Below are 72,089 nucleotides of genomic sequence, written 5' to 3'. Positions count from 1 at the left end.
GCCTCAAAGTTGGACGTACTGTGTGTTCAGAGATGCTCTTCTGCCTACCTTGGTTGTAACGGTTGGCTATTTGAGTCACTGTTGCCTTTCTATCAGCTCGAACCAGTCTGCCCATTCTCCTCTGACCTCTGGCATCAACAAGGCATTTCCGCCCACAGAACTGCCGGATGTTTTTTCTTTTTCGGACCATTCTCTGTAAACCCTAGAGATGGTTGTGCGTGAAAATCCCAGTAGATCAGCAGTTTCTGAAATACTCAGACCAGCCCTTCTGGCACCAACAACCATGCCACGTTCAAAGGCATACTGATGCTCGGTTTGAACTGCAGGAGATTGTCTTGACCATGTCTACATGCCTAAATGCACTGAGTTGCCGCCATGTGATTGGCTGATTAGAAATTAAGTGGTAACGTGCAGTTGGACAGGTGTACCTAATAAAGTGGCCGGTGAGTGTATATATATATATATATATATATATAGTTTTTATTAATATACTTGTGTAGATCAGACCTATTGATGGCTTTTTATAATTTTTTTTTGTATATTCTTTTATTTTTTGGTCTATTGGAGCTAGTTTTGTGCTTTGAGCCATACTTTCTATTGGTATCTTGCTTACGTTTATGCAACTTTTTGGTCTCTTCTTATTAAACTTTTACATGGGAAGGGGGGGCAAACTTAGGCCCTCCAGCTGTTGTAAAACTACAATTCCAGTCATACCGGGACAGTGAAAGCTAAAGCTTTGGCTGTCCAGACATAAAGAAAATTGTAGTTTTGCAACAGCTGGAGGGCCGGAGTTTGCCCCCCCCCCCCCACCCGACATATGATGTCCATATTATGTAAATTAAGCTAAGTGTACAAAAGGCGGAAATCTGCATTTAAAACATGCAGATATTTCAATAAATAAGTGAGGGTGTTCTGCATACACAACTTTTTTACAGTTTCCTGGCTCTTGTGTTCTCAAGATATGTGGGTTTATAGTTTCTCTGACAATTCAGTTAATTACATGGGTGTGAATCTTATTTTTATAAAGCGGGTGTATGCAACCTTCAGCTCTATTCTGCCCGAGATTTCAGGCTTCACATCACCAAGATTGTGGGGGACTTGAGCAGCCGGACCCCTTTCAATCTTTTAGTTATGCACAGTCTGAATAGGGTATAACTAACCCAGATAGGAATACTCCTTAAGATTTACACCCATCTAGCTATTAACTTTTCAAACAAATTATAAACTTGCTTATCCCAGAAATAAAAGGGCATATCAAAAAATTGTAAAATGGTAGGTAATCAAGGCCTATTTCATCATAGGGACATGTCATGTTTTGGAAGTTGGCTACAGGTCCTTTATAAAGGGGTTACCCAGGCTTTGAATAACATTGCTGCTTTCTTCCAGAAACTGCATTAGTCTATGGGCCCTATTCCACGGGAAGATTATCGTTCGCATAATCGTTAATGATAAACGATCCAAACGACCGCTATTGCGAAAGACCTTAAATCGTTACCCATTTACATGGAACGATAATCGTTACTTATGATTGTTCTTGCGGTCATCTTGTCGTCGCTATTGCGTTCGTCACTACTGTGAACAACCGAACAACATCTTATTCAATGCGAACGATTTGCGAATGAGCAACGATAAAAATAGGTCCAGGTCTTAGTAAATGATCAACGATTTCTCGTTCGGTCGTTAACGATTATCGTTTAGATTCGAACGATTTAACGATAATCTGAATGATAATCGTCTCATGAAATAGGGCCCTAAGGCTATATCCATGTTTTCCTGGTAACCCAAACTTCTGCAGCTGCAGGGAATCAACATTGTAATGCAGTGCTTCTCAAACTGTGAGGCGGGCCTCACCAGTGAGGCGCCCCCAAGTTGTTGGTGAGGCCCAGCTGGGGAGCCAGTTTTCACAAAATAACTGTGATCTGCACAGAAATCTGCTAAACATTAATAATTTATTTTATACTTAATTTATTAGTATATAGAGCTTCGGAGACAGGTGAAAGGTAGTCCTAGCAATATTCTCAGCTTTTGAATGGACTTTCCCCACAGATAGTGAGGCCCAGGCATCCTCTTGGTCAGTCTGGTGAGGCCCAGTCATTGCCTCGGTCTGTTGGGTGAGGCTCCAATAGAAAAAGTTTGAGAAGTACTGTTGTAACGGGTCTGCTCAACACTACCAAACGTTCTATTAGGATGGTTTCACACCTGTCAAAATGCCATGTCCAGATATTAGCTGTGAGTCAAGAAGAAATATAAAACACTGTACTTACAATGCTTTTTTGTTTATGGCATTTTATGCGTCCGTGGCAGTTTTTTTTCCAGAACAGAGCGTGTCCTTTTTTTTGGCACCTACAGACATATGCACACATGGTTGTGCAAATGTGTGTACATTATTACTGCCATTTTTTCTTCACATTCTTAAATAAAAATCCTTGAATCACATGATTAAAGAAAAAAAAAAAAGGCTTGTACTATTTTGGGGGAAAAAAATACCAAAAAATCATCGTGTAAAGCATGGCATTTTTTCAGGCCAAATAAAGATGCTAGGCAAAAAGTATGTTAGAAGGAAACCTTAGAGTGTACCTATCACCAAAAATACTTTTGACATGTTACAGAAACAGGCAAAAAGCTTTTATTGGTCTGGGTTCAGAACTATCTGTTGCACGCTTCTCTCCCTGCTGTGTCTGTGTTAGTGAGACAGCCTCATAGGCTTCCATTGTGCGTCTGTCTGGACCACATGACACTAAGCAGGGAGAGAATGCATTAATCAGGAAAATATTTTCCTAGTCCGTTATGGTCTTTACACTTAGACCCAACCGAATAAAATCTTTTTTTATGACATATCAAATGTCTTGCGGATTCGGGCAGATAGCGATCTGTTTCGTTAAGACAATGATCAGCTAAGGAGCCGAGTATAGAAAATAAACACTATACTTACCTCTCCACGCTCCCCAGTGTCCTCCTGGCTTCTCTCCACAGCCACAGCTGGTAAGTTTAAAGCCATCTGTGCAGTGACTGTCCCTCACATCAGAGATTGAGCACATCCTGTAAGCAGTGGGGTGAATGCTCCTCTATTGTGGTCCCCGCTGCGTCTTGCCCACTGCAGTAATTGATCAGTTTGACAGGAGAGAAGCAGCTGAGACCACGATAAGGGAGTGTTTACCCTGCTGCACGCAGGACGGGGCTGTAACCTGATGAGTACCTGAGGAAATTGAAGCCTGCATGAACTACTACATTGAGAGAAATAGCACTATATATGCATTTACCATAATACGTTTACATTTAGGAGTTTGTCTAACTTTGCTTAGGAAATAAGCAAAACTTTATTATTTTCTATAAACAACAAGGGCTGCACAGACATGGCTAATGGTTACTATAGTTAGTTTGTGCATATAAAGGTGGCTTTGTACAAACTAAACTGCATTTTCTCAGATGTAGATTCTTTTACTAAGAAAAAAAAACTCTTTCCTTTTTTGCAGATTCACATGAGTGAGTTTGTAACATTGTGCAAAGTTTTGCTGGAAGTAGTACTCAACCTTTAGACCACAGGGAGTATCACATGCTTCATAATTAGATTGTTGAGTTCATGTAGTTCATGTCTGTCTTACTTGCCATTTTATTACCTTAACATTAGATAATAATTATGTTATAATATTTTAATATTTCACACAGCCAGTTTTCCTGCCTAAAATTGCAGTATCTGTCGTGAAATTAGTCTGTTGAGGTGTAATTTATTTTAAATAAATATATGACATTCCCTTCTTACTACACAGGACACCAGTACAGAGAAGAAGCTGTCATACCAGAATGGCTACAGCAGTGAGACACTTCATGTAATGTACATGTGGGACACATAGGGACCTGAGGCATAGTAAGCGGACCTCTATGGGCAGGGGCGTAACTAGAAATGGCTGGGCCCCATAGCAAACTTTTGATTGGGCCCCCCCCCCCCCCCCCGACTGACCACTAAACGGTCAAGTGAAGTCATAACTACATAACCGCTAGCTCTGGTCGGGAGTGCTTGCAGTTAAAGGGACATTTGCAAAACCCAGGAGACCAGCAGGGCCACCCGGTGCTGCAAATGATGACTGCTCAGGGGGCCCAGTGTATTGCAGGAGCAGGCCATGGGGCCCCCTGATGCGGCGGGCCCCATAGCAGCCGCTATGGCTGCTATAGTGGTAGTTACGCCCCTGTCTATGGGCATGTGTATGGTACCTTGTACATGTACATAAAGGAGTCCGCATACAGTACATGTTCATGAGAGAGGCTAGAAGAGACTGCTTTGAAAACAGTCAGGTTTTCTAGCAGGTTTTGATGCAGAAGGCCACTACACACAAAACATAGAAGAGGTTGGGGGATTCCGCGGAGGAGAATTCTGCCGAGGAACTACACCTGTTTTGCTCCGTGTGAATGGAGCCTAATACATTTTTTTAAAATATTTTTTACGTGCCCATAGCCTTAGAGAGGAGTTTGTACATTGTATATGCGGTAAGGCCCTGCTTCCTCCACATGAAGGATTCTTGCTGGATATATACATGTATATGAGGGAACATGTACAGTGGTTTGCAATAAATTAGAATATCAACAAAAAAATGTTTTTTTAGTAATTCAATTCAAATAGTGACCTCATATATTCTATAGAGTTATTACATACAGAGTGAACTTTTTCAAGCGTTTATTTCTGTTAATGATTATGGATTACAGCAAAGAAAAACCAGTCAGTATTTCAGAAAATAAGAATATTATATAAAACCAAATGAAAAAAAATGTTTTTAACACAAAAATGTCGACCAAATGAAAAGTCTGTACAGTAAATGCCCTGAATACTTGGTCGGGGCACCTTTTGCATGAATGACTACATCAATGCGGCAGTGTGGCATGGAGGCGATCAGCTGATAGCACTGCAGAGGTGTTATTGAAGCCCAGGTTGCTTTGATAGCGGCCTTCAGCTCGTCTGCATTGTTGGGTCTGGTGTCTTTCATCTTCCTCTTGACAATACCCCATAAATTCTCTATGGGGATAAGGTCTAGTGAGTTCGCTGGCCAATCAAGCCCAGTGATGCTGTGGTTAGTAAACCAGGTATTGGTACTTTTGGCAGTGTGAACAGGTGCCAAATCCTGCTGAAAGATGACAATTCCATCTCCAAAAATCTTTTCAGCACAGGGAAGCGTGAAGTGCTCTAAAATGTACTGGTAGACGGCAGGTGTTGATGAAACACAGTGAACCCACACCAGCAGATGACATGGCTCCCCAAACCATCACTGATTGAGGAAACTTCACACTAGACCCCAAGCAGCTTGGTTTGGGCCTCTCCACTCTTCCTCCAGACTCTGGGACCTTGATTTTAAAATGAAATGCAAAATTTACTTTAATCTGAAATCAGCACCTTGGACCACTAATCAACAGTCCAGTTCTTCTTTTCCTTGGCCCAGATAAGACGCTTCTGGCGTTGTTTATTGGTCAGGAGTGGCTTGACACATGGAATGCAACACTTGTACTGACTCCAGCAGCAGTCCACTCTTTGTGAATCTCTCCCAAATTTTTGAATGCCATTTTCGTTACAATCCTGTCAAGACTGCGGTTCTCCTGGTTGCTTGTGCACCTTTTTCTACCACACTTTTTCCTTTCACTCAACTTTCCATTAACCCCTTAAGGACCGGGCCTGAAATGGCCTTAAGGACCGGAGCAAATTTTATGAATTTGACCAGTGTCACTTTATTCATTAATAACTTCGGGATGCTTTTACCTATCCGGCTGATTCTGAGATTGTTTTCTCGTGACATATTGTACTTCGCATTTCTTGTAAATTGGAGTCGATACTTATAATGAATCTTTATGAAAAAAACCAAAATAGCGTGAAAAATTGTGAAAAAATGCATTTTTCCAACTTTAAAACTTTTCTGCTTATACAGAAAATGGTTATACCACATAAATTATATATTAAATAGCATAAGCAACATGTCTACTTTATGTTGGCAGCATTTATTAAACTATATTTCATTTTTTTTAGACAATAGAAAGCTTAAAACATTAGCAGCAAATTTCCAAATTTTCAGTAAAATTTCAAAATCAGATATTTTTAGGGAACTGTTCAGGTTTAAAGTGTATTTGAGGGGACTGTGTGTTAGAAAGCCCCACAAAGCACCCCATTTCAGAAAATGCACCCCCTAAACTCTGCAAAAGTACATCCAGAAAGTGTTTTAACCCTTTAGGGGAGTCACAGAAATAAAAGCTAATTGTGTAAGAAATTTGAAAATTCTAATTTTCTGTGCAGAGATTTTATTGTAATCCAATATTTTTCATAATTATAAACTTATTACCAGAGAAATGCAGCCCAATATTAATTGCCCCATTTCTGCAGTTTATAGAAATACCCCATATGTGGCCCTATTGCGCTATTTGACGCAACCACAAGCCTCAGATATAAAGGAGCGCCTAGTGCATTTCAATGGCTCCGTTATATTTGGTCATTTTTGACTCTACCACTTCAGGTTGGCAGAGGCTCTGGGGTGCCAAAACCTAAAAAACACCCCTAAAGGGACACCATTTAGAAAACTACTCCCCTCAAGGAATGTAACAAGGGGTGCGGTGAGCATCTGGACCCCACAGGTGCTTCACAGATTTTCCGAACAATATGGCATGAAAAAAGACTAAAGTATTTTTTACACTAAAACGTTGTTCTAGCCTTCAATTTTTCATTTTCACAAAGTGATAAAAGGAAAAAAAAAAACACAAAACATGTAGCGCAGTTTCTCCCGAGTACAGAAATACCCCACATGTGGACATAAAGTGCCGAGCGGGCGCAGGACGAGCCTCCAAAGGGAAGGAGCGCCAATTGGCTTTTGGAAGCTGGATTTCACTGGAATGGATTTCAAGGGCCATGTCGCAGTCACAGAGCCCTCGTGCTGCCAAGACACTGGAAACCCCCCACAAGTGACCCCATTCTGGAAACTACACCCCTCAAGGAATCTAACAAGGGGTGCAGTGAGCATATGGACCCCACTGGTGACGGGCACAATTGTGGAAAAATGTGACGTGAAAGTGAAAATTTTCATTTTTTTACTTTCACGACACAAATGTGCCCGTCATCAAGGGGTCCATATCCTCATTGCACCCCTTGTTAGATTCCTTGAGGGGTGCAGTTTCCAGAATGGGGTCACTTGTGGGGGGTTTCCAGTGTTTTGGCAGCACGAGGGCTCTGTAAATGCGACATGGCGTTCATCATCCATTCTGGCCAAATCCAACCTCTAAAATCCAAATGGCGCTCCTTCCCTTCGGAGGCTTGCCCTGCGCCCACATGGGGCTTTATGTCCACATGTGGGGTATTTACGGACTCGGGGGAAATTGCTCTACACATTTTATGGTTTTTTTTCTCTTTTAACCCCTTGTGAAAATGATAAATTCAAGGCTAGACCAACATTATAGTGTAAAAAATGTAATATTTCATTTTCACGCCACATTGTTCCACATTTGTGCCCGTCACCAGTGGGGTCCATATGCTCACTACACCCCTTGTTACATTCCCTAAGGGGTGTAGTTTCCATAATGGGGTCACTTGTGGGGGGTTTCAACTGTCTTGGCAACACAGGGGCCTTTTGAATGCAACATGGCCCCTCGAAATCCATTCCATCCAAATCCAGCCTTCAAAAACCAAATGGCGCACCTTCCCTTTGGAGGCTTACCCTGCACCCACATGGCGCTTTATGTCCACATGTGGGGTATTTCCGTACTCAGGGGAAATTGCTCTACACATTGTGTTTTTTTTTTTTTTTTATCTTTTAGCCCCTTGTAAAAATGAAAAAATCAAGACAAGATCAATGATTTAGAGTAAAAAATTTTTAAAAATTACACTAAATGTTGGTCTAGCCTTGATTTTTTTCCATTTCCCCAAGGGGTTAAAAAAGAAAATAAAAGCAAAATGTGTAGGGTAAATACCCCTACACGAAAAAACCCCACATGTGGACATAATGTGCCATATGGGCACAAGGCAAGCCACCAAAGGGACAGAGCGCCATTTAGAGGCTGGAATGGAGGATGGAGGCCATAATTTATTTGGTGGTATTAGGCCAATTATTGGTTTATAAGGTTGAAAATGACAGGTGTCCATCAAATTCAACCTGTGTTGATCCAGAGAAAGGCAAAAAAACCCCTCGTAAGGCAGACGACAGTAGCCTCATCACAGGGGAAAAATTCCTTCCCGACTCCATAATGGCAATCAGAATAATCCCCGGATCAACGTGACCCCTGAAATAGGAATAAGGGACAGAATTTAGATAATGTAGAACCCCAGTGACGTGTGGTACGCCTTGGAGCGATCCAGTATGCAGAGGCCGGGGGGATCAGGACAGGTGTCACACTGGAAAATGGTGTCCTTCCTGATCCCCCTGTTACGCCACACTCTGTACTTCTTCTGGGGTCTCCTGTTTTCCAGTGTGGGGGATGTCACCTGGAAAATGTTGTCCTGGTGCGATACGGGGTCCTTCATATCCAGAAGCGCTGGGTCCGCTTCATGGCTGCTAAATATTAGGGCTCTATTACGGCTTCTGATATTTTCGGATTGTGCCGCAAGCTACAGTAGCTTGGGCAGCGAGGGACCGGAAGAGGGGGTGCTGGTATAAAAGTTATCCCCGTACAGGTGGTGACCTTTATCCAGCAGTGGGAAGATCAGTTCCCAAACGATCTCCCCACTAACTCCGAGGATTGGGGGTGGGCATCTGGGGGCTGGATTCGGGTGTCCCTTCCTTCATACACTCTAAGGGTACGTGCACACTGCGGAATGGCGAAGGATAACCCTTTGTGCATTCCGCAGCTGGCACCCACCGGCGGACTGATGCAGGCGCGCCTCTCCGTTCGTGTCATAGACTCCATTCTATGCACGGGCGGATTCCGCTCTCCGTCCAACGTGTTCATTCTTTGGACGGACGATGGAATCCGCCTGTGCATAACATGGAGTCTATGACACGGGTGGAGACGCGCGCCTCCATCAGTCCGCCAGCGGGTGCCAGCTGCGGAATGCACAAAGGGTTATCCTTCGCCATTCCGCAGTGTGCACGTACCCTAAATCTGTAAGTGTACCCTGATGTATCTCACAGAGTTTGTAGAATTTCACGCCATACCGTGATCTCTTATTGGGACGGTACTGGCGGAAAAGACGTGTCTGGGGGGCAGCGTACGCTACACTACCCCCAGACACGTCACTGGATGATGAGGATGAATGGAGGAACGAAGCATCCCCCCATTCATCCTCACTGGCTGTTTCGGTGTCGGAGGCAATAATAACGTATGCCTCCGATACCGAAAACACGCCGGGGGCCACTTTTATATAGGGATTGGTATATGGGGTATGTAGTGGTGTAGTGTAAAACTTTATTCAATGTAGTGTAGTGTGGTGTAATGTAGTGTTTTTTTACGTGTTTTTTACAGTAAGTATAAAAAAAAACCTACGCCAAAAATGGTGTTGCTGAGAAATGCCGCACTTATGTGCGGCACTTATCAGCAGACCGTGGCAGTAGGATATAGAAAAAAACACGGAAAATAGAAAAAAAAAAATGGAAAAAAACCCCAAACTTTTACTACATTTTGAACATATAGTGGCTGATACGTGTATTACACTTATCAGCCGCTAGGGGGCAGCAGAGCGCAAGATCCGAAAAAAGACGACGCTGGAGCCTGAAAAATACGAAAAAAGACGACGCTGGAGCCGAAAAAAGTCGATCGGGACGTCACGGAAGAAGCCGAAGACCCGACAAGAAGAAGAGGACGCCGGGAACCCGGAAGACGCCGATCAGGACCCCGGGACAGGTGAGTAATGTACAAATACCTGCTCTGGACCCCTCAGCTACCTAGCTGAGGGGTCCGGAGCAGGTATTTATTACTTGTGGGGACTTGATCGCCGTGAACCAGCGATCGGGACGTCACGGCGATCGGGACGGTGGTACCGTGACCACCATTACTTTTTACAGTAATGGCGGTCGGTGCCATTCTCGGACCGCCATTTTTTTCCAGGTCATCGGGCCACCGATGGCCCGGAAAGGTTCCGATCGCCGCTATGGGCTGACAACCCTCCATGCCGACAGGGAGAGATGGCCTGCTATGTATTATAGCAGGCTATCTCCCCCGATCGGGACCCGGCCGGTCGCGGCGCCCTCTTAAAGGACCCGCGTACCGGTACGTCATGGGTCCTTAAGTGACAGTGATCCATGACGTACCGGTACGACATGGGTCCTTAAGAGGTTAATATCCTTTGATACAGCACTCTGAGAACAGCCAACTTCTTTAACAATTAACTTTTGTGGCTTACCCTCCTTGTGGAGTATGTGAATGACTGCCTTCTGGACATCTGTCAAGTCAGCAGTCTTCCCCATGATTGTGTTGCATACTGAACCAGACTAAGGCTAGGTTCACACTGCGTTTTCAGCATCCGTTTAACGCATCCGTTTTTTGTAAAAAACGCATGAAAAACGGATTGCAAAAAACGGATTCATTTGTGTGCATCCGTTTTTCCATTGACTTCCATTATAAAAAAAAAACGGATCCGTTTTTTTTGGCGGACCAAAACGGACCAAAAAACGTTGCTGACCCTATTTTTCTGGACGTTAAAAAAAACGGATCCGTTAAACGGATGCTGAAAACGCAGTGTGAACCTAGCCTAAGGAAGCCACTGCAGGTGTTTTGGGTTAAAGCGACTCTGTACCCACAATCTGACCCCCTCAAACCACTTGTACCTTTAATTTAAGATCTGTCCTGTGGTCCGTTTGGCAGGTGATGCAGTTATTGTCATAAAAAATTACTTTTAAAATTGCAGCCCCATGCCCTACGGGCGTATCTGTGCCCTAACTTTGCACCACCCCCTCCGTCCCTCCTCCCCACCCTCTTCATCATTAGGAATGCCACTGGAACATTTACTTCTGTTTGAACATTGCACAGGTGGCTTAATGATCCAGCCCATGTGCTGTGGTAACACAGGTGGGGAATAGGAAGCAATCTGCCTGGAGCATTCCTAATGATGAGGAGGGTGGGGAGGAGGCACAGAGGGGTGGTGCAAAGTTAGGGCACAGATACGCCTGTACGGCATGGAGCTGCAATTTTACAGGCACGCCCAACAGAGGTGGAATTACCTGGCTGCAGTGAGCCTCCACTACTCAAGCTTCGCTGTGCAAACTGCAGGAGGAAGCATCCATCAGTGTTCACACACAAGCGGGGAAGCCACAGCCTATCTCATGTATCCTCTGCATCTACGGCCGTAGATTTTAAGAACAACACAGGACTGGTGAGAGGTGGACTTCTTCCACTTAATGTATTACAAGCAGCATAAATAACGGAAAATTATTTAATGATTTTTTAATGAATTTTCAATAAACGATCAACTATCCAACATCCCATATAATACGCAGTAGATGCTGAATACCCTGCTGCCAGCACAGTATTTAAACAAGGGCCCTGCAAAGCCGCCAACGGACAATAATCATATCTATATATATTTATATATACAGTATTCACCACAAGTCTTTCTAGGTTAATATAATATATTTTTCATAATTTTCATGTTTTTAACAATTTATAACACTAAGTTTATTGCTATATACTCCTTGTGGATGTGCAATGTGCATATAATCTATTTTTAACTTTCTTTTATTCATTTTTTCTACACTAGTAAAAGTTATAAATGTTGAACTAATCATACTTAATGTAGTTCTTTTACACAAAGGGTGATTACTAGAGAGCCTACCACTTCACACAGGCTGTATACATGTATATGAGGGAGGGTGTACATTGTATATATGTTTCCTCAGTGTGTGTCCTCTCTGTACAGTCAGGCTGTATACATGTATATGAGGGAGGGTGTACATTGCATATGATATGTCCCCTCAGTGTGTGTCCTCTCTGTACAGTCAGGCTGTATACATGTATATGAGGGAAAGTGTACATTGTATATGTCCCACAGTGTGTGTCCTCTCTGTACACTCAGGCTGTATATAGAGGGAGGGTGTACATTGTATATGATATGTCCCCTCAGTGTGTCCTCTCTCTGTACAGTCAGGCTGTATGCACGTATATGAGGGAGCGTGTACGTTGTATATGTCCCCTCAGTGTGTCCTCACTCTCTGTACAGTCAGGCTGTATATAGAGGGAGGGTGTACATTGTATATGATATGTCCCCTCAGTGTGTGTCCTCTCCGTACAGTCAGGCTGTATACATGTATATGAGGGAGCGTGTACATAGTATATGATATGTCCCCCTCAGTGTGTCCTCTCTGTACAGTCAGGCTGTATATATGTATATGAGGGAGGGTGTACATTGTATATGATATGTCCCCTCAGTGTGTCCTCTCTCTGTACAGTCAGGCTGTATATGAGGGAGGGTGTACATTGTATATGATATGTCCCCTCAGTGTGTCCTCTCTGTACAGTCAGGCTGTATACATGTATATTTGGGAGGGTGTACATTATATACAGGGCCGTCTTAACAGCATTATGGGCCCCTGGGCAGAGGTGCGAATTGGGCCCCCCCCCAACCGCCGCCATCAAATCCCCCACATCTTTGCATATAGTGCCCCCCCATAGTAGTCAATTCCCCCATATAGTGCCCCCCATAGTAGCCAGTACCCCTATAGTAGCCAGTACCCCTATAGTAGCCAGTGCCCCCCATAGTAGCCAGTGCCCCCCATGGTAGCCAGTACCCCTATAGTAGCCAGTGCCCCCCATAGTAGCCAGTGCCCCCATAGTAGCCAGTACCCCTATAGTAGCCAGTGCCCCCCATAGTAGCCAGTGCCCCCATAGTAGCCAGTGCCCCCCATAGTAGCCAGCGCCCCCCATAGTAGCCAGCACCCCTATAGTAGCCAGCGCCCCCCATAGTAGCCAGTGCCCCCCATAGTAGCCAGTGCCCCCATAGTAGCCAGTGCCCCCATAGTAGCCAGTGCCCCCCATAGTAGCCAGTACCCCCATAGTAGCCAGTGCCCCCCATAGTAGCCAGTGCCCCCCATAGTAGCCAGTGCCCCCCATAGTAGCCAGTACCCCCCATAGTAGCCAGTGCCCCCATAGTAGCCAGTGCCCCCCATAGTAGCCAGTACCCCTATAGTAGCCAGTGCCCCCCATAGTAGCCAGTGCCCCCCATAGTAGCCAGTACCCCCATAGTAGCCAGTGCCCCCCATAGTAGCCAGTACCCCCATAGTAGCCAGTGCTCCCCATAGTAGCCAGTGCCCCCCAAAACAAGAAACCAGTTACTCACCTGTGCGGCGGCCCCAGCAGCTGATGTCTCCCGTCAGCGCGCCACTCCCGTCATCCTCCGGGCACAGGCAGCGGGGTACAGAGAGACTGCCTGTGCCGGAAGTGTCCGGCTGCACGACACATCCAGCGTCTCTGTACCCCGCTGCCTGTGCCCGGAGGATATCGGGAGTGCGCGCTGCAGGGAGAGGAGCTGCTGGGGCCGGCGGACAGGTGAGTTCCTGGACTGCCCGCCCCTTCTATCGCCGCTTAGCTGAGCCGATCAGAAGCCCAGGAAAGTGCTGCTCATTGCACTTTCCTGGGCTTCTGATTGGCTCAGCTGAGAAGCGATAGAAGGGGCGGGCGGAGGGGGTCGCTCAGGGCCGCTCACTATGCATATGCTTAGTGAGCGGCAATAGAGGGGGCGGGCAGGACGGCTTCCTTGCGGTGCTCAGCACTGCTTGGAAGCCGTCTTCGCTTTATAGGACGCACTTAGTTTTATAAGTGCGTCTTATAAAGCAAAAAATACAGGTGTGTCCCAGAGGGCAGGGGGCCCCCTAGGACGCAAGGGCCCCCGGGCAGCCGCCTACCCTGCCCAATGGGTAAGACGGCCCTGATTATATATGATATGTCCCCTCAGTGTGTCCTCTCTGTACAGTCAGGCTGTATACATGTATATGAGGGAGGGTGTACATAGTATATGATATGTCCCTCAGTGTGCGTCCGCTCTGTACAGTCAGGCTGTATATGAGGGAGGGTGTACATTGTATATGATATGTCCCCTCAGTGTGTCCTCTCTGTACAGTCAGGCTGTATACATGTATATTTGGGAGGGTGTACATTGTATATGATATGTCTCCTCAGTGTGTCCTCTCTGTACAGTCAGGCTGTATACATGTATATTTGGGAGGGTGTACATTGTATATGATATGTCTCCTCAGTGTGTCCTCTCTCTGTACAGTCAGGCTGTATATGAGGGAGGGTGTACATTGTATATGATATGTCCCCTCAGTGTGTCCTCTCTGTACAGTCAGGCTGTATACATGTATATGAGGGAGGGTGTACATAGTATATGATATGTCCCCTCAGTGTGTCCTCTCTGTACAGTCGGGCTGGATGTACATGCAGGTGTGCTGTGCGTCTTGAGGCGAGGCCCCGCCTCCTCCACATGTAGGTTTGTTGCTGGATGGTGCAATCTTATTTCAGCCTTGCATCGGTACAGAGCGATCACGCGCCGAGCTCGTGGACAGTCAGCCAATCAGAAGTGCCGGCTGCCGCTTTCGTCCAACCATCGCCCGGGAGCAAAAATCACCATGTGAAATTGACCAATGAAAACAGCCCTGTCTGCTTAATATTTACTGAGGCTGAGATGCAGAGCCTGGACTGTGCACCAGTACCGCTTGTCCCCCGTACACTCCAGCGATCCCCCGATCATCAGCCCCTCTCACCGCCGCCATGGACGTCATCACACAGGTTCTCAATTTTGGTGCCGGCCCAGCCAAGCTGCCTCCATCTGTGAGTATTGCTGTTCTAGCAGCTCCAGGATATTATTGGATGTTATAGAATGGTGCATAGAGAAGGCTGGTGTATTGTGGGGTTGTGTGTATAACAATGTGAATGGGACTATTATTTGCCAATAATGTAAATGTCCCTGTCTGCATGCACTGTAAGCTGTGCTGCAGGCACATAGATAGGACTCCCCCAGCCCCCCATCTGTAAGCTGTGCTGCAGGCACATAGATAGGGCTCCCCCAGCCCCCCATCTGTAAGCAGTGCTGCATGCACATAGATAGGGCTCCCCAGCCCCCCATCTGTAAGCAGTGCTGCATGCACATAGGGCTCCCCTAGCCCCCCATCTGTAAGCAGTGCTGCATGCACATAGATAGGGCTCCCCTAGCCCTCCATCTGTAAGCTGTGCTGCATGCACATAGGGCTCCCCCAGCCCCCCATCTGTAAGCAGTGCTGCATGCACATAGATAGGGCTCCCCCAGCCCCCCATCTGTAAGCAGTGCTGCATGCACATAGATAGGGCTCCCCCAGCCCCCCATCTGTAAGCTGTGCTGCATGCACATAGATAGGGCTCCCCCAGCCCCCCCATCTGTAAGCAGTGCTGCATGCACATAGATAGGGCTCCCCCAGCCCCCCATCTGTAAGCAGTGCTGCATGCACATAGATAGGGCTCCCCCAGCCCCCCATCTGTAAGCAGTGCTGCATGCACATAGATAGGGCTCCCCCAGCCCCCCATCTGTAAGCTGTGCTGCATGCACATAGATAGGGCTCCCCCAGCCCCCCCATCTGTAAGCAGTGCTGCATGCACATAGATAGGGCTTCCCCAGCCCCCCATCTGTAAGCTGTGCTGCATGCCCTGCTAAGCACCTTGCAGGATCCTGCACCATAGACTTTCATTGCCTTGTGCCCGTCTGATGGTTATGGAAATAGAGAAGATGCTTGATGTATAAGTAAAGTTTGTATTATTTCCAAAATATTATAATCTAGAAATCACTGATTCATGAGTTATCTTAAAAGGAAGGGACGATTTCTTTGCAGATTTGTTGCAGGTTTTGACTTCCCTATTGAAGTATCAAATCTGCTAAATGTGAACATACCCTAAATACATACTGTGTTACATAACTATAGTGCTGCATGACGTGTGATGAGGTGCGAACAATGATGATTTAACTAAAAATGTATGAATATTGCAAAAACTGAGTACCAGTGAGTACTATGGCTCCTTTGGGCATGTATGGATGTCCATGCACCTTTCATATCATGTAAGAGAGTTAGTATTCAGATGGTGTGAGATTGAAGCCATAAATACGTCAAGACTCAATGGATTAAACTTTGTGCATTAGTCAAAACTGATAAATGTATAAAAGATCTTGTATAATGTTGGCTGCAGCAGGCTACACAATGCTGACTTGTTCTTCTGGCACAGATAAGACTCAATGCAGAAACCAATTGCATCAGCTGTCACTCTCTGACCAATAACAGGAGGAGCATGACTGGTGGGTGGGGGGGTGTTGGCTTTCCCCACAATAGTTCTTCCCAACTTTCCCAGCTTCTGCTCTGTCAGCGTTTATTCCCTCGCTCTGCACATTATTGCCTGAATTTATATAAGTTCTGCTTTCATCTGTCCACTACTTGTAAAAACATGTCTGGTACTAGTGGCAAGATGATTCTTGTGAAATGTCATTGTATGAAACCAGTGCTGTTTGATGCCCTAGTTATCATCTGTTCACAATAAAACATGACTGTTATATCTTGTGCAACATTAGAGTTTTAAAATAGATTTATTTTATTTATTTTGCAGGTTTTGCTTGAAGCTCAGAAAGAATTTATTAACTACAAAGGACTTGGCATAAGTGTTCTTGGTGAGTATACAGATTCTTTAAGGTTTTTTTCCATAATTGTCCAGTAAGTAAAGTACCTGGAAGAAATTATTTGGGTTTGTTATAGCGATATACATTGCTTGTCTCAAAGCTCTGCTGATTGAAGTGGCTTAGCTACCATAGCGGCAGGCCAGACATGTCAATTCTTTGAGTGGAGAAGTGTGTGAGGCCCCCTATTGAAAGAGCAGACAGGATTCGGTGCAGATTCCATAGTGTAAACGTGCCCTAAGGGTGCCTTTATTTGACAGATTGTTGAAGCCAAAGCCAGGAATGGATTTGAGAAGAGGAGAAATCTCAGTCTTTCCTTTATGGCATGTTCTCTGTTTATACTCTGTTCCTGGCTTTGGCTTAAAAAATCTGTCAGATAAAGCTCTCTGTGTAAAAGCACCCTAATACAGCTGTAACACTGCTCTAACCAGCGTCAAGAAAACTGTGCAAGAAGTAATGCTTTTTTTTTAGAAAGGAGGCACTTTTTCCCGAGTGAAGTCAGAACACAACAATTACAAGAAATAGGTCATGCTGTAGCTTGACGAAAACATAGCATGCTCTAGTGATTTGTGACATGAATAGCATTTTCAAATTAACTTATGTCCTATGTTTTTTTTTGTTTTTTTTTTCCCCATGTGTCCTACAGAAATGAGCCACAGATCATCTGATTTCACAAAGATTTTAAATACTACAGAGATTTTTATGAGAGAATTACTGTAAGTCCTTGGAACTGTTTAATGAATCTGTACTCAACAATGTTCATTATGTTTTTTTCTTTATATACATTCAAAGTGTGACTTTTCATATGTGAAATAAACCATTGTGCAATTTACGTTAGTTTTTGTTATCATGCTTTATAATAAAGCTATACTTACTTGAAGTCCAGGTTCAGGAAACTGGACCTGGATTTTAAGTAAGGCCTTATTCACACGTTCAGTGATTTTTTTAGGTTCGCATATTGGTCAGCTATTTTTAGTCTGTGATCCATGAAGAATGGTCTGCGATCGCATCTGTAGTCCATCCGTATCAGCAACAATGTTGATCTGTTTAAAAAAAAAATAAAAAAATATATAGCTAGTTTGCTTAGATTTAATCAGAGATAGACTTAGACTTATATTAGCTAATTGCAATCCCCACTAGGACATGTCTTATGTCCTCGAACATCTAATTTGAATTTGGAGCCAGAAATGCCTTAAAGTGTCTCTTCTTCCTATTCCCCACTGAATATAACTAGCTTTCCTCCAGCACGAGACCCATTGTAATGTAAGTCAATGTTCTCATAAGGTATTATTAGATATGGGTGGGGGGGGGGGGAAGTGCATGAGCACTCTGAAGCCTAGTCAGTGCCAAATTGAAAATAGATGTACGCTAGAGAACTGACTACATGATAAGACTTTGCAGAGAAAATGCACCAGAATCTTGTGCTAGAATTCTGGTGCATTTTTGGCTCATGGTGTTGCATGTTAGGCTATGTCCCTTTGTGCTCAGGCCTTGCACCTTTTCTGAAATATAGGGTGTGGTGTTGGGGTTCTAAAAGAAAGGGTCCAAAACTTGTAATCAATGTGGCACAAGCCATGTAAGACCATTTATTTGGTCCAAATTACTGCATTAGGCTGGGTTCACACTACGTATATTTCAGTCAGTATTGTGGTCCTCATATTGCAACCAAAACCAGGAGTGGATTAAAAACACAGAAAGTATCTGTTCACACAATGTTGAAATTAAGTGGATGGCCGCCATATAATGGGAAATATTTGCTGTTATTTTAAAACAACGGCTGTTATATTGAAATAATGGCAGTTATTTACTGTTATATGGCGGCCATCCACTCAATTTCACCATTGTGTGAGCAGATCCTTTGTGTTTTCAATCCACTCCTGGATTTGGTTGTAATATGAGGACCACAATACTGACTGAAATATACGTAGTGTGAACCCAGCCTTATTCTGTCGCATTTGCAGTAGTAAATCTGCTCCATTGTATGTGGCTGCAGATTTGATAGTGGGAGTTCTTCTATGTTTTAAAACAGATAGTGTAGTTGAGTGTAGGGTATATGTAAGGTCACAAGCAGCTGAAATTCTACAGATTTTAAAGTCAAATCAGTTGGGGTAATTAAGATCTGTGGTTCTGCCACATTCAACCTACAGCCATAAGTTGGATGTTGCAGGAAAAAAAACATCTGTATCTATGAATACCCGCCAGCCCTGCATCCATCTTCTCCTTTCACTGGGATTGAAATATAGAGCATTTAGGTTTGTGCGAACACAAACTCACTGTAAGCACGCTGAGAATCAGATACCCATAACAGGTGCTGAAAGTGTCCTCTATTTGTGGCTTAGCACACCTGGACCTGTTGGTCCATATTGCTGAAGGGTATTTTAAGATCACCCTCGATAAAGCAAGTATGCGAAACACGCGTTGCGTTGGGTGAGTGGTATGGTGGTCGCTGTACTAAGGACAAGATCTATTGGTAGTATACATTTATGGTATTTGATTTACATATGCTTTGTACTTTACTGTGTATTAATACTGGTCTAGTTATATGCTCAATGCTTCGTTTGTGTAAATCAACAGTAATATATACTATTTGTGCACTTTTTATAGCTGGATATTTGCTGTGTAGCTTAATTTACTACCACCAATTCCTTGGGGATCTGGTTATGTGTCAGTTCCTATACTGTGATTTTTTTTTTTTTTTTTTTTTAACTGTTTTGTAAACAGTCCTGCATTTTTTGTTGGTGGGTGTATTCCCCCTTTCTTTTGGTAAGGTATTTTAAGAGTTTACAGTAAGGGTCCTTATAAATGGCCTAATATGGGTGCATCTATGGAAGCAAAGGAGCGCTGATCACCGAGATCAGCGCTCGTTTGCAGTGCTTTTGCACTGCACAACTAATTGTGCGGCCATTTAAATGCATTGCTATCGGCCACGCATCCCCCATTTACTCAGATGTACGCCAGATTTACAGAGATGTACGGCCGGTAAACAATGATTTATAGGGCTGCTCAAAAGATGCTATCAGCTGACAAGTGGGTGCTTTCCCTCTTCTTGGCTGATCGGTTACACTTTTATGGGCCGATTATTTGAGTGTGCTTCAATTAATAAATTCTTGTTGATATACTTACTGTACTAACTTACTGATATCCATTATTTTTCATTTAAACAGAAATATTCCAGACAATTATAAAGTTCTTTTCCTGCAAGGAGGTGGAAGTGGACAGTTTAGTGCTGTACCTCTTAATTTTATTGGTTTGAAAGAAGCCAAATGTGCAGACTACATAGTAACAGGCGCCTGGTCAGCAAAAGCTGCCAAGGAAGCGGAGAAATATGGAAAAGTAAACATTGTCCATCCAAAGCTCGCAAGTTACACAGGTACATCAGCTCCTTAATCTGTTCAAGTTATTAGTAAATTTGAGGGGTAAATATTTGTCACTCCATAAAAACTAGTAAAGATCTGGTTGGAATACACTTCCTAACAGCGATATGTTCATTTTTTTTTTTTTTTTTTTGTCAGGCAGCAAATTGCACTAAACCAATAAGCAGACTGGAAAAATATGTTTGTTTTTTTTGCTGTTCTGCTCTATTTCCAGCTGATGAATAGCTGGGGTGGGGGTGGAGCTTAACAGTCTTTATGTTTTACTGCAAACAGATTACAGAGGCTCCAGCCAGTGGTCTTACAGAAAAGTGAAAAATAAAAGGGATTATGCTGATCCTCTAAGATTAGAGATGAGCGAACTGTTCGGACTTTTGGTCCGAAAGCAGTTCACTCTCTCGTCATGCCTGTGACCCCGGCCGCATAGTTGCGCTCCCGGGAATATGCGGCCAGGATATTCCAGGGAATCGATGTTTAAATCCCTGGAATATCCTGGCCGCATATTCGCAGGATGGCAACTATGTGGCGGGGATCACAGGCATGACAATAGAGCGCAGATGCCGTTGGACCAAAAGTCCGACGGTCCGCTCATCTCTAAGATACACTTATATGGCCTCTTCCCGCACTTCATATATCAAGGTTTATGCCTTGATGTAAACAAGGCAAAAATTTACACCTGCTCCAGAGCAGGTGTAATTTTTTGCACAATTCCTGCATTAAGCGCAGGGCCTCTTAGTGATTCTGGCAGGGTCATTGTGGGCGGGGCCTAATTTAAGGCTGGCATAAAAGTACACCAGTCTTAAGGTCCCCCATAGAGAATATTACTTTGACTATTTCTCAGTTTTGGTAAAATCAAAGCTGCAGCTGCATTTAAATTGCTTTAAGAAACCATCCCTGGTGTCTAGAGGGGGTGGGGGGATCGCAAACAATAAGACCTCATGTGGGTCTTTAGGTGAAAAAATGCAAGTGCTTATGGCCTTTTAGACACAAGGATGAAAAATGAAAGCACAAAAATGAAAATTGGTTCGGTCTTTAAGGGGTTAAAAAAGCACTGCTGTGCTCTCTGGCAGAAGACTTGCATGCCCGTGGGCTGGTCATGTTCCCACAGCGCAGGGTTATGTGGGCACCCACTGATTTCCTGAACTGCATTGGAACTCAGAAATCATGATACAATAGTGTTGGGGTAGTATAGGTATAGGGGTAGTTTGTTTGTTTAGGATGAGAGGCTGTAAGGGACTGTTCCTTACTGAAATTTGTTTTGATGCTTTATGTAATGCACAAGCAAGCCAAGTATACCCTTTTAAAAAGCCACATTATTTTACGCAAATGGACTTTAAAATAATTATTGAATATTTTATTTATTTTATTTTTTTGTTTAATAAATCAGTTTGTTTTTCAGAAATTCCAGATCCATTCAGCTGGAATCTTAACCCAGAAGCTTCCTATGTTTACTACTGTGCCAATGAAACTGTACATGGAGTGGAATTTCAGGATATCCCTGATGTAAAGGGAGCAGTATTGGTTAGCGATATGTCCTCAAACTTCCTATCCAGACCAATTGATATTTCAAAGGTATGTATTTTTTTTAAAACATTTTTTTTAATTTTATTATTTTTTTGTTTTTTTTTTATCCTGGAGGTAGCATGGTGAGTGTAAACTGCAGCCCCTCTTACCAGGCAGCTTTGTTTCCACAGTATGACAATTGTTCCAGTCTCCACTGTTTTATAAAGTGACATTGCTTGGTTTGTGGATTGGAAGTCACTTTCTCTGTGTAACTTAATGTGACTCTCATTAAATTAGCACTGTCACTACAAATAAACAACAAAAAATGGCCAGCACTCCAATGTCTCTGTTTACACTACGCAGGTTGCATGTCGCTGTGGCTAAAATACAGACAAAAAAACAGGCAAGTGCAACAATAGTGTGAACAGAGGCATTGAGTTTTTTCTCTTTGTGTTCTATAAAGGGGGGGGCTGCCTTCTGTTGGCTTGCACTCCACCTAACTCCTGTGGGTGTTTGAAATGAAGATTAGTTGGATCCTTCATGCCCAGTTTGTAGGCTTAATGTGAGTCCAAGAGGCCATTGCTAGTGTACGACCATCCCTCTGAGGTTCACCTTAATGTGGTGAGATGGTACACTCTGAACAAATAGTTTAGGAACCTCCCTTTTTTAAAATTTTTAGAACAAGTTTTTATTATGTGTACGCTGGAGGGTGTATGTATGGTAAGTCCTGACACTTGCAGGTTGCTGTTGCAGTTTCCTGTTTTTTATGTTATCAAACATGTCAAAAGTAATTGATCACCGCAGTTCTCACTGAGACCCACTCTGATCAGGAGAAATAGCAGTGGAGGGATTGCTGCTTCCGCTGGGCAGTGGATGACGCTGCTGCTATCCACAGCTTTATCTTCCGATCTAGTGGGTCTCAGCAGTGAGACCCGCTGTGATTAAAACTTTTGACATGCCTGATGGCAATTCACAAGTTATTTGTAGTGACAGTGCCCATTTAATGTCAGTCTCATTGACTTATGTAAATTGGCTAGTCATTTTGTGTCCAGCAGGGACCGGTACTGGTGTCATATCAGGAAACCTGAGTTGCCCAGGGAAAAGGGGAGCATGGTGTCCATTGAAATTATATAACTTTTATACTAATAGCCAACAAATAAAATGAGCACACTTTTTTTTCCAGATTGTTGGGGGGAAAAACCCTCAAAATAACCTGCTAATATAAAATATGGTACCATCACTTAATTATTTAATAGGCTGTGTTTTTTTTTTTTAAATATAATTTTTTTAAAGGTTTTTCTACTTACAAAAAAATGCAAATTCCCCTCCCACCTAACCACATATTTTTGCTTTTTAGTTTGGACTTATTTTTGCTGGAGCTCAGAAGAATGTTGGCTGTGCTGGAGTCACAGTGGTTATAGTAAGGGAAGATTTATTGGGTTTCACATTGAAAGAATGCCCTACTATCCTAGATTACAAAATCCAAGCAGGAAATGGTTCCCTGTATAACACGCCTCCATGTTTCAGGTATGTGAATTCTAGGTAACTGTCATTTGTTGTGTTTGTTGCCTGGCACTTAACCCTTAGAGGACCAGGCCAATTTAAATTTTTGTGTTTTCGTTTTTTCCTCCGTGTGCTTAAAAGGCCATAGCACTTGCATTTTTTTTTACCTAGAAACTCGCATGAGCCCTTCCTTTTTGTGCCACTAATTGTACTTTGCAATGACAGGCTAAATTTTTTTGTTAATGTACACTGCAAAAGCAGGAAAAAATTCAATGTGTGGTGAAATTGAAAAAAAAATAACGCATTTCTTTTTTTTGGAGGTAAAACTGACTTGTTATATATGTTCCTCAAGTCGGTACGATTACAACAATATGTAACATGTATAACTTTTATATTATGTGATGGCTTGTAAAAAATTCAAACCATTGTTAACAAATGTATGCTTTTATCCTTTGGTCTATGGGGCTGTGTGAGGTGTCATTTTTTGCGCCATGATGTGTTCTTTCTATCGGTACCTTAATTGCGCATATGCGACTTTTTGATCGCTTTTTATTACAATTTTTCTGGATTTGATGCAACAAAAATATGCAATTTTGCACCTTGGGATTTTTATGTGCTTGTGCTGTTTAGCGTGCGAGATCAGGAATGTGATTGATTAATAGTTACCAAACATGTATGTATGTATGTTTGTTTGTTTATTTTTATTTATAACATGGGAAAAGGGGGGTGATTCACACTTTTATAAGGGGAGGTTTTTTTTGTTTTTTTTTTTATTAATGACACTTTTTTTTTTTTTTCTTTAACACTTCTAGTATATGCACTGATCTCTCATTGAGATCTATGCTGTATAGATCTATGCATCCGATTACCTAATTAGCGGGCACGGCAATCGGACTGAGCCCGCTAATAGCCGCGGCGGTTCAGAGCGCGGCCCCGCGCTGAACACCCGTAGACGGCCCTGGCCGTACAGGTGCGTCCAGGGTCGTCTAGGGGTTAAAGTGATACTGTCACCCCCTTTTTGTATGAGGATTTCTCTACATAGCTGTAAAGCCTAAATTCTGCAGTTGTCATACCTTACTTTATAATAGATTTCTTGTTGCTTGGTCCAATGAAAAATGCTTTTTATTGTTGGTGGATTGTGCCAGCTGGGCGGGGCTTCACGGCAGCTGTGCCACTTTTCCCCACCCACATCAGTGGTGTAGGCCATGCCTCTCCGTGACATTATCATCGTCTAGACCCCGCCCCTTGGTGGCCATTGGAAAGGCCAGCCTAGAGGTCTACACACCCTCCAGGTCGACCCATACAGACGAGGGTGCTGGGCCTAGACGCTGATGATGTCGTGGAGGGGCGGGGCCGATGTGAGCAGGGTGAAGTGGTGCAGTGGTCGTGAAGCCCCGCCCAGGTGGCACTACTTTCTGCAAACAATTTTTATCCTTTGATATGTGACCCTTTTCTATTTTACCCTGTATTACCAGACTGTGTATCTCATTGCCAGATTTAGGAATGTTAAAATAACAAACTTTTGTTGTGTTTTAGCATCTACATTATGGGATTGGTGTTGGAATGGATTAAGAATAATGGAGGTGCAGCGTATATGGAGAAACTGAGCATTATCAAATCAGAAATGGTTTACAATGTTATAGATGAATCCAATGGATTGTTTGTGTAAGTTGTTAATTGTTTTTGTTCTTATAGGGTGTTTTGTAAAATGCATGAAATATGTTGATGAAACTTTTTTATTTTTTTTTTTATTTTAGCCTTAAAGGGGTATAAAACCTGCAGGTAAATGCAATTTAGTATTCTATGTAAGCAAACATTTTAGGCTTACTAGAAGTTGTCGGTGATTCCCTTTTAATGGGTGTTACTTATGGGGAGTTCGGTAAAATATTTGGGATTGGGATTATGGGATTTATGTCCTTCTTAGGCTATGTTCACACATTTTTTTTCAACTCTGTTTAAAATGACGTCCATTATTTTGAGTCTAAAATAACGGCCGTTTTTCGAAGCCTGGCATCCCAGGGTGTTTGCACATTATCTTAGTTTAGGGTTACTAATTGCCCTTTGGTTGTGGCTTAATTGAAAAATCCATTGAATTTAATAGTAAAAACGGAGAAAGAACGTTGACAATAGAAGAACTGTGTGTGAACAACTAATACAAAACGTCCGCTATTTGCAAAAAACGTCCGAAAATAATGTTCATGTTCATTATTTTGACGTCCGCGGCAAAAACGTCCGTTTTTCCAATGCATTGTGTGCATAGGACGTCCGTCTTCCCATTGACTTCAATGCAATTGCATTGCAGTCAGTTATATTGTGGCAAAAACAGACCATTTTTTTAAAATAGCGAAATCGGATGTTTTTTTTTTTCTCAATTTTTGACTTTGTGTGAACATAGCCTTAGTCTGCACTTGAAATTTTAATTTGTAATCTAGTACTTACCTAAACAGTGCTATGTTAGGAATAGAATTATAGTACGTTTCTGTACTTGGCTAAATAGGTTGAGGTTGCTATATGAATCATATGTGTTTTCCAAACAGGTACAAAATTTTCTGAGATCACATTTGATCTCTAAGTCTTGATAGGAAAAGCAATTTTGCCCAAATCAAACACTAAGGGGCATATTTATCATTGTTTTTCCGCAGGGCATAAAATACGTATCATTTATGAAGACATTTGCACTATTTTTGAGCAGTTTAAGTGGGCTATTTTTTTTTTTTTTTTGTAGCCAGATTCATCATGTGTGGGTTTTATTTATTTGTTTATTTTATATTTGGCGCCAAAAAAATGCAAGCACAAATAATGTGCAAATTCATTGAGGCCTTTGCACCTAATGATAAATTTTGAGCCCAAAAAAATGCCCCCCCCCCCCCCCCCCCCCCAAAAAAAAAAAAGCACAATTGTTAAAGAGGCCCCTAGATTTTTCTCAGATTTTCAGATGAGTGATTTTCATCTATTCTAACAAGAGAACCACAATTTTCTTATTACAGGTGTCCTGTAGAGAAAAAAAGCAGGAGCAGAATGAATATTCCTTTCCGTATCGGAAGTATCAAGGGTGACAGTGTCTTGGAGAAAGAATTTCTTGACAAAGCTGTGGCTCTTGGCATGATGTCTCTGAAAGGGCACAGGTAAAAAAAAATTATTCTTGCAGTATCTAGTTTAAGATAATTTCTCATTTTTCCTCAATCATCATAGAAATAATTTTTGCACAGTGTATCTACAGTAGACAGTAATGCCACCTGATTGGTTGATTTCCGTGTTGGTGAATGGAGTATGTGTATATTTAATGGAAATGAAGTTGTGGGTGCTTTCGTCCTTTTCTGCTTTACCCATGTAATGTGTCATGCAAATGGTACTGTCTGTGTGCCATATGCAAATGGTACTGTCTGTGTGCCATTTGCACATAGTGGGATCAGTTGGACTGCTGTATTGCAGTAGCTGTTATTGTATGGGCAGCACAGTGGCTGAGCGGTTCGCACTGTTGCCATGTAAATCCCACCAAGAACAACATCTGTAAGGAGTTTGTATGTTCTCCCTGTGTTTATGTGGATTTCATTCAGGTACTCCAGTTTCCTCCTGCAATCTAAAAACATACAGGTAGGTTACAAGCTATGTAAAGTGCTGCAGAATAGGTTGGTGCTATATAAATAAATCAGTTATTAACAACTTTGTGATTTCACAGAATTCAAGGACATTTGTAGAAGACATGATCTTGTGTTCTTCACAGGTCACAAAGAACACACAGATCATGTACTTCTGTCCTGATGCTATAATATTAGTACATTTTTGACAGTTCTTCTCCACTACTAAGGACAAGTTAAAGAGCTTCCTGACTCTTTAGGTGATTTCAGTGGAGCGGTCAAGAGTGCTCGGATTTTTTTTCACCTGATCCTTTTGTTCTTAGAGGTATAGACTAATGCCAGAGCAGTCTGACCACAGCCTACCCTCAGGAAAAATAACTGTTGTCTGAATAAATGTTTTGCTGACAGTTATTGAAAATGGATGGAGAAGTTTAGATGCATCTGAAATGGTGATGAGCGAGTACTAAAATGCTCGGGTGCTCGTTACTCGAAACGAATATCTCCCGATACTTGAGTGCTCGTTTCGAGTAACGGACCCCATTGAAGTCAATGGGAGACTGGAGCATTTTTGCAGGGGTTCGGTAGAGGGAAGGTCGTGTGAAAACCTGTCAACCTCAGAAATTGATGGAAATGGACAGGAAACAGCAGGGGCAGCATGTATGCATGCCTCTGAGGCTGCCTAATGGCACCATTATGCCTAATTCTGTGCAACAGCCTGGTTAAAACAGGTAGGCATATGGACCACCCCAAAACTCAGCCTGACACAGCATGGCAGTGAGAACACAGGGAACCATTAAAACGGAAGTAGCATATCATGAACCAGCCAAAAATTCAGCCTGACACAGCATGGTGGTGAGGACTGAGTGAACAAGGTAGAAGCGGTAGCCAGTGAGCCTTACAAAAATTATACCAGACCTAGCATGGCAGTGAGCACACAGAGAACCATTAAAAGTGAGTGAGGAAGCAAGTGAGCCTTCCAAAAATTATACCAGACACAGCATGGCAGTGAGCACACAGAGAACCATTAAGAAAGATTAATAAAAATTTAAATTAAGAAAAAAGTACAATATATCTATACATGGTGTCTTAGTAAGGGGTGGTGTAATACATCATAGTGCAAATGTTTGGGGGGGGGAAAGCACACATCCTTCTAAACTATTAAAGTGGTAAAAGTGAACTCAAACTGTGCAATCAAGCAACAACAACCAATGAAAAGTGAAATAAATGCAGAACTTTAAACTTTTACAATGTGAACTTTGAACTGAAAACAGTCACCCAACAATAGTGACATCCCATTCCCTAGTTGACTAATGTGACAGTTCTAAGTGCTAACTGGTTTAAGTGCTAACTAGAGATGAGCGAACCTCGAGCATGCTCGAGTCCATCCGAACCCGAACTTTCGGCATTTGATTAGCGGTGGCTGCTGAAGTTGGATAAAGCACTAAGGCTATGTGGAAAACATGGATATAGTCATTGGCTGTATCCATGTTTTCCAGACAACCTTAGAGCTTTATCCAAGTTCAGCAGCCCCAGCTAATCAAATGCCGATCGTTCGGGTTCGGATGGACTAGAGCCCGAACCCGGTTGGCTCATCTCTAGTGCTAACAAACAAGCATGAGCACAGCTAGATAGATTTCTCTCTCATACTGTGCAAACTTATAATATGTATATATCCCAACAAATTAAACTGAAGGGTAACCATAATTTCCCCCTCGACATGACAGCACCAACCAGAGAGAGGGACCCCGCCTCCCCAGGGACAGGAACCTGAAGAGATAAAAGAGCAGGCCATCCTCTTCCTCCTCAGTGGTTTCCTGTCCCTGCGGGAAGCCTGAAGAAAAGTAGGAGACCGGAGCTCCCTCTATTCCCTGGGGCTGTAAGCTGAGGGGGATGCTCTAGAGGCCGTAGTTCGGCCTAAGTCCTACTCACCCTGGAGACTGAGGAGACATCGGGATCGGTTCCCAGTCAGGCCGGACGCAGTACGGAGCTCCGGGGAAGCGCTGTGGCGCGCCGGAGGGTCCGGAGGATTGGGGCCTAGTATCGGAACTTCCGGAAGTGACGCGCGGTGACGCGTCTGGAAGTTCCGGAAGCCGCGTCACACGCCGGAAGAGCGCCGGATGCCGGAGGCTCTTCAGTGAGGAGCGCTCGTGGTGTCATAAAGGCGAGAGTGTGGCGCAGGCGGTTGGGGGTGAGAAGGCCGGTCACTGGACGCAGCGATGAGTGAAAGAAAGGAATCGGAACGGACGGCAGAAAAACCCAGGGTACCAGAGGGCTGAGGGTCACTTGGAGGTAAGACAAAAAATCTCTCAGGGAGCTGACAATATGATGTTTTCTTAGGAGGAGGAGGTTAAGAGATCCTCAAAATCTACTAAGAAAGAATGTAGGATCTGTAAAGTCAGGTTGCCGGCTGATTTGGATCGTCCTACATGTGACTCCTGTGTGAGCAAGATGGTGTCAGCAGAAGTCCCTAATATGTCTACCTTGCTAGCATCCATGAAGTGAGTGATTCCTCTGTTGTTGCCCAGCATATTACTGGTGAAAGGTCAGCACATAGCTAAGGTGGTTTTTTGTGTTTTCCTATTTTTAGGGAGTTGATTAAAACGGAAATCCAGAACTCTCTAAAAGTAGTCCCACCTGTGGCAGCCCCTCTGGTTGTGGAGGCTGCGGGCCCCTCGCATGCAGGTGCGGGTTATTCTGATCAGGAGGCGGATGGGGCAGAAAATAATACCTCTGAAATAGAGGAAGCTAATGTGCCAGAGGAAGATGCTGGAGGGAAGCCATTGTGCCCCTTAGAGGATGTGGACTTTTTAGTTAAAGAGGTCCGAGCTACTATGCAGCTGGAGGAACAAGTAGCGCCTAAGTCAATCCAAGATATCATGTTTGGGGGGCTGGAGGAGAAAAAGAAAATAGTCTTTCCAGTCCACAGAAGCATCTCAGCCCTTATTAAGAGGGAATGGTCCAAGCCTGATAGAAAGGGGTTTGTGCCCAGAGCGGTAAAAAGGAAATACCCTTTTAACGACTCAGAAAATCTAGGGTGGGTCCATCCCCCAAAAATAGATGTGGCCATTGCCAAAGTCTCAAAGAAGGGAACTCTCCCGTTTGAAGATCTGGGCACCTTGAAGGACCCAATGGACAAAAAAGCGGAGGGGTTCTTAAGGAGAGCTTGGGAAGCCACAACAGAGTCCTTTAAGCCGAGTGTAGCAAGCACTTGTGTAGCTAGGGCTATGTTATTATGGTTGGCACAGTTGGAGGAAGGGCTGCAGTCTGGTGAGTCTAGAGAAAATCTGTTAGCATCCTTGCCCAGGCTAAAAAAATCAGCATCCTTTTTAGCGGATGCGTCTGCGGATGCCTTGCGGTTTTCCGCAAGATCCACAGCCCTGTCCAATTCAGCCAGGAGGGCCATATGGTTAAAGAATTGGTCAGGAGATGCAGTGGCCAAAACAAAATTGTGTAACATTCCCTGTGAGGGAAATACATTATTTGGTTCAGTGCTAGAAGATTTATTAGAAAAAGCAGGGGACAGGAAGAAAGGGTTTCCCTCTACTTTTCAACCAGGAAGGTTCCAGTCCTTTCGGGTACAAGGAAGGGGAAACTTCCGGGGTCGAGCTGCAGATAGATCAAGAGGAAGAGGGGCATCCAGAGCTAGGGGATACCTCTTCAACCAGAAATCGGACATGGGGAAGAAGCCAGCCGGCCAATAATTCAGAGCAAGTCGGAGGCAGATTGAAGTTTTTTTTTTAGTGAATGGGAAAAGATCTGCGGTAGCAGTTGGGTTCTCAGTTATATTAGAGAAGGAGTTACTTTTGACTTTGTGTCATTACCCCCTACCCGGTTTTTGGTGACAAGAAGTCACATGGGGGAAATGGGTCAGAAGACCTTAGAGGGGGAAGTTATTTCTTTGATAAATAAAAATGTCCTGGTACCAGTGCCAGAGGCTGAAAGGTGTCATGGCTTCTACTCTAGCCTTTTTTTGATCCAGAAACCGGATGGCTCCTATAGAGTTATTATTAATTTAAAACCATTAAATAAGTATCTAAGATACCAAAAATTTAAGATGGGAGACGGTCAAGTCTACGGTTAATTTACTTAGCAAAAATTGTTTTATGGCATCTATTGACTTAAAGGATGCCTACTTACATGTCCCTATACACTCACAATTTCAGAAGTACCTACGTATTGCTATATGTATAAATGGTTCTTTGTTTCACCTCCAGTTCCAGGCTCTTCCCTTCGGCATAGCGATAGCGCCCAGGGTGTTCACCAAAATCGTGGCAGAGATGGCAGCGCATGTCAGGGAAGGGCCAGGTCTGTTCATCCCTTATTTAGACGATTTTTTGTTGGTGGCTGAATCAGCAGAGTTATTACAGTCACTAGTAGATAGAACTTTAGCCATCCTAGGTAGGCTGGGCTGGATTGTAAATTATGAAAAATCTTTTTTGTCTCCAGCGCAAAGGAAAAAGTTTCTGGGGATCGTTTTAGATTCTTCTGTTCAAAGGTCTTTTCTGCCAGAAGAAAAGATCCAGAAAATACAATCCACAGTGTCGCTGGCAGTAAGAAATCCCAGGCTCACAATCAGAAGGGGTATGTCCTTGCTGGGGTTATTTACGGCAGCTATTCCAGCAGTCCCATGGGCGCAGACACACTCCAGGCCCCTTCAGACATATCTCTTAGATCTTTGGGACGGATCCCCGGGAGGGCTAGACAGATCCATAGTGTTGACAAAGGAGGTTGTGAAAAGTTTATCCTGGTGGTTGAAGACAGAGCATCTTTCGGTGGGGTTATCCTGGGTCAGGAAATGTCCTTTAGTCATCACTACAGATGCCAGCCCCTCAGGTTGGGGAGCCCACTTAGGTAGTTTGGATTTTCAGGGATCATGGGATAGTTCCTTTGAGGAAAGATCATCTAATTTTAGAGAGTTGGCAGCAATTAGTGAGGCTCTTAAGATGTCAGAGGGATATATTAAGAACTCAAATATTAATGTGCTTACAGACAACTCCACAGCGGTTGCCATAATAAACAGGCAGGGTACCACAAGAAGTAAGAGTTTATTGAATCTGTCTTATGAAATTTTTGCCTTTGCAGAAATAAATCTCCTAAGCCTCTCGGCTGTCCATCTAAAGCAGGCATGTCCAAAGTCCGTCCGGAGGGCCATTTGCGGCCCGCGTTCCGAACTTTTACGGCCCCCCAGGTATCCAGCTTGCTATTATCTGCCTGTGTTATAAAGCATATAGCATGTAGCATGTAAAATGGTCGGCCCTCGCACATGTTCACTTCATCAAATTTGGCACTCTTCGAAAAAAGTTTGGACATGCCTGATCTAAAGGGATCGCAAAACATAAGGGCGGACTACTTAAGCAGAAATCGATTAAAACAGGGAGAATGGAAGTTGAGCCGAGAAATCTTCCAAAAGATTGTACGTCTGTGGGGAAGTCCGGAGGTGGATTTATTTGCAACCAGGGAGAATCGACAGATAGATCGGTTCTACTCACTGTCCCCCATGGACAAGCCGATGGCGGTGGACGCCCTGTCACAGACATGGGGGTGGGATCTAGCGTATGCCTTCCCGCCAATAGCCATTCTCCCAAGGGTGTTAAGAAAAATCAGACAGGATCAGGCGAGAGTCATTCTGATCGCCCCGTTTTGGCCTCGCAGGGCCTGGTTCTCAGCCCTCAGAGATTTGTCAATTGCGGATCCGTGGGTGCTACCAGAACTACCAGACCTACTATCTCAGGGCCCGATTCTGCATCCACAAGCACAACATCTACACTTGACGGCTTGGCTCTTGAGAGGATGATTCTTAAGAGCAAGGGGTTATCAGATTCCGTAATTTCTACCTTGCAGCTGAGCAGAAAGCCGATTACCTGCAAAATTTATTTTAGAATCTGGAAAACTTTCTTTAATTTTGTGGGAACAAGACAGTTAGATTTTAGTAGTCCAAATATAGCGAAGATTCTTGATTTCTTGCAGAAAGGGTTGGAGAAAGGGTTAAAACCAGCAACCCTGAAAGTGCAGGTGTCTGCGCTAGGGGCATTGTATGATCAACAGCTAGCCAGACATCCTTGGATTATGCGTTTTTTTAGAGCTTTAGTAAAAATATGTCCCAGGGTAGTGAATAGAACTCCTCCATGGGACCTAAATGTGGTCCTAAATGCTTTAATTAAAGGGCCCTTTGAGCCATTGTCGGAAGCTTCCCTTAAGATTTTAACGTGGAAAACAGCCTTGCTTGTGGCAGTTACTTCAGCCAGAAGGGTTTGTGAGATAGTCCACTTGTCTAGTTCAGAACCTTACACAAGAATACTTTCAGATAGAATTATTTTTAAACCAGACCCCTCTTTCTTACCGAAGGTAGTCTCTAATTTCCACCAAACGCAAGAAATAGTCCTCCCATCCTTCTGTGATAATCCCAGGAATGATAGGGAAAAAGAATTTCACTTGCTGGATGTAAGGAGGACAGTGATTAAGTACTTAGAAATAACAAAACAGTTTAGAAAGACAAATTCCCTGTTTATACAGTTTGCGGGTCCTAATAGAGGTGATAGGGTGTCTAGGGGGACCCTAGCTAGGTGGATTAGGCAGGCTGTATGTATGTGTTACTCGTCTTCTGGTCTGTCTCCTCCTCTCTCTGTAAAGGCCCACTCTACTCGGGCAGTGGCCACCTCCTGGGCCGAAAGGGGAGACGCCTCGCTGGATCAAATTTGCAAGGCGGCAGTATGGTCGTCACCGCACACTTTTTTTTTTCGTCACTATCGGTTAGATCTTTCTTCTGCCTCAGAGCTTGCTTTTGGGAGAAAGGTGTTACAAGCAGTGGTCCCTCCCTAAATTCCATCTCTGGTATTCTCTCTGGTTGGTGCTGTCATGTCGAGGGGGAAAACGGAAATTACTTACGGTAATGATGTTTCCCGGAGTACATGACAGCACCATGGTATAACCCACCCTTTTCTTCTCTTTTCTTTTCTTTTCTTTTCTTTTCTGTTCGGCTTCTGTTGGCACTAGGGTGTTCACAGGGTGTTAATGTCGGAATTGGTGATAGGGGTACGGTTATAAGTGTTTGTTGTAACTAATAATTCAGGCTCTCTTTGGTCTCGGAAATTCACTGAGGAGGAAGAGGAGGGCCTGCTCTTTTATCTCTTCAGGTTCCTGTCCCTGGGGAGGCGGGGTCCCTCTCTCTGGTTGGTGCTGTCATGTACTCCGGGAAACATCATTACCGTAAGTAATTTCCGTTTTCCAAATTTCTGACATGTCACCAAACTTGTTAGGGTCCAAGTGCTCACCCTAACCCTACTTGCTTAAAGGAAGGGGCAGAGGGCCCTCAGCAGAGTGTGGCATCTGTTCCTTCCTGATCATCACTTCCCGGATAGACAAACAGAAACAAAAAGGTGACTACCTGACCACCTCTGCCCTATTTTGCTAACTGTTGGGGGTAAGGAGGCTGACATGTCAATATGAAAGTTTATAGTCTCGTCAATCGTTCTATGAAGTGATAGTTACTCTCCCCTTTAAGGCACAAACCGTATTAACAAACTATTAACTGTGGCGGTGTGTATCCTAAACGTCATTTTTGTCAACTCCATTTCCTCACTCTCCTCCTCACTTTGAGTTACATCCATGACAACAACCTCACTGTCTGACAACCGGGTCTTATCGTCATCATCAGATCCACTCTCATCACCCACTCATAGTTTGGACAGATCGACTGCTTCGGTTGCTCTGACTCAGGGAAGGGTCCAGAGTTCCTGGGAGCATGGTGGTGGATCTGAATCCCTTCTTTCCCTGGAGGGGCCAGGCTGTGGGGAAGGAGGCTGAGCTAATGGAGCAAGGGTTCCACTCCCTTGGGTAGTGTAGGTGAACTGCGTGGAAGACTGGGTGGTGGATAAGTTACTGGACACATTATCCGCTATCCACGTGATCACCTGTTCACACTGCTGCGGTTTCAATATCTGTGTACCTTGAGAACCCCGTAAGTTGGGCAAAGAAGCTAGGGAGTGGACGTCTGCGGTGTGCCACTGCTACCTCCTCAACAGGTGCTGCTGTGTCACCCTGCCCTGAACCACGGCCTCTGGCGACAGCATCACTTGGAACCCCACGCCCTTGTCCTCGACCCTTACCCCTGGGGTTCACCACTTTATGGACACTGCACAGTATGGAACTTAGATAGGCCTTGCGTATGAAATACAGAAATCAAGAAAAATACTTGTGCTCCCGCAAGTTTTGGGGGGGCTGTACTGTACAATCTGGTAGTGGCTGGACCTATATGCACTCTGACACCCCATTACAATGAGCAGTGAAGTGCTATGCAGGTGTACTACAAATCCCAGCAATACAGTGTAGTACCCACGAGTTTTGAGGGAGCTGTACGGTACAATCTGGCTAGGCCAGCTGTCAGTCAGCTAGACAAAACAAATAAAATAAAACAGCTGGCTGGTTGGCAGGGGCGCGATCGGGGGGCCCCCGGCAACCAGTCCCGCTCCTCCGCAGACGTGTGACGTCAGAGCATGGCAGTGAGGACACAGAGAAGCATTAGAAGTGAGTGAGGAAGCAATTGAGCCTCCCAATAATTAGGCCAGACACTGCATGGCGGAAGAAGACTTGGCAGTTGGCTGAGAATTGAAGGAGGAGGAGAGGAGATAACCAGAATCTTCATGTTGAGCTGCTTTCCCCGGGTGGACAGTTGAATTCAGGTGAAATCCAGGCTTTGTTCATTTTTATAAATGTCAGCGCTGTCAGTTGACAGGTGGGTGCACTTATCAGTGATAATGACACCAGCTGCCCTGAAGACACGCTCTGACAACACCCTAGCGGCAGGACAGCCCAGCACCTCAAAGGCGTAAAGCGCCAGTTCGGGCCATGTATCCAGCTTTGCAACCCAGTAGTTGTAGGTAGAGTGATCAGGAAGGACGTTGGTATGGTCAGCAAGGTACTCCTTCACCATCTTCCTGAAGGCTTCCCCCCTACTGTCTAGACTGGGGATGGTTGACATAGTCTTGCTGGGGTGCCATGAAACTGTCAAAAGGCCTTGGAGAGTGTTCCCCTGCCCCTTGACAAGCTGCCTGCTCCACCGCTCCTCTCCCCCGCTCTTTGGCCCACAGAACTACGTACTCTGGCGATAGTGGTGTCAGATGGGAAGTACATTTTCAGCTTCTGCACCAGGGCCTGTTGATATTGATTCACACTCGTACTGCGTTCATCAGCAGGAATGACAGTGGAAAAGTTCGGTTTGTACCGAGGGTCCAGGAGGGTGAACACCCAGTAATCTGTGTTGTGCAAAACCAGTAGTCAACATGGATGCCAGTTAAGGCCCAGCAACAAGGAGGCAAGGGCAGGCACACACACCAGTAGTCAACATGGATGCCAGTTAAGGCCCAGCAGTAGCCAACAAGTAGCCTTCTACCCCCACCACCCTTTCGATTTTCAATTTGACTGCAGCAGTTGGGGTAACATTCCCTGCATAATGTGACTCACCACCTCTCCCCCCACCGCTGTTTTGATTTTTAATTTGACTTTGATCCTTGAGGATCTGGCAATTGTCTCATGCAAAGGGATCATCACTTAAGTGGTAGTGTACTACAAATCCACTAGTTTAGGGTAGGCTGGAGGTACAATCTGGTAGTGGCTGGACCTAGACACACTCTCTGACACCCCCGTCCCCCCCCCCCCTCCGTCCAATGAGCAGTGAAGTTCTATGCAGGTGTACTACAAATCCCAGCAATCCAATGTAGTACAGCAGCCCCACCAGCCCCAAAATCAAAAGATTACACTGAGCACTTCTTAGGGGTCTGTATGCAACACCTAATGTCCCCTTTCTGCCAGCAGCCGATCACCACAGTGTGCTGGTTAAATCGTGGTAGCAGCACTGCAAGTCCCAGCCAGCAGTCTGTAGTAATACTATTAAAAAACGCCTTTAAGCCCTGATGAAAAGGGCTGTTTGTATTGCTAGTATTCCTTGCCTACTGGAATGCTAAATCCTACACTGACACTCTCCCTGAGAAGCAGCAGCTCTGTTCCTAATCTCTCACAGCATGCGTCTGAAGCGAGCACTGCCGGCTGCGCGTTTTATATGGCAGGGTCATCTGATCTGGCCAACCAATCGCTGCACTCGACATGCATGGGTCCCACGTGATCGCAGGATGTACCAAAGAGTCTCCTGCATGTTTATTGGCTGAGAAATAGCGCCCAAACTTACAGGAAACTGATGATGATGATATATTCTTGAGTATCGTGAGATGCTTGTCCGAGTAACAAATACCATCGTGTACCCTAATACTCGATCGAGTACCAAGCTCGGACGAGCACGTTCGCTCATCTCTAATCTGAAACAAATTTCCTATAGCAATATTATTCTTTTAATATTAAAGGGGTATTCCAGCAAATAAAGAGTTGCATGCCATGCAGCAGCACTAGCAATACTGAGCCTCCCCTGATGACTGATGTAATGCACGATGACATTGGAATAGACATTAGACATGGGGAAGCTGTCTGTGTCACTAGCACTGCAGGCTCAGCTGCAGCAGAGCAAGGAAAAGCTGACAGTTATCTTTACTCGCTCTGCTTCACTGCTAGTGACACAAGCATTAGAATAGACATTAGACTTTGAGAAGAAGCCTATGTGTTAGAATAGATATCAAGGGAGGCTCAGGAGCAGTGCTAGAGATATGTAACTGTGCCAGGACAGGGCTTGTGTAGCCCTGCAGTTCCTAAGACAGCTATTGGTGGCAGCATAGGGGCTACTGTTGTAGTGTGTGTGTGTGTGTGTGTGTATGTTTGTATATATAGTGTATACAATTTTGTTTTTTTTTCCCCCATTTTTGCAATATTACATAGTTATTTTTGTGAAATAACTGTGAAAAAAACCCACCCACCTATGATGTCTGTATTCCCTAAATGGACAGAGTTTGCGCACTTAACAGACATTTTAAAGTATATTTTTAAACTTCCATTTTCTAAGCTTGTGTGACTTTCTCTTTTTAGATCGGTAGGAGGAATCAGAGCTTCTCTGTACAATGCCGTCACTGTGGAGGATGTTGAAAAACTAGTAGATTTCATGAAACACTTCAAGGAAACGCACCAGTGATGAATTGATCCAAAGAACTTCTTCTCTCTATATTCATGACGCTACTTTATAAAATATGGCACTTAAAGGAATTATCTGAGACTTTAATAAATTAACTTAACAGCAGGAAATGCTATAAAATAGAAAAACAACAATAACTCACCTTCTCCACCACTTGCATGGAAAGCGCTCTTGGGCCCCCACAGTCTTTATTTTCCTGCAGTGATGATGTGCTGTACATCCACATGATGTCCTCAGTCAATTACTGGCCTCTGCAATTATGTGCTGAAGATGCTAGCATCACTGTTAATAAAATAAAGACTGTGGTGGACCGCCAGAGCAGATCTAACATATTATGTTTTTTGGTTTATTTTATTCTTTTACATATGATACAGTTTCCTGCTGTTAGGTTATTGATAAAAGCCCCAGCACACTTCTTTAAAAGAGAAGCTATTTTCATAGTGTATGGATGATTATTTGGATACTAGTCACTTTTTTTGTACTAAGAGAACAAACCAATAGTATTTTTACATTTTCTTTGTGTTTCTTGTCATTGGTGTTTGCAATAACCTGTCTTGACCAACTCTGGCCTTTGTATGTAAAAGGGGTTTCACACAGTTTTTTGTTAACCAAAACCAAAAAGGAAGTTCAGCAGGAATAGTATAATCCTTTGTATTTGCCATTCATTTGAATCCTCTCTCTTCTTTGGCTCAAAAAACTGAATTAAAAACCTCCATAAATAGTGCCATGTGGAAATCTCAAGATATGTGCCAACCGTTGAATACCTTTTCAGCCAGTGTTTAGGTTTCCAGTCACGGTATACATTCCTCTATTTGTTTAGCGACTGTTCTATATCGTTGGTCTAGCTGCTCATACTCATTTTCTTATCTGTAAATAGAGGTCAGATGTGTTTTCCTGAGATAATTGCTGTGCCTGCATATTGTTATGCAAAAAATAAACTGTGTATTGTGGTATCCAGAGTACTTAGCATTTTTGTTTTTGAGGGTTTTATACAAAGAAAATCTTCAGCCTAATGGTAGATATGCTAGTAACAAAACAAATCATGCAGTGCATGAAAGCTGCATCTAAATAATCCCTTCTTCTTACCAGGCCTGGGCTCAGCGTTGCCCTGACGCTGATCCCGGCTCGGCAAACTGTAGATCTGGTCTGCAGCAGCCCAGAGTAATACAGCACTGATCTAATCGATCAGTGCTGTATTAAGTATACTGCGGTGATCTCTTTGAGAGATAACTGCAGTAATAAAGTCCCCCGGGGGACTAAAAGTTTAAGTATAAAAAATAAAAATAATGTTTTTTTCATTAATAAAAATCTCCTCCCCAAATAAAAGTAAATCACCCCCCTTTTCCCATTTTATATATAAAAATAAATAAACATTTGGTATCATCACCTGCGTTCGCCCCAAACTATTAAATGACCACACTCCTGATCTCGCAGGTAAACGGCGTAAGTGCAAAAACCCGCCAAAGTGCAAAAATGCGGATTTTTTTGTCACATCACGTCCCGGAAAATTGTAGTAAAAAGTGATAAAAAAAAACGCAAATAAGCAATCAAAGTTTCGGTAGAAAGAACAGATCCTGGCGCAAAAACTTACACTTTACACAGTCCCATAGACCAAAGCATAAAAGTGTTAGAAGGATGGTAATAGAGCAGTTTTAAAGACATTTTATTTTAAATTTTTTTTAAAGGTTTTAATTTTTAAAAGCTGTCAGATAAAATACATTATATAAATTACAGATTGTTGTAATCAGACTGACTTAAAAAACATATACAGGTATAACATGTCAGTTTTACTATAGCTTTATGAATGGCATAAACACAAAATCCCCCGAAATGATTTCCTTTTTTTTTTTTTTTTTTTTTTTTTTCATTTTACTGCGCAAATAATTTTTTCCAATATCACAGCATACTTTATGGAAAAATGAAGTCTGCCATTGCAAAGTACAATTGGTGTCACATAAAATAAGGGCTAATGTGGGTCTGTAGGTGAAAAAATGCAAGCGGAGAGGAAAATGCAAATACGGAGAGGGAAAAAAATTAAAGCGCAAAAATATAAACTAGCCCAGTCCAGAAGGGGTTAAAATGTGGTCATTTATTTGGTCTTATTTTTCCCCCTTTTATATAGTTTTGTAATGTAGAAGTGCAATGATATTTGTTAATGGTATAAAGTTATACATAGAAAATTGTTTTATAGCTTAAAATAAAAAAATTGCTGCCCATAAGCGTGTTACAATTTTCCTTATAGGTGCTCTATGTAGCAAAACTAGCCTGACAGAGGAGTTTACCAACAAGGATGTTTATATGGGGTCCTTTAGGTTAGAGTCCATGAAATGAATATTTCTATTAAAGGGGTAGGGCAGCGTTCAACATTAAATTCACTAAATAACACACATTACAAAGTTATACATCTTTGTAATGTGTATTGTTTAAGTGAATGGCCCCCTTCCCCGTGTGCCCCCCACCCCGGAAATGTGGTGCATTATACTCACCGACCCCGGCCGCCATCTTGGGTCGACAACATCATCTTCGAGAGGCTGGCCGTCCCTCAAGCCGACCCCCCCTCTGGTGCGTCATCAACTGCTCAGCCGCGATTGGCTGAGCATAGCTGTGCTCAGCCAATCGCAGCTGAGCAGCTGATGACTCACCAAAGGGGGGACGGCTGGAGCTGGAGCCGGCCTCCCGAAGATGGCGTCGTCTACCCAAGATGGCGGCCAGGGTCGACAGCAATTCGGTGAGTATAATGGACCACACTATGTATTATTTAGTGAATTAATGTTAAACGCCGCACTACCCCTTTAACTCATGTCTTCTTTTGCCTACTTACTTTTTCCTTTTAAATTATTGATACAGTTAGGGCCAGAAATATTTGGACAGTGACACAATTTTGGCGAGTTGGGCTCTGCATGCCACCGCATTGGATTTGAAATGAAACCTCTACAACAGAATTCAAGTGCAGATTGTAACGTTTAATTTGAAGGGTTAAACAAAAATATCTGATAGAAAATGTAGGAATTGTACACGTTTCTTTACAAACACTCCACATTTCAGGAGCTCAAAAGTAATTGGACAAATAAACATAACCCAAACAAAATATATATTTTTTTCAATATTTTGCTGCGAATCCTTTGGAGGCGATTACTACCTTAAGTCTGGAACCCATGGACATCACCAAACGCTGGGTTTCCTCCTTCTTAATGCTTTGCCAGGCCTTTACAGACGCAGCCTTCAGGTCTTGCTTGTTTGTGGGTCTTTCCGTCTTAAGTGTGGATTTGAGCAAGTGAAATGCATGCTCAATTGGGTTAAGATCTGGTGATTGACTTGGCCATTGCAGAATGTTCCACTTTTTTGCACTCATGAACTCCTGGGTAGCTTTAGCTGTATGCTTGGGGTCATTGTCCATCTGTACTATGAAGCGTCGTCCGATCAACTTTGCAGCATTTGGCTGAATCTGGGCTGAAAGTATATCCCGGTACACTTCAGAATTCATCCGGCTACTCTTGTCTGCTGTTATGTCAATAAACACAAGTGACCCAGTGCCATTGAAAGCCATGCATGCCCATGCCATCACGTTGCCTCCACCATGTTTTACAGAGGATGTGGTGTGCCTTGGATCATGTGCCGTTCCCTTTCTTCTCCAAACTTTTTTCTTCCCATCATTCTGGTACAGGTTGATCTTTGTCTCATCTGTCCATAGAATACTTTTCCAGAACTGAGCTGGCTTCTTGATTTGTTTTTCGGCAAATGTAACTCTGGCCTGTCTATTTTTGGAATTGATAAATGGTTTGCATCTAGATGTGAACCCTTTGTATTTACTTTCATGGAGTCTTCTCTTTACTGTTGACTTAGAGACAGATACACCTACTTCCCTGAGAGTGTTCTGGACTTCAGTTGATGTTGTCAATGGGTTCTTCTTCACCAAAGAAAGTATGCGGCGATCATCCACCACTGTTGTCTTCCGTGGACGCCCAGGCCTTTTTGAGTTCCCAAGCTCACCAGTCTATTCCTTTTTTCTCAGAATGTACCTGACTGTTGATTTTGCTCCTCCAAGCATGTCTGCTATCTCTCTGATGGATTTTTTCTTTTTTTTCAGCCTCAGGATGTTCTGCTTCACCTCAATTGAGAGTTCCTTTGATCGCATGTTGTTTAGTCACAGCAACAGCTTCCAAATGCAAAACCACACACCTGGAATCAACCCCAGACCTTTTAACTACTTCATTGATTACAGGTTAACGAGGGAGACGCCTTCAGAGTTAATTGCAGCCCTTAGAGTCCATTGTCCAATTACTTTTGGTCCCTTGAAAAAGAGGAGGCTATGCATTACAGAGCTATGATTCCTAAACCCTTTCTCCGATTTGGATGTGGAAACTCTCATATTGCAGCCCATATTATATATTGAATTGTATTTCTGAACATGTTTTTGTAAACAGCTAAAATAACAAAACTTGTGTCACTGTCCAAATACTTCTGGCCCTAACTGTATGTTATCTGGATTATAGATTGTGTGGGCTGAGCTGACACACACACACACATATATATTTTCTTTCTGCTGAGATCAGGAAACCTGCATTGTCCTGCCGTGTGCTATAAAGTTAAGCAATAAAAACTTGTCAGAGCAACACATGTAAGCACAATATATAAATTCTGGGTAGAGAGAAAGCAAACCGGCACAACCAACTCTGCAAGCCTCTGCGATATAACGGGCAATACGGCAAAAGACGGGGTGCTCTTCCTGAATGAGTGCAGTGCAAGCATCAATATAAATGTTCAAAACAAGAAGGCATAAGGAGGCACTCACCGTATAAAAATCTTTCCTTATTTAGTCATCTTCATAAAATCTCAGGTCAGAGTGTGTAGCAGACGGCGGGGACGCCGCTCAGCAGCTGAAAGTGTGACAGCTGTTTCCCGCGCGCATGCGCGATTCTTCAGACACTCCTTCACCCACTCACGTCTGCTCCTAAATAGCTTTCAGGGAAGCAGGTGAGTGGACGCAAAAACAGGTAATACATAAACAATACAGTTAAAATCAATTGCTGTGAAGGTACAGATTCTTGAATGGATACAAAAGGTAAAGATAGCCATCACAAAAACATACTTAAATCAATGCGTTCATTAAGACCACAAGCGCTTTGTGCATTAGTTTGTAAAATAATTCTTGCTTCTTTTTGTAATAATATTTTGTTCACGTCTATGTAATTTTTTTGGAACTCACGTACAAGACCCAGAAATTTTAACTGGTTCACATCACCATTATGTACAGTATCTATGTGATGTATTAATCTTGGAACGCCTTTCTTTGTTCTTATAGATCTTACATGTTCGGAAAACCTTTTATTTAAAGCCCTGGTGGTCTTACCAATATAAAATAGACCGCAACTGCATGTAATAGCATATATAACGTTTTTGGATCTACAACAGATCATATCATTTATGTGAAAGAACACTCCACCAAGTTGTATGCTTTTGCATTCATAAAAATGACTACACCAGTTACAATTTTTGCATTTATAATTTCCAGCCGGCAATGTTTGATTTAACCAGTTTTTAGTAGATTCTTCATTCTTGGTGCTACTAAAAGAACTTCTAACCAAAGTATATTTAATGTTCTTGCAGCGGCGGAAGGTTATTAGTGGGTTACCTGAAAAATATTTAGACAATATGGGGTCTTGAGAAATGAGAAACCAATGTTTTTTGATCACATTACGTATATTATCAGCCATAGGGCTGAATTTGAAGGAAAAGGCAAAACGTGTGTGTGTACTGACGTCTGTGGTTTTTTTTATTATTTCTGTATCTTTTATTTTTGTGTATTAAACTATTGCGTGATTCTTTCAGAGCTTTAGTACGTGCCTGTTCCAGTGCTAATCTGGGGTATCCTCTAGCTTCTAGACGTTCTACCAACTCCTCAGATTGTTGTATGTAGGTAGTGTCAGTGCTATTTATACGTCTAAGTCTTAAAAATTGTCCGTAAGGAACAGCCTTTTTGGTGTGACTAGGGTGATAGCTGGTATGATGTAAAAATGTGTTGGTGGCGGTAGGTTTCCTAAAGCAGGTGGTTTCTATCTGATTGTCTACTATTTTAACTAGAACATCAAGAAATTCTATTTGAGTGGGATCTGTTTTATATGTAAATGTCATATTCATAGAATTGGAGTTAAGATACTGTATGAATTCAGAGAAGGTTTCAGAGGTGCCTTCCCATAGGACGAAAATATCGTCTACAAATCTAAAAAAACCTTTTATGGCAAGTAGAAAAGGATTAGAAGTACTGAAGATCATGTTTTTTTCAAGTACTGCCAAATATAGATTTGCGAGGGTACATGCGACGGGCGTACCCATCGCAGTACCCTCTTTTTGGGTGAACCACTCATTGTCAAAAGTAAACGCATTATTTTCAAGGATTAGGAGGAGTCCATCACATACAAAATCAATATAGTCAGTAGATTTATCAGAGCAAAGCAAAATTTCTCGGATAGCTTCTACACCTTTGTAGTGAGGAATTCTAGTGTATAGGCTTTCTACGTCAATAGCCCCCATAATCATACCATCGGTACAAGTTAAGCCTTCTAAAGCCACCAAGAATTGATTAGTGTCTTTGACTAGTGCAGGTACAGTGTCAAGTGTGGGCCTTAATAACCAGTCAATATATTTAGAGAGGGGCTCAGTGATTGAGCCTACACCGGAAACGATGGGGCGGCCGGGGGGTGGAGATATGGCTTGATGAATTTTGGGTATGTGATACCAGATGGGGGGTCTGGGGATAATGGGTATTAATTTTTCAGCTTTTTGTTTGGATAGTATTTTTTTGTCTATATAATTTTGTAGATAGGTTTGTAAACGTGCTTTTATCTTGTTGGTGGGGTTCCCTTTAAGTTTAGTGTATGTTTTATCATCATTTAGCTGACGCACAGCTTCAGTATGATAATCACAGGTCTTAAGAAGTACTATATTGCCCCCCTTGTCGGCTCTTTTTACAGTGATATCTTGTCTATTTTTTAACCATTTTAGAGCCGATATTTCACTGGGAGACAAGTTCATTTTATCAGTGGGGTAAACGAGGGCTTTAATGTCTTCTAAAACCTTATTTTTAAACAAATCTACGTTACTGCCTGGTGGAATTGGGGGAGAGAAATTAGATGAAGTACCTCCTGTAAAGAAACCGTATGTAGAATTATGAAAATTAAATTCATGATCATTATTTTCAGATAAATTCAATAACGTCCTCAAAACTAAATCATCTGTATCTGTAATAGCACCTGCTAAGGAAAAACCTATAGAATCAGCATTAACAGGGATATCACATTCTGGAACAAATTGTTTAGCTGCAAAAGATTTATTAACATCAAAAAACTTTTTTAACTGTAGTTTTCGTGTACTTTTGAACAGGTCGATCTCGAAATCAACGGGATCGAAACTGTTCAGTCATACAGAAATTAAGACCTTTGTTGAGGACAGAGATAACGTTATCCTCTAGTTTAATGTCAGTGAGATTGACGATCAATGGGGGATCGATTTTTAGTGGTTGTCCTTTAAGAGATTCCACGACACTTGCTTCCTTTTCACACTGGGTTGCGTTTCTCTTTCTTCTACGCCCGCGTCTGATTTTTCTATTTGGCGATCCCAGTTTTTTGAAGGCACATTTGTGCTAGATGGTGCGTTAATTGTAGTGGAAGTAGAATTATGTTTATTGTCCGTTTTTCTAGATCCTTGTGGCTGATTTCTTTTTTTAGGTTTAGAAGCGTCTTCTGTCGATGAAGAATCGGACTCAGTTGTCCAAAAGTCTGTACTTTTTTTATTTTTAATAGGTTTGGTAGTTGTCTTACTGAATTGTCGTGGCTGAGGTTTTCTTTTCCGATATTCTTTTTTTTGTTTAGGAAGGCGTTTCCTGTTTCGTAATCTATTTTATCTCTAATGAATTTGTCTTTTTTCTGTTCTTTAAGTTCATTTTGTAACTTAGACATTTTTAAATCCATTTTTTTCTGAAACTCTTGGAAGTGTGTATCATTAACTCTTGTTCGTAATTCTGTTTTAGTTTTACAAAGATTAGATGTAATTATCTCATATTCTTTTTCATTACGTTTCAGAATTAATTGGAGTAAGTTCATAGCGTGGAGTTGGTGTAAACTTTCCCATTCTTTAGCAAATTCTGAATCAGTTTGAAACTGAGATATTTCTTTAAAGGATCGTAATCCTCTTGGGGCTCGTTCACATTGCCGATATGCATTCAGCGAATTAATGGTCCAGAATAATCTTAATTCTTTTTCTGCCAATTGTTGGATTTTGAATTCCAAACTCTTTACACTTAGTATAGTACTTCTTAAGACCTGTGATTATCATACTGAAGCTGTGCGTCAGCTAAATGATGATAAAACATACACTAAACTTAAAGGGAACCCCACCAACAAGATAAAAGCACGTTTACAAACCTATCTACAAAATTATATAGACAAAAAAATACTATCCAAACAAAAAGCTGAAAAATTAATACCCATTATCCCCAGACCCCCCATCTGGTATCACATACCCAAAATTCATCAAGCCATATCTCCACCCCCCGGCCGCCCCATCGTTTCCGGTGTAGGCTCAATCACTGAGCCCCTCTCTAAATATATTGACTGGTTATTAAGGCCCACACTTGACACTGTACCTGCACTAGTCAAAGACACTAATCAATTCTTGGTGGCTTTAGAAGGCTTAACTTGTACCGATGGTATGATTATGGGGGCTATTGACGTAGAAAGCCTATACACTAGAAATTTTGCTTTGCTCTGATAAATCTACTGACTATATTGATTTTGTATGTGATGGACTCCTCCTAATCCTTGAAAATAATGCGTTTACTTTTGACAATGAGTGGTTCACCCAAAAAGAGGGTACTGCGATGGGTACGCCCGTCGCATGTACCCTCGCAAATCTATATTTGGCAGTACTTGAAAAAAACATGATCTTCAGTACTTCTAATCCTTTTCTACTTGCCATAAAAGGTTTTTTTAGATTTGTAGACGATATTTTCGTCCTATGGGAAGGCACCTCTGAAACCTTCTCTGAATTCATACAGTATCTTAACTCCAATTCTATGAATATGACATTTACATATAAAACAGATCCCACTCAAATAGAATTTCTTGATGTTCTAGTTAAAATAGTAGACAATCAGATAGAAACCACCTGCTTTAGGAAACCTACCGCCACCAACGCATTTTTACATCATACCAGCTATCACCCTAGTCACACCAAAAAGGCTGTTCCTTACGGACAATTTTTAAGACTTAGACGTATAAATAGCACTGACACTACCTACATACAACAATCTGAGGAGTTGGTAGAACGTCTAGAAGCTAGAGGATACTGGAACAGGCACGTACTAAAGCTCTGAAAGAATCACGCAATAGTTTAATACACAAAAATAAAAGATACAGAAATAATAAAAAACCACAGACGTCAGTACACACACACGTTTTGCCTTTTCCTTCAAATTCAGCCCTATGGCTGATAATATACGTAATGTGACCAAAAAACATTGGTTTCTCATTTCTCAAGACCCCATATTGTCTAAATATTTTTCAGGTAACCCACTAATAACCTTCCGCCGCTGCAAGAACATTAAAGATACTTTGGTTAGAAGTTCTTTTAGTAGCACCAAGAATGAAGAATCTACTAAAAACTGGTTAAATCAAACATTGCCGGCTGGCAATTATAAATGCAAAAATTGTAACTGGTGTAGTCATTTTTATGAATGCAAAAGCATACAACTTGGTGGAGTGTTCTTTCACATAAATGATATGATCTGTTGTAGATCCAAAAACGTTATATATGCTATTACATGCAGTTGCGGTCTATTTTATATTGGTAAGACCACCAGGGCTTTAAATAAAAGGTTTTCCGAACATGTAAGATCTATAAGAACAAAGAAAGGCGTTCCAAGATTAATACATCACATAGATACTGTACATAATGGTGATGTGAACCAGTTAAAATTTCTGGGTCTTGTACGTGAGTTCCAAAAAAATAACATAGACGTGAACAAAATATTATTACAAAAAGAAGCAAGAATTATTTTACAAACTAATGCACAAAGCGCTTGTGGTCTTAATGAACGCATTGATTTAAGTATGTTTTTGTGATTGCTATCTTTACCTTTTGTATCCATTCAAGAATCTGTACCTTCACAGCAATTGATTTTAACTGTATTGTTTATGTATTACCTGTTTTTGCGTCCACTCACCTGCTTCCCTGAAAGCTATTTAGGAGCAGACGTGAGTGGGTGAAGGAGTGTCTGAAGAATCGCGCATGCGCGCGGGAAACAGCTGTCACACTTTCAGCTGCTGAGCGGCGTCCCCGCCGTCTGCTACACACTCTGACCTGAGATTTTATGAAGATGACTAAATAAAGAAAGATTTTTATACGGTGAGTGCCTCCTTATGCCTTCTTTTTTTGAACAATATATAAATTGTTAACTTAACAAAGGATAATGCTTTTTAGCTCTAGCTTTGGGTGTGAACTAAGAGGATCTAGGGTATTTTATCCTATACTAAATCGAGTGTGCAGATTCCAAATCTGAAGTCAGAATTGTTGCAACTCGTCAGTAAATTTTGCTATGCATAAGTAAGCCTAAACGAATTAAAGGGCAACTCCACCCAAAAAAAAACGTTTTCTTTCAAATCAACTGGTGTCAGAAAGTGGCAGAGATTTGTAACTTACATCTATTAAGAAATCTCAAGTCTTCCAGTACTTATCAGCTGTTGTATGTCATAGACCTAGACATAGATACTGTATGCAGGACATACAGCAGCTAAGTACTGGAAGACTTTAGATTTTTTAATAAAAGTAAATTACAGATCTCTTGCACTTTGTGACACCAGTTGATTTGAAAGAAAAAAAAAATCACTGGAATTGCCCTTTTAAGCATTAGTTTTACTCCAACAGCATTTACCTCATCTACATCAAAGTTTCCATAGTAAACAGTGTAAGATAATGTGGTGGAATAATATTTCAAAAAGTCTCATTTTTCAGTCTTACTTTAAATGTGCTCAGGCATCTATTTGCTTTTGCGGTTGTGAACAATTGCAAAAACCAGCAGTAGCCCCCCATCATGTTGTGATTCCAGCAGCCTTGATATCTGTTCCTCTCTTTAGAAATTTCTTTATGGAATTGCTCTCCATGTTACGTGGCCCAAATTAGGTGGGAAAAAGTCAAGATGGGAATGAAAGAAATTAATTTTCAATGCAATTTAGCAGCCAAATTGTTGATATGCTGTAAGCATGCGGTCTACTAATTTAGCATAGTTTTCAGCTTGGCTATTCCCAAGGATTCCAAATGCATCCCAAGTTGCAAGTTCAAAGGGTTGAGTTTTGTTCTGAATGTGTCATGCATTAATTTGTTGATTTCTAAAAATTCTAACATTTTTTTTTTTAGCCTCAGTTTTTAGTGTGCTAAAACTCTTCAAATACTGTAAAAGCCACTTACGAAGATACAATGTGGGTGTCCTTGTGCAGTCCTATAGGTGGGCAACACCCTGTGGTCAAAAGATTCGTATTGACATGCACCAACGGAGAGACCACATAAAAGCATAAAATATAACTGGTAATAATAATCACTGGTTGATCCACTTCGAGTTTATCTTCCACCACTTTACATAAAAATTGGTTTAATGAAAAATGTTGCAATTGCACTTGATCATGATGGAAATGGTTACCAGTATTTGAAGGATTGACATGCACCGATGGAGAGACCCCATTAACAAAAAAAAATATAAGTTTTAATAAATTGCTTAAAATTAGCGTATTAGGCGACTTGACGTATAAGAAGACACCTAACTTTTAAGAAGATTGTCAGGGGTTTGCCTTATACGCCAGAAAATGTTAACTTCCGTCAGGCAGTTGTTAACTGCAGCTAAATAAAAAACAAACAAACAGTTAACTCACCTGCGGCCTGTTCCCAGGCTCTGTGTGTCTCCTGGCCCGTTCCTGGCGCAGGCAGTGTGACGTACACTTACTGCACTGGGGATCAGCCGAGCATCTCCGAGCTCCTCCGATGAGACGCTCGCCTGCTTGGGGGAGCTTTAAGGATCTCCGGTGCAGTCAGTGTACGTCGCACTGCCTGCGCTGGGAACGGGCAAGAAGACACGCGGAGCCCGGAAACGGGCCCCAGGTGAATTAACTGTTTTTCGTTATAGTGTTCGCCCCATACAGTGGGAATGCGGCCATTTTTTAGCTCCCCCACCGTATAGGGCAACCATACCCAGCGTATAAAAGGACCCACAACTCCTAAGAAGATTTTTCGTGGTCTTATACGTCGGAAAATACGGTACATCTTACAATAAGAAAACCCCAGCCCCTCTATGACGCGGCTCTATTTATTCTAATGGAGCCGCGTCATAGAAGGGAGGGAATTCCCTCCCACTGGGGGCAGCCCGGCTCGCCTCCAGTGCTTAAGCCCCAGCCCGGTACCCGTGGATAGAACGGCGCCGTACACAGGAACCGGCCATGGTTCAAAAAACGGACCGTGGCACCAACTTCCCCGTGACGGCACCGTTCTATCCGTAGATCATATCAAAGATGATGTATCTGATGGTACATCCTCTTTAAGATCTTTTTGTCCAGTTTTTGCCCTAGTGAGACAACAACAGAAACAGAGATCAGGACTTGCTCTCTGCCAATGTGATCAGGATGGGCACCCTTTCTGGTGCATATGCCTTTCTCTGTCTTCAGAGTGGGGAGCTTGTATCTAGAGTACCTAATAGTAGATCCTTCTGCTTTTAGGAATCTCCACTGCTGTGCAGCCACTGGCTAACCTGGCTCCTCTAAGGATTTTGCATATTTTTTTATTCACAGAATTCCTAGTGGAGCAGGATTGGCTTTTAAGTCTCCAGATGTCTTTATGAAGCTCTCCTCAATAAGAATTAATATCCCTTTGGTCCCACAGCAATTGGCCTTTTAACTCCTTCCCTCCTAGGCCACGTTTCATTTTTGCATTTTTGTTTTTTCCTCCTCGCGTTTAAAAGGCCATAGCACTTGCATTTTGTCTTCTACAGAACCACATAAGCCCTTATTTTTTTGCATCACCAATTGTACATAATCTTTATATAAAATATCCTGTGAAACTTGGAAAAATGGTTTGAGCAGTGAAATTGATTTTTTTTTTTTTTCTTTCATGGGGGGGGGGTTGATTCGTGTTTATGCTGTTTGCCCTTTGGTAATGGAGATGTTATCTATGTTCTTCAAATCAGTTTGATTACAACAATGTGCAACTTATAATACTTTTATTTTATCTGACTGCTTTTAAAAAAATTAAAACCTTCAAAAAAAAATTAAATTACTCTTTTACCATCCTTATAACTCTTTTGTTTGTTGGTCTATGGGGCTTTGTGATGTGTCATTTTTTGCACCATTATCTGTTCTTTCCTTCATTTCCTTGCTTGCTTATATTCAACTCTTTAATCAATTTTATTACTATTTTCCAGATTTGATGTCAGCAAAAATGCACTTTGCCAATTTTTGGCGCTAACGCCATTTACCTGCAAGATCAGGAATGTCATACTTTGATAGTTCAGGCGATTCCGCACACGGCGATATACAATGTGTTTGTTTTTTTATATATAAAATGTCAAAAATTCCTTCTACCATTTAGTTCAGTACTTTAGACTGAATTAGACTTTCCTGATTCATTCTCCTAGCACTTGGTTCAGTAGTTCACAGGTCACATGATGATCCATCACAGGGCCGGGATAAAGGGTAGGCAGGCGTAGGCGATAGCCTAGGGCACCATCTCCTGCTGAATTACAGGTTGTGCAATTTTCACCTCTTTAAAAAATCTTTCCAGGCCTCTCTGCTCCGCCTGGCACCTGCCGAGCGCTGCCCCTCCGCATTCACATACCTCCGGCACCTCCGTGACAACCCCTTCCCCCCGGCAGACAATGTACCCTCAAGTAAAAATCCCCCCACCAGACCTCACCTGCGGCACCATCCCATCCCCCCTTTTCCCCGCAGCTGCTGAAGGCTCCAGCCCCGCGACAGCAGGCACTTGCTCTCCTCTCTTTTGCTTGGCTGTGGAGCTGAAGATAAGCTTCTAAACAATGTCACATGACGTCCGGAGCCAAGCAGGAGAGGGGAGAAGTACAGAGTGAAACTGTAGTGACAGATGCCCCAACCCCAACTCCCCCTCCCGACAGAGACAGATGAGGAATATGATCCTCCGCTCAGAGACAGTGTCATCCTCCACTGCTACTTCTTTGTGGGTGAGCATATGTATGTATTTGTGTGTGTTAGTGGAATGTGTGTGTTAGTGCTCATGTGTGGCTATGGTAGAATTACAACTCCTAGCATGATCCTGTTTGGCTATAGTAGAACTGAAACTCCCAGCATGATCCTGTGTGACTGTGGTAGAACTACAGCTCCCAGCTTGCTCCTGTGTGGTTGTGGTAGAATTACAACTCCCAGCATGCTCCTGTGTGGCTGTGGTAGAACTACAGCTCCCAAATTGCTCCTGTGTGGCTGTGGTAATACTACCACTCCCAGCATGCTCCTGTGTGCCTGTGGTAATACTACAGATCCCAGCATGCTCCTGTGTGGCTGTAGTAGAACTTCAACTCCCAGCATGATCCTGTGTGGCTGTGGTAGAACTACAGCTTCCATCATGGCCCTGTGTGGCTGTAGTAGGACAACTCTCAGTATGCTCCTGTGTGGCTTTGGTAGAACTACAGCTCCCAGCATGATCATGTGTGGCTATGGTAGAACTACAACTCCCAGCATGATCCTGTGGCTTTGGTAGAACTACAGCTCCCAGCATGATCTTGTGTGGCTATGGTAGAACTACAGCTCCCACATACCTCCCAACTTTTGCTAAGAGGAAAGAGGGACAGTGACGGCAATGCACCACGCCCCCTATAGCCTCGCCCTCCCCATAACCAAGCCTCAATAGCCACACCCTCATATCCACGTCACCTATTACCATTATATAAAAAAACAAATATCACCACATCAAGACTTATACCCCCATAGCATTATTACATAACATCCACTATACAAAGACCAGTATATCCACTACACTGACCCATATGGAGGTAAATACAAATGCTGCACAGGCTCTTTACACCATATACGTGATTACAGTACAGCTACATTCAGTGACTCACAGGGGGGGGGGGGGGTTCTCTGATCGGAATTGCTCACTTTTTCTTTTCTTCTCCATCTGGTACAGTCCATCATGAAAAACACTCCTGGCAATGCCTTGTCCCTGAAGAATCTGCCAGACAAATATTTTAGGCTTTTTACTTTTGCGCCATCTTCACATCTATACAAAGTCCCCATCTATATTGCCTTGCACTGTAACAGTGCTCACTCTATGCCACCCTGTAGTGTTTAGGCCTACTGTGGACCCTCAAATAGTACTTAGGCCCCTCTGTGCCCTCATATAGTAGTAAGACCCCTCTGTGTCCTCATATAGTAGATAAACCACCTCTGTGCCCTCATATAGTAGATACACCTCTGTGCCCTCATATAGTACATACCCCACCTCTGTGCCCTCTTATAGTTGTAAGCCACCTCTGTGCCCTCATATAGTAGATGAGCCACCTCTGTGCCCTCATATAGTAGATACAGCACCTCTGTGCCCTCATATAGTAGATACACCACCTCTGTGCCCTCATATAGTAGATAAGCCACCTCTGTGCCCTCCTATAGTACATAAACCACCTCTGTGCCCTCATATAGTAGTAAGACCCCTCTGTCTTCCCCATATAGTAGCTAAAACTCTCTTTCCCCTGGTAGTAGCAACCCCCCTCCCATGTAGCCATTGCCTCCTGTCCTGGTAGTATGTCCTTCCTTCCATGTAGCTACTGTACCCTGGTAGTAAGGCCCCCTGGAGAACCTATATCCAGTCCTGTATACAATGTATCAGTATAGAGAACCTATATACAGTCCTGTGCTGTACAGTCTGAGCTGTATACAGTGTACCAGTATATATAACATGTAACAGGCAGCCAGCTGCAGTCCACAGAGCATTGTCTGTGTCAAACTCACAGTCACCCAGCTGTTGAAAAACTATTACTCCCATCATGCCTGGACAGACAAAGCTTTAGATATCCAGGCCTGATGGGAGTTGTAGTTTTGCAACATCTGGTTGCTGGGGGTTGCAGTTGAGCAGTATGCAGCTGTCAGGACATGCTGGGGGTTGTAGTTGTGGAGCAGTATGCAGCTGTCAGGATATGCTAGGTGTTGTAGTTGTGGAGCAGTATGCAGCTGTCAAGACATGCTGGGGGTTGTAGTTGTGGAGCAGTATGCAGCTGCCATTGTCCCCTGGTATTAAGCCCCCCTCAGGTAGCCATTGCCATCTGGTAGTAAGCCCCTTCTCAGGTAGCCACTGCCCCTGGTAGTAAACCCCCCTCAGGTAGCCATTACCCCCTGGTAGGGAGTCCTCCTCTCTCCCATGTGGACAATGCCCCCTGTACAGTTAAAAAAACAAAAAAAAAAACATATACTCACCTGTGCAGCTGAGCTCCTCTGTCCTCCAGCGTCTCTTCTCACTGCTCTGTGTGGATAAGTGACGGGGAGAGAGCGGCCTCTTGTGGCCGGAGGCAGAATGACACCTTCAGCCACAAGAGTTTTGGCAGAGCAGGAAGCCGATGTCTCCTGCTCTGCCAGTGTAACTAGGGTGCGGGGGCTAGGCGCGGGGGGCTAGCAGGAAACATGGGGTCTGTCCCGGGAAGGCGGGACATGACCCCAAAATCGGGACTGTCCCACCGGATCCGGGGCAGTTGGGAGGTATGAGTTTCCAGCATGCTCCTGTGTTGCTGTGGTAGAACTACAACTCCACCATCCTAAGCCACCCCCAATGTTCTTGTCCCGGACCAGAGACATGAGCAGTATGATCCTCCACTCCACCTCCTCCTCATGGACAGTGTCATCCTTCAGCAGCAACGGCTCCCCGCGGACCAGATATAGCAGCAGCATATAGTCCGGCCCTCCACTGCTCTGAGGGACAGTGAACTGGCCCCCTGTGTAAAAAGTTAGGGGACCCCCTACTATATACTATGTGGGGGCTATACACTGTGGGGGTGTATGGAGACCATACACTGTGGGGGTTGCCAGGAGGCTATACTGCACTGGGGGGAGGGGGGCATTTGCCTTCTCTGCCTAGGGCACCAAAACTCCTTGTCCTAGCCCTGATCCATCACCTATGAAACTCCTCAGGACACAGAGCCGCCATAAGCTTCAGCCATGAGGGATCCTGTACTGTACTTCTCTATACTCTACCATTTATTTCACATATGGGCCTCCTCAAGATACAGACCTGTAAGCTGCAACCATGATGGAGCTTAGACTGTAACCCACCATATATCTCCATCAACTCAGGACACAGAACTGTAAGCTGAAGCCATGTTGGAGCCTGTACTGTACTTCTCTTTACTCAACCGGGTATCTTGATCTTTATTACAATCTTTTATCAATGTTTTTTCTCTGACATTTTGCTGCCTATAGAGCAGGGGTAGGGTGGCTCTCCAGCTATTGCAAAACTACAACTCCCATCATGTCTGTACAGACAAAGCTTTAGCTTTTTAATGAAAATATTTTATGATTTTTATAAGAAGATGCTAGAAGTAACAAATCTAGACATGGACTTCTGAAAGTAGAAATGAAAAATGTTCCCTTGGATAGATTTGTTCCACGTTAAAAAATCCCCTCAGCAGATAAGCTGTCAAGATTGTCCACTATAAATACACTTAGTCTTATCTGCTGTGTGTACAGATAAATGAAATGATCCAGCATATCTCCGACAAAGCTATGAAGCTCTGTTCACTTACAACGTGTACCTGATCATCTGAGAAGGTGAAAAAAGAGAAATGCTGCATTGTTTTTTTGTCACTTTACTTTTTTATGTAGAACACATGCTTTATTAGGAGATTATTGCTTTTGTATTAGTTTTTTTTTTTTTTTGTTATTTCAGAAGAAATTAAAGGGGTTGTCCAGGATAAATTCACAATTGGGAATTCTGCTAGGGCTGCAGGGGAGATGGCAGATTACATATTTCTTATTATCTTAGGACAGATATACAGTATGTTTATCCCAGGCTTGTTTAAGTTCAATTATTGTAGATTTACCTACCACATCTGCTGGAAGTTTGTTCCAAGTATCTACTGAAACAAAGTTCGGAAGTAAAGTTTAGAAAAAGAGACATTTTAAGCTTAAATTTAAAAATATAAACATTTTTAACCCTTAGGGGACACAGCCAGTTTTAGCATTTATGACCCAAATTTTTCAAACTTTGAAATACTTTTACCTATCCTTGCAATTTCAAAATAGTTTTTTTGTGACATATTCTGCTTTATATTAGTAGTAAATTTGGGTCGATACCTGTAGCATTATTTTGTTTAAAAAAAACCTCCAAAATGTTGTGATTTTTTTTTTAAATAGCATTTGAAAGTCTTTGCTAATAATGAAGATAGTCATACGACATAAATTTATTAGTTCATATCTATAACATGTCTACTTCTGGAACTTGTACCAACTTCCCACAGATCTTGAAACTCAGCAGAGTACCATGACCGAGGGTTTACTATTGTTTTCAAAAATTCCCAAAAATTATTCCAGCTAAATCTGTGACATATCCCCAAACTACAGTTTATAACCGCATGTACGGTACTTCAGTAACACATTTTTGGGTGCTTAATCCTGTATCTTTCTTGTAAAAATGGGAACTTTTGGGATACAAATGAATTGTACTTGAAACAATTAACATTTTCATAGGCCAATGCTAAAAACTTTTCTTAAACACCTTGGTGGTCAATACAGTCCATACCTAGATGAATTCTTTGAGGGGTGTAGTTTCTAAAATGAGGGTACTGTTGCCATAGGAGGCACTGCAAATGTGTATGGTGTACAAAAATGGTTCCTGTCAAATCAGTGCTTAAAGGAGAAGTCCAGGGCTGCAATAAATTTGGGAAGAAGCAGGGGTAACGGGGGGAATGTTAGCTCACCTCTTCCCATGCTTGTCCAGTGCCAAATTGCCGCTCTGGGATCCTCGCAGGCCTCGGGGATCTTCTTCTCAGCCGCTCCAGTCACAGATTGGGTGAGTGGGCTGTCCATCAGTCGAGTTGGGCATTTTGTGACATCATCACAACTAGAGGGAAAGTGCCTTCCAGTGGGGGATCCTGAGGTCAGTTAGGTGTGGCATCATGGGCACGGGGAGAGGTAAGACATCAACCATGCTCCATGCCATCTGTCTGTTAAGGCCAAACTTCTTTAACCCCTTCCTGCAGAAGGACATACCGATATTGTGCCGTAACCCCGCTCTGAACCACTGTGATCCAGGCAGCCCTGGACTGTGGCCATTAGCCGATTGCCACACCCGCTAATTAGGACAGATAAATGCCGCTGTCAAATGTGACAGCTGCATTTAAATGCCCTGCACAGCCCCTCTCCCTGGTGTATAGTGGTATAGCGGGACGGGACTCAACATCGGAATGACGCTGCTATGTATCTGGTCTGCAGCAGACCAGAGTAATAGAGCACTGATCCAATGGATCAGTGCTCTATTATATACACAGCATTGAGCTCAATGGGAGATCAAAAAAAGGTTTTTATGAATAAAAAATCCCCTCCTCTAATAAATGTTTGCATCACCCCCCTTTTCCCATTTTATAAAAATAAATAAATATATTTATTACCACCGTGTCCATAATCACCCGAACTATTAAATTATCACATTCCTGATCATGCACGGTAAAAGGTGTAAGCGCAAAATAAATTCAAAGTGAAAAACTGCACATTTTTGGTTGCATCAAATCCAGATAAGGTACCGATAGAAAGTACAGATAATGGTGCAAAAAATTACACCTCTTACAGCCCCATTGACCAAAGGATTAAAGCATTATAATGATGGTAATAGAGCAATTTTAAGGAACATTTAGTTTTTTTCAAAGGTTTTAATTTTTTAAAAGCCATCAAATAAAATAAAAGTTATGCATATCGTTGTAATTGTACCGACTTGGTGAACATAGATAACAAGTCAGTTTTACTATAGGGCAAATGGCGTAAACACAAAACCATCCCAAATAAAAAAAAATTGCATTTTATTTTAATTTTCACTGTGCTTATAATTATTTTCTGGTTTCGCAGCATATTTTATGCAAAAATTAAGCATAAGTCATTGCAAAGTATAATTAGTGGCGCAAAAAATAAGGGCTCATGTCGATCTGTAGGTGAAAAACTGCAATCGCTATGGCCTTTTAAACACAAGAAGGAAAAAATGAAAACTCAAAAGCAAAAATTAGCCTGGGAGGGAATGGGTTAATAGAGATTTTACAGTATTTACAGTATAAACGAAACGAAGCACTGCCTTTGAACATTGTGCCCCTGCGCTCTGGGTGCCTGGAAAAGCTGGATACAGTCCTGGGAAAACTGGAAGTAATATCCCAGGACTGGATACAGCTTTTCCAGGCACCCAGATCAGAGCAGTACAGAGTTTAAAGGCAGCCTGCTGATAAGCCAACTGCCGAGCTAACAAAGCGATTCCTTTAGTTTATATTGTAAATTCACTCATGTCTAGTGCATAGTTTCGAGTATAGCTCTTTTTCCCTACTGAGCCCTGCTATATGCTTAAACAGCAACTTATGACCACATAAAGGGTATTGCTGTACTAAGCAGAAATTGCATAATAGGTTTTGGGTACATATTCTCCTGTTTATTGTTTTTTTTCTGTCTTATTTATTTTAAATGAGAAAATATAAGCTCACACAACATACTGTATTATTGGGAGGGGGGGGGTTAAATTTGCTTGAGAAATGAACTGGTCCCGTAAAAAAACGATTTTGTAAGGTATGAAGACAATTATCAGGTTTGCTGCTAAACTTCTAAGCCCTTTAACGTCCTTAAAAGTAATATGAAATTTACCAAATGATGCCACCATAAAATAAACATTGTAAATTATTATTAGCTCATTTATGCAGAATAGCTATCTTCTGTAAAAACACAGAATGTCAAATGAGTCTTTCACAAATGATCCCTAAAGGTATCAGCCAATATTTATCACTAACATAAAGTGCAATAAGTTGCCAAAAAACCCTTAAACACTTGCATAAGTTAGAGCATTACAAAGTTGATAACACATAAAGTAAGAAAGTAAGTCAGATTTGAAAAATGAGCTTTGAGGCCACAATAGGGTCCTTAAAGGGTTATTCCCACCACCTAAACTTTTTTTAAGCGATAGGGAATGCAAAAAAATAAATAATAATAATAAATACATTTTGCTAATGCTTTCCATTAGCAAAATTGCTTTACCCCCTTCTGTCACTGTAGTGTTGACAGTGGTTGTCTAGGTTCCGACCCCAGCTCTCTGCTCTAAAAGCAGTGGCCAGGAAGTAATGGAACTTGGGTGGTCGGGACCTGCATGTGAGAGTGGGTTGCTATGGTGTTGAGCTGAAAAGGGGGATATGGGGGGAAAAAGGAATCTGTCAGCTGTAATTTACATTCCAAACTTCCAAACTGCTGACACTGTTAAATAGCTAGGGCAAGGAGACACATGGTGCATCTCATATATGCACCTGTGCTTCCAAAATGTAGGAAAATGATTTTATTGCATAGTATGAGGAATCAAAGAGGCTTTTCTAAGCCCCTAAATAGCAGCTAACTAGAATGCCTCCTCTAACACCCCTCCCCACAAAATCCCTGCTTGATTGACACCTGGAGTTCTAAGCAAGGATGTGTTATAGCTTGCTGCACTTCAGGAGCTTAGGAAAGCTTCTTTGACTCTTTGTAGTACAGAGTAAAATCAATTTTCTCTGTTTTGGAAGCACAGATGGATATATAATAGGTACCATGTGTCTCCTTGATCTATTAGCTATCTAACAGGGAAATGCATGCATAACATTACTGTATGCTTTTACTGTTAAATTTTGGGGTATAAATACATGTGATAAGCGACATATAATTATGGAAATAGTAATTGAGACATAATTATTAACCCCACCTTCTCGGATTTCCTAGTACAAGTAGCTAGGGATGTAATAATAGGGGATGCAGAGGATGCAGTTGCACCAGGGTCAAGGAGGCTGAGAGGCCCCATAAAAATTCTCTTTCCTACATACAGTAAGAAGGCCAGTACTATAAATGAAGCATTATAGTTGAGGGGCCCTTTTAAAAATCTTACACTGGGGCCTTCTGGCTTCAAGTTCAACCTCTGCAAGTAGCCTAAAAATTAGATTTTTTTGTGTAATGTATGGTATGTAAATAAGTATATATGGTAAATAAATAAGAATGTAAAGACGGGCTGACACTTTGCTACACATTTTTTTTGTATGGTACGAGTTCCTAATAATGGGTTCTATATCCATTTAATCCTAGCAACAATAATGATATACCAGTTGTGTTACATCAATAAAATATGACGGCAAGCTGTAAACCATTGATGAATAAAAATATTTTCTGTTGTGACATTTGTGTCTCCTCTAGAAGTTGCATTTTACAGCGTGAAAAGATTAAATCAATATAAATTAAGGAACCCTGAATAATTTACAACCAATTTACTGAGACAAAAGCAATTGCTAATTGAATCATTTAAACAACAAAATGCTGTTTTGATCTTAATAAGGTCAGAAAAACACACTGAACGAGCAGCATGGAGAAGCTGTTAGGAAAGTCATTTAGTTCACAGGCTGTAAAGTTTATTTATGAGTGTGTATGAGTCATTACCCAGAGCTGGAAAAGCCAGCAATCATTGAAAACACTGTCTACTTTGCAAATAACTAAAGTTGATTTAATGAGTGCACTCATATTATTGGTGTGTATGAATGAGTGGAATCAGATTATCAATAATATATGGCTTCAAGAAAAAGGACGCAAACCCTTTGGAATTACCTGGATTTCTGCATTGTTTGGCAATAAAATTAAACAATTAAAGGCAACACACAGAACCTAAACTAAACAAGCAAGAAACATTTCTTCTGTTAAGGTCATTGAGTAAACATTCAGAGTGCAGGGGGAAAACGTAAATGACCATCTTATGACTAAAGTGCTAATTGCCAAAAGGTGATTCGATTAAGGAAATTATTTTAAAAGTGAGAATTTTACAGGTGCTTTACCCTTTAAGGCTATGTTCACACTACGTAAAAGTACGGCCGTTGTTGCTGATGGCAACAACGGCCGTACTTTTACCGCCGTGGAACAATGCCTGTTGTTCTATGGGATCCCGGCCAGAACGTACACACATCGTGTGCACTCCGGCCGGGATCCCATACGCCGCCACAAACAACTGACAGTGAATTCCGGCCGCACAAAGACCTGTCAGTTCACTTGCTTCACTGTGGGCTATGGGAAGCTCTGAAGCGGGCGCGCGCTGATGCGCCCGCATTAGAGCTCTGCGGCCAAAAGATCATCCGGCCGGTACTTAAGTACCGGCCGAGATAATCCGGCCAGAGACCGGCCGTTCCGTGACCCAGCCGGGGTCACGGAACGGCCGGTCTCCTACATAGTTTGAACATAGCCTAAAGTTGTATTTTGAGTTAAATTTTTTTTTGATTGCGCTCAACTTGGCTAAAAACATAAAAAAGACACACATTTACCTTCCTTACTTCCTTTGCCGTTGTTCTTCTAAAGCCGGTGCCATCGCACAGCACTTCTTGTGTTTGCGGTCACTGCATGCATGCAATTGTGCAGCGCAACTGACTCTGGGAGAACTGAGGCAGTGGAAGATGTGTGTCTTTTTCATGTTTTCTGCTAGACTGAACACATTCTAAATCAGAATGCCCCTTTATACTGACAAATCTGTTCTTCTTGGGAGAGATTGGTTAGTTTAAACTATGCCTAGATGCCGATGCAAACAATTTTCACAAGATGTTTATACAGATATTGTACCAACAGGGAGATGGCAGACATGTATGGCCAGCTGTAGTTCTCCAAGGAGAACTGTTGATGTGCCAATAAGTGGAGGGTAATAGCTGTACCCTTAATACTTTCCTCTGGACCTCTACAGTCTTTATAACCAACAATATTACAGTACTAATGTTAAGGGGGCTGTCAAGGGTTTAAAAACATAGCTGTTTGTTTCCAAAAACAGCATCAAACATGTCCTTTGATTGTCAATTGTATTTAAACTCTGCTCCATTCACTTTAAAGGGAAAATATCAGCAGGTTAAAAGTATCTAAGTAGCTGATATCTTACCTTCATCCTCAGCGCCCTCTGTGCTATAGGAAGATATCAGCAGGTTTCAGGGGAATTCCACCCAAAAACTTTTTTCTATTTTTAAATAGCCCACCCATAGGTCAGCATATTGCTCAAAGCAAGTATTATGTGTTTTGAGCTGTTTTCTGTCCAGGACCTTTAGGGAAGCTGGTGGATGGAGTGAAGAAGAAGGTCTCATTATCGTGTATTGTGCAGTGTTACACTGGCTGGATGTGCGGAATGTACAGAATGGATTGGATGTTCCACATGGAACCCTTTCTTTTGTCCCAGTCATTGTGTTCTGCTTACTGTTCTCCGTCTTTGCAGTGTTCTGGTTTGTAATGTAACCTGGCCCACTGCAGAGGCATGAGAAACATGATGAATGGGCATCCACATCTTTTAGCTCGCATTCCCCTCTGTCTCCTCCCCCCTCCGGCCTTTTGATCTCCTTGCACATTGTTCACATTTCCCTTCTGTCTCCACCTCACTCCTTCCCCTTTATTTCCGAGCCCTGCCCCCAGGCTGCACCCCCTCCATCTCCGCTCTGGACCTGTGCCATTGGCCGCTGCCACCGCAGCAGCAATCCCCCTTCCTTCTTCCGGACCTCAGTCACTGACATCACCTCTGCTACCTTAACTCTGCTACCTCACTACCTCAACTTTGCTACTTCACTACCTCAACCCTGCTATATCATCTATCAGCTCTGCTACATCATGGACCAATCAGGCATAAGCACTGTATGATGGGAAATGTAAATTCCCAGGTGGCGCTAACTTGGATATAGGCTGGCTTTTGTACTCAGAAACAGTGGCAGCTAGAAACATGGGAGATGGCTTAAAATACTCAGGGGTATTTGGTGAGTAAGACCAACAAGGTTTGGGAACTTTGCATTTTTACCTCTTGGGTTGAGTACCCCTTTAAATACTTCTAACTTATAGGTGATAGTTTCCCCTTAACCTCTTAACTACATATGATGTAAAAGTATGCCAATATGCCATTAAGGGGTACAGAGGGGGCTTTGTGCCAGCTGATTAACCATTTAAATGCTGCTGTCAATATGCATATATGTTTTGCAGCATATTTTATGCAAGCCTTTTAAACACAGGCAGGAAATAAAACAAAAGGTGCAAAAATGAACATTGGCTCTGAAGGGTTAAAGAAGCATTCCACTTTTTTTTTTATTTCAGCCCTGGCAGCAAACTTCTGCACATACAGTGGTTTGCAATAAATTAGAATATCAACAAAAATCTTTTTTTTCTTCAGTAATTCAATTCAAAAAGTGACCTCATATATTCTATAGTCATTACATACAGAGTGAACTTTTTCAAGTGTTTATTTCTGTTAAAGTTAATGATTATGGATTACAGCCAAGAAAAACCCAAAAGTCAGTATTTCAGAAAATTTGAATATTATATAAATCCAACTAAATAAATCCAATTTTTTTTTAACACAGAAATGTCGACCAAATGAAAAGTCTGTACAATAAATGCCCTCAATGCTTGGTTGGGGCACCTTTTGTATGAATGACTGCATCAATGCGGCAGTGTGGCATGGAGGCGATCAGCTGATGGCACTGCAGAGGTGTTATTGAAGCCCAGGTTGCTTTGAAAGCATGTATGTGTAATTATGATCCTGACTCTTTCTGTTTTTAATATGTCTATTTGTGTGTATGTTTTTATGGGACTACGGGTTGTTGTGAATAAATAAAAATTCATTTGGCTTTAAAAGATTTTTTTTGTGGATTATTTAAGGGGTTATTGTAGGAGAGTGCTTTGATAGCGGCCTTTAGCTCGTCTGCATTGTTGGGTCTGGTGTCTTCCATCTTCCTCTTGACAATACCCCATAAATTCTCTATGGGGTTAAGTTCTGGCAAGTTTGCTGGCCAATCAAGCCCAGTGATGCTGTGGTTAGTAAACCAGGTATTGGTACTTTTGGCAGTGTGGACAGGTGCCCAATCCTGTTGGAGATGAAAACTCCATCTCCAAAAATCTTTTCAGCACAGGGAAGCATGAAGTGCTCTAAAATTTTCTGGTAGACGGCAGCGTTGACTTTTGTGTTGATGAAACACATTGAACCTACACCAGTAGATGACATGGCTCCCCAAACCATCACTGATTGAGGAAACTTCACACTAGACCTCAAGCAGCTTGGTTTGGGCCTCTCCACTCTTCCTCCAGACTCTGGGACCTTGATTTCCAAATGAAATGCAAAATTTACTTTCATCTGAAATCAGCACCTTGGACCACTGATCAACAGTCCAGTTCTTCTTTTCCTTGGCCCAGATAAGACGCTTCTGGCATTGTTTATTGGTCAGGAGTGGCTTGACACATGGAATGCAACGCTTTTAGCCCATGTCCTGCAGACTTCTGTATGTGGTGGCTTTTGAAGCACTGACTTCAGCAGCAGTCCACTCTTTGTGAATCTCTCCCAAATTTTTGAATGGCATTTTCGTTACAATCCTGTTAAGACTGCGGTTCTCCCGGTTGCTTGTGCAACTTTTTCTACCACACTTTTTCCTTACACTTAACTTTCCATTAATATGCTTTGATACGGTACTCTAAGAAAAGCCAGATTCTTTAGCTATGAACTTGTGGAGTATGTGAATGACTGCCTTCTGGACATCTGTCAAGTCAGCAGTCTTCCCCATGATTGTGTTGCATACTGAACCAGACTAAGGGACCTTTTATAACACTTAGGAAGCCACTGCAGGTGTTTTGGCTTAATTATTTAAATTTTTGGAAATACTGACTTTTGGGTTTTTCTTGGCTGTAATCCATAATCATTAACCTTAACAGAAATAAACGCTTGAAAAAGTTCACTCTGTATGTAATGACTCTATCAAATATATGAGGTCACTTTTTGAAAATTTTTTGTTGATATTCTAATTTATTGCAAACCACTGTACTCGACCAGGCTAACTGCATTCCCACAGTGCACTATTTCCATGTTCTGATGCCGTTCAGGCTGTCCTGAGTCTAAAGTCAATGTCTTCGCAATGTCTATGCATTTCTATGTATAGAAGACAGAGTTTTTTGGCCTCCTCAAAAACTATGTAGTGTCAGGACAGCCAGAGAAGAGGTCATGTGGGTGGCAGCAGGACCTGAATGGTGTCTGAACACAGAAATAATGCTGCGCTGTGGAAACACGAACAGCCTGGGTGTGTATGTGCACTAGCTTGCTGCCGGGGTCGCAACAAAAAAAAAGAACAAAAATGGAGTGCTTCTGTTTCTGGAATTGAGTTAAAACATGTGGCTTTAAACATGTGTGCTTGCAAGACAGAGCGACGATCGCATTGTGCTACATTTGCTTCATCTTGGTTCTACAATATAATAATTTCCACTCTGTCTTGTATATTTCCATTGTATGTCCATTTATATTACAGATTGAAGCCACAAATTTTAACTTACTGGGTAAGTGCCACAGCCATTTCTCCTTGATCTGGATATGCCTGGCTTACCCTGTTTATTGCTGCTGTAAACCAGAGGTGTGAGGAGTGAGTAAAATGGGAAACTCTTTCAAATCAACTGGTGTCAGAAAGTTATATAGATTTGTAATTTATTTCTAATTAAAAATCTCAAGTCTTCCAGCGCTTTTCTGACACAGTGCTCTCTGCTGCCACCTACGTCTGTGACAGGAACTGACCAAAGCAAAAAAAAAGTCTTTCTATTGGGATTTGATATTGCTTTGGACAGTTGGACCATCTGAGGTGGTGGCAAAAAAGAGTGTCAGACTGCAAAGAATTTACCACTTTCTGAAGGACATACAGGAGCTGATAAGTACTGGAAGATTTGAAATTTTTAAATAGAAGTGAATTACAAATCTATATAACTTTCTGACAACAGTTGATTTGAAAGAATAAAATGTTCCTGGAGCTTACCTTTAACCCCTTAACGACAAAGGGCGTATAGGTACGCCCTATTGCCGGTAAGGGCGACCCCGCTCTGAACCGCGGCGGTCCCGGGTGCCGCTTGTAGCCCGGGACCGTAGGTATTAGCGGGCACGGTCCGATCGCCGTGCCCGCTAATACAGTAATCAGATGCAGCTGTCAAACATGACAGCTGCATCCGATTACCGGATCCAGCGTCTCCCTGGTGTCTAGTGGCGGAGATCGCTCCTCCGGGATGTTATCCCGGAGGAGCAATCTCCGTTTCTGAAGCCGGCCGGGGACCGCTACAGCAGCCGGAAGCAAACGAGTGCCGATCTCATGGATCTCTGCAGCATATCTATGCTGCAGAGATCTCAATGAGAGATCAAAGTGTATATACTAGAAGTCCCCTAGGGGGGCTTCTAGTATATGTGTAAAAAAAATATATATAGTGTTGTTGTCAATAAAAAGCCCCCCCCCGTAATAAAAGTCAGAATCACCCCCCTTTTCCCAGGTTATAAATAAAAGTAAACAAATAAATAAATAAACAAACATGTTTGCTATCGTCGCGTGCGTAATCGCCCGAACTATTAATTAATCATATTTCTGATCTCGTACGGTGAACGGCGTAAGCGCAAAAAAATCCCAAAGTGCAAAATTGCGCATTTTTGGTCGCATCAAATCCAGAAAAATTGTAATAAAAAGCAATCAAAAAGTCGTATATGCGCAATCAAGGTACCGATAGAAAGAACACATCATGGCGCAAAAAAATACACCTGACACAGCCCCATAGACCAAAGGATAAAAGCGCTATAAGCCTGGGAATGGAGCGGTTTTAAGTGACGTATATTTGTTGACAATGGTTTGAATTTTTTACAGGCCATCCGATACAATATAAGTTATACATGTTATATATCGTTTTAATCGTAACGACTTGAGGAACGTGCATAACAAGTCAGTTTTACCCCAGGGCGTATGGCGTAAAAACACATTTCCCCCAAATAAACAAAATGCGTTTTTTTTTTTCAATTTCACCACACTTTGAATTTTTTTCTGGTTTCGCAGTATACTTTATGCAAAAATTCAGCCTGTCATTGCAAAGTACAATTAGTGACGCAAAAAATAAGGGCTCATGTGGGTTTCTAGGTGGAAAAATGCAAGTGCTATGGCCTTTGATGCACAAGGAGGAAAAAACGAAAACGCAAAAATCGAAATTGGCTCTGTGCTTAAGGGATTAAGTTAGTGTATAAATCAATATGTTCAGGATGTGGCAGCAGAGTAAAGTTACAATACTGTTACAACACAGTGTACTGACACAGCGAGGCTGTAACTAATCATGATGCTGGGAGCTCCCATGCCCAGTCAGCAGGACAAAAAAATCGCTCATGATTAATCTTGATAACAAAGTAGGCAATTTGAAACTATGCCCCCCTCTGAGTGTAAAAAATTTAAAAGGGTACAGCCAGCGCAAACTGTTCAAAAGTAGCTAAAATGCCTTTATGGAGTGCTATTTGTAACGGCATGCGCAAAAACTCAGTATTTGCCAAATTAATAAACAATGATGCATATGCCATTAAAGTGACACTGTCACCCCCTTTTTGCATTATGACTTCTCTACACAGGTGTAAAGAGTACATTTAGCAGTTTCCATACCTATTTTATATCATACGTCATGGTGCTTGTTCCAGTTAAAAGTGATCTTTTATCATCTGCGGACTGTGCTACCTTGGCGGGGCTTTGCCCCTTTGACATCATCGGTGCATAGGGGGCAGGGCCAATGAGGCGATAACGGCCTCTACTTGGTCGTGCACTCCACCTGTCCCACCCAGGTGGTGTAATTACTTGTGCCGGTATAAGACAGATCTTGCATGCCCAGTGCACAGGCGTATTTCATGCCATGGAGAGGCCATAGTACAGTGTAGGACTGCCCCGTTATGAGGCCAATCACCAATATACACTTATTATGGGAAATGCTTATAAAGTGCATTTTTCCCTGCAGTTACTACTGCATCAAGGCTTCACTTCCTGGATAACATGGTGATGTCACACCCCGACTCCCAGAGCTGTGCGGGCTGTGGCTGCTGGAGAGGATGATGGCAGAGGGATGCTCAGTGTCCCTCCAGTGCCCTGTGTCCCTCAGTGTCTCCCTGCCATCATCCTCTCCAGCAGCCACAGCCCGCACAGCTCTGGGAGTCGGGACGTGACATCACCATTTTATCCAGGAAGTGAAGCCTTGATGCAGTAGTAAGTGCAGGGAAAAAGGAACTTTAAAAGAATTTCCCATAGTAAGTGTATATTGGTAATTTGTATAACTTTTGGGGGGTAATACAATACTCTAATAAAAATTTTCGCTGGACTTCTCCTTTGTCTGTCATGACCAAAATAAATGGTATAGCCCTGCCTCTTCCATCCCACACTTAATACAGTTAGAGTCTTCTCTAATTCCTATTCTTTTCATAAAGGCCGCGGTATAGTGAATTCTATGTATGATCTTAAATTGGATTAGCTTGTGCTCTGGACTTATAGATACTCTTGGGATACTGCCCAAGATGTTCCAGCTCTCTCCTGTCAGTACTCCTAATTCCTTCTCCTATTGCTCCCTGTACCCCCTCGAAACTGATTCATATTTCTGTATCAGAAGGATCTTATATAATTTGGATACTAAATATCTCTCTCCCTTTACATTCGTGATATTGTGAATCCCCTCATTATAGGTGACCCTAAATATACTCATATCTAGTGAAGTTTCTTAGGCACTTCTCAATTGCACGTACCTGAATTTGTGACCCCAACTTATCTCTACATCTTTATCCAGTGTAACTATCTCCCTCAGAACTCCTTCTGAAAAAAAATAAAATAAATCCCTCTTGTGTAGTGTTTCCCCTTCCAATACTCCTGTGACTGTTTTTTCGAAAAAAAATTCCTCAAGATTTTTACTGTCCCAATTTTCGTGATGTCCAAACCACCTTCCACCTTACAAACTCGTCCAATTTCTTTCCAAATTTTGTGAACATGCCCCCTGAACCAATCTTTACCTACTGAACTAACCTGTATCCTAAATAAATATATTTGCAAAAAATGTAACTTGACCAGCCCTACAGGTTTAACCATGTTAGTTGAGATTGACATACCCCTTTAATTATTGAATTCAGGTGTTTCATTCAGTTCTATTACCACAGGTGTATAAAGTCACAGGCCTACCAGTGCAGTCATGTTTCACTATGGATTTAGAATGAGATAACCTAAAAGTTCCCATAGGTGTAAGGTTGGGTTCAGACTGCATTTTTGCCGACGTTTTTTTCATCCCATTTTGAAGAAAAAAAATACGGATGAAATAATTTATGTTTCTGTGTATTCATTTTGATCCATTTTCCATTGACTTTCATTATAAAATAACAGATCAAAAATGGATCAAAATGTATCCTTGTTTTAGTTAATATAAAACAGGTTCAACCATGTTTTTGTGTACGTTAAAAAAAATGGATGCCTTTTGATCCTCCTTTCTTTTTTTTTTACAGTTTTTTTTGTATAATGGAAGTAAATGAAAAAACACAAATACATCTGTTTTTATACATTTATTTTTGCATAAAACAGATGAAAAAAACAAGTTACAAAAATTCAGTGTGAACCCAGACTAACATGTAAGTGTCCCAATACATTAGTCCATATAATGTGCATTCATATTCAGGTCTTCCTAAAGATGAGTTGTGATGTTACACAAATCAACCACTAGAGGGAAGCACACACTAAAGAAAGAGTATTGAAGGCCCCTTAATTAACAGAATATTTTTTTTTCTTTTAAATCACTGATTTATATAGCCCTAACCTCTTTCTTAGTGCTTTACAGGGGGCGAATAACATAGAAAGTAATTACAGCAATTACACTATTTAGCAGTCATTAGGATGGAAAAGACTATGAAATTAATTTTTCTATATATACAATATATTGAAACTATTTATTCTCAAGTCACATAGGACCCAGTATTTGTGCCTGCTAAATGATCAGGGTATGTAGGGAAAAACGTATTAAATTTTTAAGAAGAAATTTGTAATGTAGTTGATGATATACTGTGTGCAGTATAAGTTATATATAGCTAGCAAGACTGTCATCATGTTTATGCTGGGTGAAGTGTGTCCTCATCCTGATTCATGGACAGAAAAAATGACCCATTAATTTCAATATGGGCATCCACACATCCATTTTGAAACTCCATTGTTGATGACCATTTATCCTTTTCTGTAAGTAGTAGAAAGTAGGACCTGTCCTTATAAGATCTATTTTTGCGGAATCGAAGCCCCAATAGAAGTTAATGGGTACGTTTTTAACGGATGAGACATGGATGCACCATCCTATGCTGTCTGTTTTTTAGTGAAGCATTGCCTAGCTCCAGTGGTGTCCCATCACTGGTGTTTTTCCTTAGCACCTGTCCTAAAGTTTTCTTTCAGGTTAACCAGTGGGAGATTAAGTACCTTATTTTTCCCACTAGGTGTCACTATAGTTTTTATGTCTTTTTTATGCATGACTGTAGAGTATAAGGGTTAACTGTGTTGTACCATGTGTCGTATGCTGACCAGTCACAATTTCTCTTTCCATTTTATCCTTTTCTTCCTTTCTCTCACCCACACTCAGCCCCACCTCTCACAGGAGGGTTAAGATATAGCCCCTGTAGGAGGAGTTAACTTGGTGGCGGAAGTGAGTTTAGACTAGGATTCCAGAGTGGAAAGATGTGTGGGAAGCTAGCTCTCAGAGAAATTCTCCTTATGCAAGCAACTACCGCAGTTATGCAATGCTAAGCTTCACTTAGGGAAGAGAAGCAACCTGTGACCACCCTAGCCCATGCCAGGAAGCTCTCAAAAAAGGGGCAGGGCGGTCTCCTGAAACATCAGAATAGGTCTACGTATACTACTGCGCAATGCAAGACGACTGGGTAATCTCGGAAGTCTGCTGCACCCAGATAACCGACGACTGGGGCTTGTTCTACCCACCTGGGATGGGTTCTACGCAACTAGGGGGCAGAAGGCAGTCACACTATAGTCTAAACGTGAGTACGAGTATCACTTGCTTCTCCTTTTTTATACTTCAGTTCCGGCAGAGTACATATTCTATATTGGGCAGGGCTCCTCTGGCAACTCCTCTCCTCTTCCTTCTCTTCACCAAGCACTTCTAACAAGCACCTACTTCTACAAGTACTGGTTTATTCTACTGTCAGCAACAACTTTTGTCAAGAGTTGCACTACCTGTATTGAGTGTTCTGTTCGCTTGCAACGTTGTTCAGTAAAGCGTTCTATTTTTGCATGGAATGCACGGGACTCTGCCTTATACATCTGCATCTGCACCCCCCCCCCCCACACCACTGTCTACCTTTTTATTATTATTGTTATTTTTCCCCTTCTCTGTGGGTGGCAGTACTGACATCCCGGGTGGGTCTACTACCACTCCAGGTTACCGTGACAAGTGCCCAAGGGACCCGCAACACTCCTGGAGGTTACGGACCATTTGGGGACAACGTACCGGCCAAAACAGGTACCAACATAACACCTGTGTACTAGTACAGTACTGGCATCACGAATAACAACACAACATCACTAGCCGAGTGCAAGACAGCTAACACACTAGCCCTAGGCAGGCTTCAATCTGTGGCATTTTCTTAGGCCTCATCTGTGTGTTTTTGTGAACTATATTTTGAATCTGCAATTTATTTTGTCTGCAATCCGCAAAAGTAGTCCATTCGCAAAATGTGTTAAGTGCTAGTTAATAAGGTTGAAATGGTTAACAAAAAGATGAAATATCTTTTACCGCCCCTAAAAAAGGTCACATGATCACTTGGAAGCTATTTTTCTTTGCAACTAGATTTGCATTTCCAGGAAAATACATAGTGCTTGAAAAGAGCGCCCCTTTACCAGTGACTTCCATTTAAGAGAAAGTTGGATCCCATTCCTTTAAGAGCGACATGGCTCCCGTCCCTATAAGAGTGACTTGGGTCCCATGCCTTTAAGAGTGACTTGGGTCCCTTTAAGAGTGACTTGGGTCCCGTCCCTTTAAGAGCTACATGGATCCCTTTAAGAGCGACTTGGATCCCTTTAAGAGCGACCTGGGCCCCGTAAAGGGACCCAGGTCGCTCTTAAAGGGACCCAGGTCGCTCTTTAAAGGGAATCATTTCGCTCTTAAAGGGATCCAGGTCGCTCTTAAAGGGACCCAGGTCGCTCTTAAAGGGACCCAGGTCGCTCTTAAAGGGACCCATTTAGCTCTTAAAGGGGCCCAGGTCGCTCTTAAAGGCACCCATTTTGCTCTTAAAGGGACCAAGGTCGCTCTTAAAGGGACCGATTTATCTCTTAAAGGGACCCATTTTGCTCTTAAAGGGACACATTTCGCTCTTAAAGGGACATATTTCGCTCTTAAAGGGACCCAGGGCGCTCTTAAAGGGACATATTTCGCTCTTAACCCTTAGACGACCCAGGGCGTATAGTTACGCCATGGAAG

General features: G+C 42.4%; 1 protein-coding gene across 2 annotated transcripts; it reads left to right on the top strand.

Moving 5' to 3' along the window:
• The first annotated feature begins 14,423 nt into the window (after positions 1 to 14,423).
• Positions 14,424 to 38,583, top strand: PSAT1 (phosphoserine aminotransferase 1). 2 transcript variants are annotated; one of them, XM_069964249.1, is made up of 9 exons: positions 14,424 to 14,712; positions 16,507 to 16,567; positions 17,220 to 17,289; positions 19,738 to 19,943; positions 21,332 to 21,516; positions 22,805 to 22,974; positions 24,487 to 24,615; positions 25,938 to 26,075; positions 37,494 to 38,583. In XM_069964249.1, exons 1-9 carry the CDS (start codon positions 14,653 to 14,655, stop codon positions 37,594 to 37,596), a joined length of 1,122 nt encoding a protein of 373 aa, XP_069820350.1. In that variant the 5' UTR covers positions 14,424 to 14,652; the 3' UTR covers positions 37,597 to 38,583. The 2 variants fall into 2 exon arrangements, with proteins under 2 accessions (XP_069820350.1, XP_069820351.1); XM_069964250.1 differs by having other exon boundaries at positions 14,426 to 14,712; positions 21,344 to 21,516.
• Positions 38,584 to 72,089: the final 33,506 nt, after the last annotated feature.

The sequence above is a fragment of the Dendropsophus ebraccatus genome, chromosome 3 (assembly GCF_027789765.1).
Source record: "Dendropsophus ebraccatus isolate aDenEbr1 chromosome 3, aDenEbr1.pat, whole genome shotgun sequence".
NCBI lineage: Eukaryota > Metazoa > Chordata > Amphibia > Anura > Hylidae > Dendropsophus > Dendropsophus ebraccatus.
This window is presented reverse-complemented; position numbering and strand designations above follow the sequence as displayed.

What these genes read in the sequence shown, in the direction of transcription:
- PSAT1 (XM_069964249.1), top strand. Translation starts at nt 14,653, where the DNA reads ATGGACGTCATCACACAGGTTCTCAATTTTGGTGCCGGCCCAGCCAAG. An exon ending in AAAGCTCGCAAGTTACACAG is followed by an intron (nt 19,944 to 21,331) that starts GTACATCAGCTC and finishes TTAATAAATCAG; the next exon opens with TTTGTTTTTCAGAAATTCCA. An exon ending in ATGTCTCTGAAAGGGCACAG is followed by an intron (nt 26,076 to 37,493) that starts GTAAAAAAAAAT and finishes TTCTCTTTTTAG; the next exon opens with ATCGGTAGGAGGAATCAGAG.